At 50.9% G+C, this 70,295-nt stretch overlaps 3 protein-coding genes across 4 annotated transcripts; all 3 read left to right on the plus strand.

Moving 5' to 3' along the window:
- The first annotated feature begins 11,485 nt into the window (after positions 1-11,485).
- Positions 11,486-21,418, plus strand: LAIR1 (leukocyte associated immunoglobulin like receptor 1). Of its 2 annotated transcripts, none has more exons than XM_027514683.1 (8): positions 11,486-11,664; positions 12,079-12,114; positions 15,951-16,268; positions 17,983-18,102; positions 18,198-18,240; positions 18,325-18,362; positions 18,570-18,610; positions 19,027-21,418. In XM_027514683.1, the coding sequence occupies exons 1-8, from the start codon at positions 11,631-11,633 to the stop codon at positions 19,171-19,173; spliced, it is 777 nt and encodes a 258-aa protein (XP_027370484.1). In that variant the 5' UTR covers positions 11,486-11,630; the 3' UTR covers positions 19,174-21,418. The 2 variants fall into 2 exon arrangements, with proteins under 2 accessions (XP_027370484.1, XP_027370483.1); XM_027514682.1 differs by having other exon boundaries at positions 11,491-11,664; positions 18,570-18,622.
- A 12,320-nt stretch (positions 21,419-33,738) lies between these two features.
- LOC113875950 (leukocyte immunoglobulin-like receptor subfamily A member 6) lies at positions 33,739-37,690 on the plus strand. Its single transcript, XM_027514685.1, has 6 exons — positions 33,739-33,923; positions 34,069-34,371; positions 34,589-34,885; positions 35,092-35,394; positions 36,389-36,592; positions 37,012-37,690. Exons 1-5 carry the CDS (start codon positions 33,830-33,832, stop codon positions 36,508-36,510), a joined length of 1,119 nt encoding a protein of 372 aa, XP_027370486.1. The 5' UTR covers positions 33,739-33,829; the 3' UTR covers positions 36,511-36,592; positions 37,012-37,690.
- Positions 37,691-40,222: 2,532 nt separating this feature from the next.
- On the plus strand, positions 40,223-46,143 carry LOC113875949 (leukocyte immunoglobulin-like receptor subfamily A member 2). Its single transcript, XM_027514684.1, has 9 exons — positions 40,223-41,302; positions 42,059-42,208; positions 42,426-42,461; positions 42,620-42,904; positions 43,058-43,363; positions 43,571-43,849; positions 44,130-44,429; positions 45,218-45,268; positions 45,398-46,143. The coding sequence occupies exons 2-9, from the start codon at positions 42,160-42,162 to the stop codon at positions 45,517-45,519; spliced, it is 1,428 nt and encodes a 475-aa protein (XP_027370485.1). The 5' UTR covers positions 40,223-41,302; positions 42,059-42,159; the 3' UTR covers positions 45,520-46,143.
- The last annotated feature ends 24,152 nt before the right edge of the window (positions 46,144-70,295 follow it).

Below are 70,295 nucleotides of genomic sequence, written 5' to 3' on the forward strand. Positions count from 1 at the left end.
CCATGCCCTCCTCCAGGGGATCTTCCCGACCCAAGGACCAAACCCACGTCCCCTGCCGGTCCTGCATTTGCAGGTGGGTTCTTTAACACTGAGCCACCTGGGAAGCCCAATTCGGATGCGCTTCAGTCAAGGCTATGGTTTTTCCTGTGGTCATGTATGGATGTGAGAGTTGGACTGTGAAGAAGGCTGAGCACCGAATAATTGATGCTTTTGAACTCTGGTGTTGGAGAAGACTCTTGAGAGTCCCTTGGACTGCAAGGAGATCCAACCAGTCCATTCTGAAGGAGATCAGCCCTGGGATTTCTTTGGAAGGAATGATGCTAAAGCTGAAACTCCAGTACTTTGGCCACCTCATGCGAAGAGTTGACTCATTGGAAAAGACTCTGATGCTGGGAGGGATTGGGGGCAGGAGGAGAAGGGGATGACAGAGGATGAGATGGCTGGATGGCATCACTGACTGACGTGAGCCTGAGTGAACTCCGGGAGTTGGTGATGGACAGGGAGGCCTGGCGTGCTGCGATTCATGGGGTTGCAAAGAGTCAGACATGACTGAGCGACTGAACTGAACTGAATTCAGTGACAAAATACTCCCTGGACCTTGAATACATAATATGAGAAAGAGTATGAGCTATCTTGTTGGTCATTTCTTATGCTGAAAAGACACCATTTTAAAATAGACTGGATTATGTTGGTGTTTGACAGAGAAGGACAAAATTCTGTAAAGCAATAATCCTTCAATTAAAAAATAGATGGGTTAAATGAAACATAAGTATAATTAATTTCCATCAGTTTGTTTTTGGTTTTTTAATGTAGATGTGTAAAAGTGCCTTGCTGCTAAGTCACTTCAGTCATGTCCAACTCTGTGCGACCCCATAGATGGCAGCCCACCAGGCTCCCCCGTCCCTGGGATTCTCCAGACAAGAACACTGGAGTGGGTTGCCATTTCCTTCTCCAGTGCGTGAAAGTGAAAGGTGAAAGTGAAGTGGCTCAGTCGTGTCTGACCCTCAGCGACCCCATGGACTGCAGCCTTCCAGGCTCCTCCGTCCGTGGGATTTTCAAGGCAAGAGTCCTGGAGTGGGGTGCCATTGCCTTCTCCGGTAAAAGTGCCTTGGTGGCTACTATTTGTGGTTTATGCTGTGTCTTTGTTGGACTGTGCTGATTTAGAAAGCTGACTGGCCACCTTAACAACCCACAGTCTTTGCAAAGGAGATTCAGAAGAAAATGGGTATTCCCCCTTAAGCAGACTCTGATAGAATCTCCAGAGAGCATGTGGCCAAGCGGCATTACTCAGAGACCTCGTGTGACCTATTCTTTCTGTCCCCAGAGAGATAAGCTAACTTTCCAAGTCTTGCTTAGCAGACGGTGGCTTTTCTGACTTCCCTTGAAATTTGTGATTTCAGTCACTGAAGACATCTTTCAGACAAGATGGTTTTTCTGACAGTGACCTCTCATGTTATTTGATCCTAATGATTTCTGGACTCTGACTTGATGGTCATGGGGGGCTGGAACAGTGCAGAAGACAAAAACAATAAGCTGGACAGAAGGTAAATATACCCAAATTGAAGTCCTAAGAAGAGAAAAATGGAACATCCATGGGGGGAAGTCTCAGCGGCTTGTGGGACACAGAAAGAAGCTTCTATATGTGATTAATTGGCAGTCTGAGGGTGAAGAAAAGAGAGAGCCAAGGAAGAGCAATATTTGAGGAAATCGTGACCTAGAAATTGTCCAGTCTTGTCTAATTTAAATTTTTTGTGTGATTTCATCTTTCCTTTTAAATTTATTTTTATTTTAAAACTTTATTTATTTTTAGTTGAAGGATAATTGCTTTGCAGTTTTGTGATGATTTCTGCCATACATCTACATGAATCAGCCACAGGTATACATGTGTCCCCTCCTTCTTGAACCTCCCTCCCGCCTCCCACCCCCATCCCACTGCTCTAGGTTGTCACAGAGCCCTGGTCTGTGCCCCCTTTGTCATACTCCAATTTGAATTCTATCCTGCTTCTAATTATCCAATGTGATCCATATTTGTTTTGCAAGTTGGATCAGCCTTCAAGTCACTGCTTCCAGAAGCTCAGAGAAACCCAAGATAAGTACAAATAAAAGTGTTCAGTACTTCGGAGTGAATTAATCCAAACTACAAAGGAAAAATAACATCAATCTTATGAAAAACACATTGCCGAGGAAAAAGAGAGACTATAACTTATATCCCATGTATTTATTCATTTATTTATTTATCAAGTCAAGTGTTAGTTGCTCAATTGTGTCTGACTCTGCAACCCCATGGACTGTAGCCCATCAGGCTCCTCTGTCCATGGGATTCTCCAGGCAAGAATACTGGAGTGGGTTGCTATTTCCTTCTCCAGGGGATCTTTCCAACCCGCGGGTTGAACCTGGGTCTCTTGCATCTCCTGCATTGGCAGGCAGATTCTTTACTAACGCCCCACCTGGGAAGCCCCAGCAGATACAAACTGCTACACAAACAACAACACAACAGCCACAACACAGAGAGGTTTTTTTGTTGTTGTTAGACATACTGAGGGTTCCTTGAAATAGAAAGACAAAGCTGGAAGACACACACTCCTAGGTGTCAAGCCTCACTATGGGGCTAGAGTGTCTGGTCCATGTGTTACTGGGCACACATACACACACTAATCATTAGAACAGAGAGCTCTCCTGCGATACAGTACAGGATATCCAACAGCTCAGTGAGGAAAGGATGGTGCTTCCAATAAACTGTGCTGTATTAATCGGATTTCCATATGAAAAATGCATGTGGACTGTTAGCACACAACACCCACCCCCCCCACCCCCCCACACACACACAGCATTATGTCCCAAGGACTGAAGATATAAATCCAAAAAGTACATCTCTAGCTCTGGGAGGAACATACAGAAAATTTCTTCACCCTTTGCAGCAGAAATAAACATAAAATAAAATTAGATAAATGGGCTCTAATAAGATTCAGAAATAATCTTTTTCAAAATGCAGCAACAAGAGAGTGACCCTCAGCTAGATGAGGAACAAATATTCAAAAGGAACACAGCTGACAAAGGACTCGAGCATAATAAGAAAAAGAGAAAGCTTCCTATTGTTTAGTTAAAAAAAAAGTCAACTCAATTTTCTAAAATGAGGAAATGAGAAAAATGACTCAAACAGACATTTCAAAAATTGGATGAATATTCAAATGACCAAAAGCCATAGGAAAATGTTTCCAAATGCATTAGTTACCCGAGACATGCAAAGTAAAACCACAAAGGTACCACCACCCCTCACAGGGGGGCAAAAATAATTAAGGTGGGAAAGCAGAGGGGCAGGTGAGGATGTGAGGTAACCAGAATGCTCAGAGTGTGAACTGATGCCATCACTTCGAAACATATTCATAAGTACCTACTGGAACTGAATAAATGCACAGCACAACACATGGCAATTACACCCCGAGGTTTATTCCAACAGAAACGCACATATACGCTCATCACTGGACATGAATTAAGACATTCAAAGCAACACTTTCCATTCTAATGTAAACTGGAAGCTAAGCAAATGCCTCTTTACACTAGGGGGGATGTATGCATGGTGGTGATTCACACAATAAAATACTCCACAGCACCCAGAGTGTTAGACAAATCTTAAAATATTAGGTTGAGCAGAGGAAGCCACACACACACACACACACACACACACACAAAGAGGCTGCAGAGAATATTCACCCTGAGATAAAGAACCAAAACACGCAAATTTAACCCATGCTGTTAGAAGTCAGCAAAGTCATTACCTTTGGAGAAAAGTTACTGGCAAACCTAGGAGTGCTCAATCTGAGGATTCGTCAAGCTGTGCATTTGATATGTGCACTTTTAATCTATTACACTTCAGTAAAATTCAACACACACACATATGCTGAGACACATCAGAGGAAAATTGCTGAACTCCAAAGGCAAAATCTTAAAAGCACTGAGAGAAAAAGGACACACTATTTTCAAAGGAGCAATGAGAAGATCTGCAGTTCATTTGCAACAGAAATGATTAATGCTATATTTAAGCGCTAAAAAATAATGCCAACCTAGAACTCTACAACAGGAGAAAACTTCAAAATTGGAGGTGAGATAAATACATTAATTTCAGGCAATGAAAAACTGAATTCTTCACCAACAGATGGGCACCAAAAGAAGGAAGTGTGTTCTTCGCTTCAGTTGTGTCCAACTCTTTCAAGCCCTATAGAACATAGCCTGTCAGGCTCCTCTGTCCCTGGGATTCTCCAGGTAAAAATACTGGAGTGGGTAGCCATGCCCTTCTCCAGGGGATCTTTCCAACCTGGTGATTGAAACTGCGCCTTCTGCATTGTAGGTGGTTTCAGGTAAAAGGAAAATAATCCCAGTGGAAAGACATGCAGGAGGGAACAAAGGATAATGGAAAGGTAAATACTTGAGTAAAGACAGGAATTTCAAAAGATGGTTACATTATTAATAAATAGAACATTCAGTTCAGTTCAGTCACTCAGTCATGTCCAACTCTTTGCAACTCCATGGACTGAAGCATTCCAGTTCTCCCTGTCCATCACCAACTCCTGGAGTTTACTGAAACTCATGTCCATTGAGTCGGTGATGCCACCCAACCATCTCATCCTCTGTCGTTCCCTTCTCCTCTTGCCCTCAATCTTTCCAAGCATCAGGGTGTTTTCCAATGGGTCAGTTCTTTGCATCAGGTGGCCAAAGTACTGGAGTTTCAGCTTCAACATCAGTCCTTCCAATGAACACTCTGGACTGATCTCCTTTAGGATGGACTGGTTGGATCTCCTTGCAACCAGGGACTCTCAAGAGTTCTCTCCAACAGCACAGTTTAAAAGCATCAATTCTTTGGCACTCAGCTTTCTTTATAGCCCAACTCTCACATCCATACATGACTCCTGGAAAAACCATAGCCTTGACTAGACGGACCTTTGTTGGCAAAGTATCTTTTTTGGGTGGGATCCAACATTCTCCTGTCGATGGTTGTTCAGCAGCGAGTTGTAATTTGTGGAGTTCTCAGAGGAGATGAGCACACGTCCTTCTACTCTGCCATCTTGCAGTCAAAGGAATAGAACATTAGTCCATGCTTACTCCATACCTGATTTCAAAAATCATTTTCAAAACTCTATAAAGTTAAAAACAACAATGAACACACGTATGTATATAATATGCATGCAAATAAGTATACATGTGGTCACACTGTATTTACAAAAATGCAAGAGAAACTTGGACACACGATTTTGGATGTTGGCTGCTTTAGGTGGTGAAGGAGTGAAGCCTGCTGTGGGACACCGTGGATATAGACAGGATTTTGTCAGTTTTCCTTTCGGATGGGGATCACAGAGTGTTTCTTTCCATGTTCTTATTTTTTCTTCGTTGCGGTGGCTTCTCTTGCTGTGGAGCACAGGCTCCAGGGCACGTGGGCTTCAGTAGTCGTGGTTCATGGGCTTAGTTGCTTGTGGGATCTTCCAGGACCAGGGATGGAACCCGTGTCCCTTGCATTGCAAGCTAGGTTCATTACCCACTGGACCGCCAGGGAAGTCCTCCCTGTCCTGTCTAACTTTCTTTAAGGTGGCCTTTGGAAATTTCCCAGCAGTGTGATGGGAAATATGTAACAGTTACAGCTATGAGAGAAGGCAACCGATCTGTAGCACTCGCCAGTTTCTGGGGAGTGAATACAGTGTGGCTCATTGCAAGCTTCAGCCTTTGACAAAATTCAACATCCATTTATGATAAAAACTCTCCAGAAAGCAGGAATAGAAGCAACATACCTGAACATAATAAAAGCTGTATATGACAAACCCACAGCAAACATTATCAATGGTGAAAAATTGAAAGCGTTTCCCCTAAAGTCAGGAACAAGACAAGGGTGCCCACTTTCAGCACTACTATTCAACATAGTTTTGGAAGTTCTGGCCACAGCAATCAGAGCAGAAAAAGAAATAAAAGGAATCCAAATTGGAAAAGAAGTAAAACTCTCACTGTTTGCAGATGACATGATTCTCTACATAGAAAACCCTAAAGACTCTACCAGAAAATTACTAGAACTAATCAATGAATATAGTAAAGTTGCAGGATATAAAATCAACACACAGAAATCCCTTGCATTCCTATACACTAATAATGAGCAAATAGAAAGAGAAATTAAGGAAACAATTCCATTCACCATTGCAACGGAAAGAATAAAATACTTAGGAATATTTCTACCTAAAGAAACTAAAGACCTATATATAGAAAACTATAAAACACTGGTGAAAGCAATCAAAGAGGACACTAATAGATGGAGAAATATACCATGTTCATAGATCAGAAGAATCAATATGGTGAAAATGAATATACTACCTAAAGCAATCTATAGATTCAATGCAATCCCTATCAAGCTACCAACGGTATTTTTCACAGAGCTAGACAAATAATTTCACAATTTGTATGGAAATACAAAAAACCTCAAATAGTCAAAGCAATTTCATGCCAGGTACCATTTCATGCCAGTCAGAATGGCTGCTATCCAAAAGTCTACAAGCAATAAATGCTGGAGAGGATGTGGAGTCAAAGGAACTCTCTTACACTGTTGGTGGGAATGCAAACTAGTACAGCCACTATGGAGAACAGTGTGGAGATTCCTTTAAAAACTGGAAATAGAACTGCCTTATGACCCAGCAATCCCACTGCTGGGCATACACACCAAGGAAACCAGAATTGAAAGAGACATATGTACCCCAGTGTTCATCGCAGCACTGTTTATAATAGCCAGGACATGGAAGCAACCTAGATGTCCATCAGCAGATGAATGGATAAGAAAGCTGTGGTACATATACACAATGGAATATTACTCAGCCATTAAAAAGAATACATTTGAATCAGTTCTAATGAAATGGATGAAACTGGAACCTATTATACAGAGTGAAGTAAGCCAGAAAGAAAAACACCAATACAGTATACTAACTCATATCTATGGAATTTAGAAAGATGGTAATGACAACCCTGTATGTGAGACAGCAAAAGAGACACAGATATGTATAACAGTCTTTTGGACTCTGGGAGAGGGAGAGGGTGGGATGATTTGGGAGAATGGCATTGAAACATGTAGAATATCATATATGAAATGAATCACCAGTCCAGGTTTGATGCATGATATAGGATGGTTGGGGATGGTGCACTGGGATGACCCAGAGGGATGGTACAGGGAGGGATGTGGGAGGGGAGTTCAAGATGGGGAACACGTGTATACCTGTGGCAGATTCATGTTGATGTATGGCAAAACCAATACAGTATTGTAAAGTAATTAGACTCCAATTAAAATAAAAAAAAACACTAAAACAATAAATAAATATATTCCAATAATTTAAAAAAAAGTGAGATCACTAAGCCTGCAGTGGGTGAGGGATGTTCACAGTCAGGTGTCGGGAACCAGCTTGAGCTGGTTGCTCCACACACCACTGAGTGTAGTTGTCAAGTGAAATTGTATGAGTCCAGGGGCCTAGGGCTGCAGGGCTGCCTTTAAGGAAGTAAAGTTCAGAATGGGTTAGGAGGAAGAGAGAGCAAGCCAGAGGGCAGGAGGGAGAGAGGCAGAGACAGAGAGATCGAGACACAGAGACAATGAGAGACAGAGGGAGAGATAGAAAGACAGGGAGAAACAGACGCTGACAGAGACAGAAATACAGAGAGAGAGACAGAGGGAAAGGGAGAAATTTTATTCAGTCAACAAATAAGAGGATTTTAGATAAGCCCTCAAGAAATAGTTTTCATATATATCTTACATTGCTCATTATACAGAATTGCAAGATACATTCAGCAACTCACTGACTTTCACCAAGGAAATTATGATCTCTGTAAGTGATACTGAGTCAAAATTCTGGCTGGAATAATCGTGTGAGTCTGTGTGTGTAGCTTGTTTTGGTGGCCTGGGTCGTGGCTGCGGTGCAGGCTCTCTCCAATTGTGCGGGGTTCTCCATGCACTGGCTGCTCCTGTTGCGGAACCCGGGCTCCAGGCGTGCTCGGGTTTCAGCAGTTGCGGCAGGCAGGCTGAAGCTGTGTTGCACGGGCTTAGCTGCTTCGTGGCACGTGGGATCTTCCCAGACTAGGGGCCAAAAGTGAAACTGAAGTCGCTCAGTCGTGCCCGACCCTCAGCGACCCCACGGACTGCAGCCCACCAGGCTCCTCCATCCATGGATTTTCCAGACAAGAGGACTGGAGTGGGGTGCCACTGCCTTCTCCATCTCGATCATGAAGCTGTCATAATTACTGGGCAAGGGAAATTTTGATGACACATTTAGGGGTACATTAAAAAATAAAATTGGTATCACTGTTAGAACATGTCAAGATGATCTTTCCCAGGAACTGAAATTAAAATTTTTACAAGAAGCCAAAATCCTCAAGCAATATAATCATACCAATATTGTAAAATTCATAAACGTTAGCACACAAATACAGCCTATCTACAAAATTAAGGGACTTGTTCCAGGACGTGATTTCCTCTCCTTTCTGAGAAAGAAGGATGACCTAAAACAGTGACATTTTTATTAGATGCTGCTTCTGGATGGCAAATCTCAGGTAAAAATTGTATACGCAGGGACCTTGCTGCAAGAAACTGCCTGGAGGCGAAAATAATGTTCTGAAAACCAGTGACTTTGGACTGTCTCGTCAAGAGGATGGTGGTGTGTATTCATCTTCTGATTTAAAGCAGATTTCCATTAAATGGACAGCACCAGAAACTCTCAATTATGGGAGATATTGGGACCAAACTAGGGACCAAATGTCCCCGGCATTGGCAAGCAGATCCTTAACCACTGGACCACCAGGGAAGCTCCATAATTTTTTTTTTTAACAAGAATAATGTACTTGTGTATTTAGTAGGTAAAGGAGTATTATATATCACCATCGTCATAAGACCTGGTAGTTGAGGAAAGAAGAAAAGTAAAAAGTCTTTAAAAGCTTTGATATGAGTTTAGCACTTGTAAAACCAAATCATGGCCAGTTTGGATAGGAGGCTTGGGGCCTATAGTTCACGTCAGGGAGTAGTTAGGGGATGAGGGCTGCCTAATATAGCATCGGATTTCCTGTAGAACAGTTTCAGGAAGCCCTGTTCTTTTCTCAGCCCAGCCCGGGGCAGAACAGAGAGACCCACACAGAGCAGAAAGAAAACTGCTTGGTCCTGCGTACTCGCTGAGATACAGAACTGTCGGCCTGTGTTCTGGTCCCACACACCTGTGTTTCTGCCTCTGATGTGTTGCTGTTGAGTTGCTCAGTCGTGTCCGACTCTTTGCGACCCCATGGACTGTCGCCTGCCAGGCTCCTCTGTCCATGGGATTCTCTAGGCCAGAATACTGGAGTGGGTTGCCATGCCCTCCTCCAGGGGAACTTCACGACCTAGGGACTGAACCTAGGTCTCCTGCATTGCAGACAGAATCTTTATCGTTTGAGCCACCAGGGAAACCCTGAGGGGAAAACAGAGGTGTGGGCTAGTCTGGAAAACTTGAGGTGAGCTTTGCAGCAGAGTCTCCTGGAAGCAGGGAGCATGCCCCCGGACACCTCGGCACTGTTGACTCAGATTCTGTACTGTAGGCCCACAGATCCACAGTGGACACGCCCATATTTAATGGTTGTGGTTAACTGTCTGCAAGTTATCTGTTAGTAAAGCTCATAAAAGCCACTAATGACCATGAGCGAGGGAGACACACACAGAGAGAGGTCAGAAAGGTGGTTACATGGGGCTGCGTTAGTGTTCATCCTAGTCAGCCAGGGTGACCCTGGTTGACTTTACTCTAGCCTTGACTTTACTAGCCTCACACTTGAGCCTTTAGCTGCTACCCTCGGTCAGGCCATGATACTAAAACTTAATTCATCACTGTCAAGGTGACAGCTATGTTCAGCATTCAATTTGGCTCCAGGGAATCTCGTCTTTTCATTTTTGACCATATGACCTTTGCTGAGTTTTCATTTCTTTGAGGCATTTAAGACAACCTTTAGAATATGCTATAAAGCAGTTTTTTTTTTTTTAGGTAATTATTATTTTTTAAATCATTTATTTATTTTTGGCTGTGCTAGGTCTTTGAGGCTGTGTTGGTTTTTCTCTAGTTCTGGCAACAGGGGGCTACTCTCTAGTTGCGATGCCCTCTTTGTGGTGGCTTCTCTTGTTTCAGAATACAGACTCTAGGGCACAGGCTCAATAGTAATGGCACACGGGCTTAGCTGCTCTGCAGTATGTGGGATCATCCCGGACCAGGGATTGAACCCATGTCTCTTGCATTGGCAGGTGGATTCTTTGCCACTGAGCTATCGATAAAACAGTTATTATTTTAAGACAGTTATTATTTTATGCAGTGTGGTCCACAGATTTAGTCTGATATTTGACAGAAAATCTAGCACAGTTATTCTTTACTTCTTAAGAATTCCAGGGATAGGCAGTCACAGGGCTTTTTCAGCAATTCCAGGAGTTTCTACAAACCTTAGATCTTGTATTCTTTCACCTCAGTATGTTCAGTATCTCTGCTATGGTAGTCAAGCTTGTTGCCTCAGGGTTGCAATATGGCTGTTGCAGCTCCAGATATCACATCATCATCATATAGCTGCCCATGGACAGGATTAAAGGGGCCAAACATCTTATGAGACCCTCTGTTAATAAGACAGAAATGTGATTCCAGAAACCCTGATATATTCCACATTAAGTGTCATTGACCATCCATGGTCTTGTGGCCCCCTCTGGACAGTCACTGCAAATGGGATTGTTGGATTGCCTTAGCCTTATACTGCATCTTCTCTACTCCCTCTTTCCTAGTCCAGGGTTGGAACCCAGCCCCTCAGATAGAACTAGGTTTCTGTTAATAGGAAGACTGAGCACCGGTGCTGTGTAGACCACCATCACCACCTGGCAGAGCTCCTCCCGGGAGAAGCGGCTGTTCCCTGGCCTCAGGGACAGAGGACAAGGGATTCCACGATGGGGCTCCTGTCCTGCAGGCTCCGTGTGCACACACGCCTCCCACCCCTAAGCCCTGTTCTCATTTCAGCTCCCAGCTGAGGGCCCCACTGGGTCCCAAGCCCAGCGCCAGGTCCCAAGGTCTGTCTCCCCATCACTCAGCTCTGGGATTTTGTGTGTGCTCACCGGCCAGCCCCGCCTCCCCCGGTTCCAGCACCGCCTGGGGAAAGGGGCAGAGAACACATGTGATAAGATATTTTTAATGCACTTGACACCTCCTGGGAATGTAACATATATCGCAATATTAAACACTCAGAGGAGGGTTTCGGAGTTTTCCATTTTCAATACGAGGAACCGTTGGCATAAAGTGATGCAATTTTTGCCCAAGAACAGAGTCGGGACTGATGGTCAAGTCGGTGTGCTGCACAAAGTGTGTTCTGCTCATGGGTGGAGAATGGGGCTCCCCCCTCAGGGTGCACCCGGAGAGGAGTTGAGCCTCATGGGAGCTCAGAGGGAGCAACAGCTGGGAGCTGCCCCTGGGTCCCCTTGGGGGGAAGTGTGATGAGCGGGGAGGGCGCTCTTCCCCTTTGTGTGAGGCTGTTGGTTGGAAACCGCCCCATAAAGGCCCGGGGGCACATCCCCTTCTGTGCAGACTGCAGGCTCCATCCTTCAGCACCGAATCCAGGGCGCGTCGGGACAGGGCTGGGCCATGGCGCCTGGGCCCTCCACCCTCCTGAGCCTGGGTGAGTCTGGGGGTGCTGGGACGGATTCCAGGGGCAGAGGGGCTCTGCTCAGCCCTGACTCCAGCCCAGGAGACGCCGGAATCCTCGGGGGCAACGTGGTTCCCCCTCCATCCCCGGGGCTGCGCCCTCAGCTTTGGCCCAGACCCAAGTGACGGGGAAGGTTCGGTCCTGGACACGGACTGGGTGTGGGGTGAGAGCAGACTGAGCCGGGCTGGCCTGGAGGAGAGGGTCGGGTTGTCTGAGATTTCTTCAGAGCGAGGAGAGGGCTTGCACTCAGACGTAATGTTGTGGGGGGCGGTGTTGGGAAATGATGGAAAGACACCCGGCCACCCCACGGCTCCTCGAGGGCCTCGGGACTGCGGCCAGTGAGGAAACCGCGAGGCGGGCATCTTCTCACTAGAGCTTCTCTTCCAGCGCTCTGTCTGGCCCAGACGGCCCGCACCCAGCAGGGTGAGTCTCCCCCAAACCCCCGCCTCCCCAAGACGGACCTCGATGAGAGCGGAGCCGACCCGGGGCCTGGGGGCCCCGGCTTATACCCCGAGCTGCTAACAGCCCCAGGGTGGGACCCTGGCCCGGGTCTCCCTTGTCCCCCCTCTGCCCTCGATGGCCCCGCAGGGACGACCCGACCCTCCGGACCGTGCTGAGCCCGCCAGCTCGCCCCCTCCTCCCCCCGCCACCCCCGCGAGCCCAGACCGCCCCCGCCCCCACCCCGCAGCCCCGTGCAAACAGCGCTCGCTGAGGACCAGCCCGGCCGTCTCCTCCAGCCTCCCCCTCCAGCCTCCCCTGCACACCGCCCCCCCCCCGCCCCCCACCCCGCGCCCCTACCTGAGGCTACTCGCTCACTGGGTTTTCTTTCACTTTCTGAATCTCGCCGCCCAGCCCAGCCCTCCCCACCCTGTGTGGTGACTCCTCCGCCCTGCCCCTCAGCCCGGGGACCGTCCTCCACGTCTGCTCTTAGCTCAGGAACCCCCTCCCTCGACCCCCGGGGGTCAGCTCGGCCTCCCGCTGCCCGCCTCCCCGAGATTCCCACACTCACCCCGAGGGCACGCGTCACCGTTGGTACCCATGGATCCGCACAACTGTCTGTGAACGTCTGTCGTCCCTCTGGACTGTCAGCCCCAAGGGAGCAGGCGCCGGGGTGTTTCCCGTATTTGTGGAGCCAGAGACACATGGAGGCCTCAGTAAATGGATGGACGGATGGACGGGAACTAGATGTGGTGGAAAGAAAGAGGGAGGGGGTGAGGGGGTGAGGGAGGGGTAGCTCTCCCAGTCTGTGTTGCTGAGTCTCAAGGGCAGCTGCCTGTCCTGGGTGTGAAAATGTGAGGTGAGGGGAGCAGTCTGCAGAACGGGGAAGTGAAGGGTGTGTGTGTGTGTGGTGTGTATGTGTGTTTGTGTATATGCGGGTGCATGTGTGTGTGTATATGAGTGTGTGTGTATGTGGGCAGGTGTGTGTGTGTGGGCAGGTGTGTGTGTGTACAGGTGTATGTGAGTGTGTGTATGTGCACGTGTGTCTATATGTGAATGCACATGTGTATGTGTGTGCAGGAGTGTGTGGGTATGTGTGTGTGTGCATGTGTATATGTGTGTGTGTGTGCATGTATGTGCATGAGTGTGTGTGTGTTTGTGGAGGAGTTGGAGCACAGGTCTGGTCCCACGTTCCCTGGCGGGTGAGGGTCGCTGTGTCCAGGGTGAGTCTGCAGGGACCATCCCTGGGTTTTCTCAGTATTCTCTTCCTCCATCCCAGTGTATTTCCGTGTCCTTGTCACTGAGGCTTCTGGAAACCCCACATGTCTCAACTAGGCAGGGGCGTGGTGGGGGTCGTGGTGGGGGGTCGGGGGGTCGAGGAGGACTTGCAGCCCTGAAGCAGGAAGTTGGCTTCAGAGTTAGCGAAGTCCCCACAGAGGCAGGGGCCGGCAGAGTGCGCTCCTCACTCACTCTCATTGTTGTCTTTATCTGGAGATCAGCTGTGGTTTCAGGACGTGCACACAGGTGTCAAGTTGATGCTGTAGGTGTGGTGGAATTTGTGGTATTTAATTTTGTGTCTCCTCGGCTGGCCCATGGTCATTTACATGGTCAAACATTCTGGGTGTGTCTGTAAGGATGTTTTGGGATGGTATTAACGTTTAAATCATTGCGTTTTGAGCAAAGCAGATTGTGCTCCACAATGTCGGTGGGCCTCATCCATTCGCTGATGGCCTGAACTGAACAAAAGGCTGACCTCCCCTGAGCGAGGGGGCTGTGCCAGCAGACGGCCTCTGAACCTGAACTGCAGCACCAGCTCTCCTGGCCTCCAGTCGGCGCCCACCCATCAGATTCTGGGCTTGTCTGGGTGCTGCAAAGTGGACACAGGGACCCTCAGCTCCTGGGGTCTGTGGGGCCAGATCTGTGCTTCAGGTCCTCCACACACACACCCTTGCACACCCCCCACACCTGCACACACCCACACCCATACACACCCACACACATGCACACACATACCTGCACACACCCGCACACATACACCCACACACACACCTGCACACATGCATACACACATACCTGAACACACACACACACACACCACCCCTCACATACACACACACACCCACAGCCCCCACACACTCATACCCACACCCCAACCCCCCCACATACATACACACACTCATACACATACACCCACCCACATCCCCCCATGCACATGCACACATACACCCTCCCCCCACACACGCACACACATATATACCTGCACACACACACATACCCATACACATCCCCACACACATACACACCTCCCCCCCACACACATATATACCTGCACACACACACATACATACCCATACACAACCCCCCACATACACATCCCCCCACACACACACACATACCATACACACCCCCACACACGTACACACCCACACACATATATACCTGCACACACACACACATACATACCCATACACACACCCACACCATACACACCCCCCCCACACACACATATATACTGCTCACAGACACACACACACCCATACACACCCCCACACACATACACACCCCCCACACACACCCACACACATATATACCTGAACACACACACACACACCCATACACACCCCCACACACACCCACACACATATATACCTGCACACGCACACATACACCCCACACACACCTGCATGCGCACACACATATATACACCCCCCCACACACACCTGCACATACACCTACCCCCCAACACAATCTTTCCAAGCACAGGCAGCGACCCGTCCCTTCAGACCCAGCGCAGGTCACTCCCACCCACTCAGAGCCCTGCTTTCCTCGTCCCAGGAATGAGCCGGGCATCCCGCCCTGTGTCCCCCTGCCCCTCTCTCTGGAGTGGCCGTGGGCAGGGAGGGAGCCGCCCCCAGCTGCTCTGTCACCTCCCATGTCATCCTGAGCAAGATGTGACCGAGTCTCAGGGTCCTTACGTCAGTGGGGAGACTAACCGCAGTGACGGGAAGTCACCTGCCCCTGGGACGGGCGGGGGGTGGGGCTGTCCACTGTGGGGGTGTCGGGAGTGTTCCCAAACTGGATGCTGGTGAGGGCTGTACACCTTTGCAAGCTTCCAACAAGAAAAAGAAGCGAGAGAGTGAATTGCATTGTGTGGTGATCTCCACTGAGAGAATTGTGTCATGTGGTGATTCTCCACTAAGATGAGAGAATTGTGCTGTGTGGTGATTCACCACTAAGATGAGAGGATTGTGCTGTGTGGTGATTCTCGACTAAGATGAGAGAATTGGGTCGTGTGCTAATTTTCCACTAAGATGAGAGAATTGTGCTGTGTGGTGATTCACCACTAAGATGAGCGGGTTGTGCTGTGTGGTGATTCTCGACTAAGATGAGAGAATTGGGTGGTGTGGTGATTCTCGACTAAGATGAGAGAATTGTGTCATGTGGTAATTCTCCACTAAGATGAGAGAATTGTGCTGTGTGGTGATTCTCCACTAAGATGAGAGAATTGTGTCATGTGGTAATTCTCCACTAAGATGAGAGGATTGTGCTGTGTGGTGATTCTCCACTAAGATGAGAGAATTGTGTCATGTGGTGATTCTCCACTAAGATGAGAGAATTGTGCTGTGTGGTGATTCACCACTAAGATGAGAGGATTGTGCTGTGTGGTGATTCTCCACTAAGATGAGAGAATTGTGTTGTGTGGTGATTCTCCACTAAGACGAGTGGGTTGTGTGGTGTGGTGGTCTCCACTAAGATGAGAGAACTGCGTTGTGTGCTGGTCTCCTCAGGACAGACCCTGTGGCCCTGCTCTCCCCTCCTAGGGACCCTGCCCAGACCCTCCATCTCAGCTGAGCCGGGCTCCGTGGTGCCCTGGGGGCGGCCGGTGAGCATCGTGTGCCGGGGCCCTGCCGGGGTTATGAGCTTCCGCCTGGAGAAGGGTAATAGAAAGGACTATAAGGATGTGCGTGTCACGTCCCGAGGTGAACAGGAAACCGAGGCCAGATTCCACATCACCGCTCTGCGTGAAGATGCCGTCGGGCGTTATCACTGCCTCTATCAAAAAGAGTCCACCTGGTCAGCGCTCAGCGAGGCCCTGAGCCTGGAGGGGACTGAGGAGGCCGTCTCTGCCCTGCCTGCAGGTGTGCCTGGGCCCCGCTGTGCCCTCTGCCCACTGGCCCGCACCCCCGCCCCCCGAGCCCTCTGCTTCTGTCCCCTCTGCCCACGCCTCCCCTGCCTCCACGCCTGGCTCAGCTCCCTGAGCCTGGTCTCACCAGGCAAGTCACAAGGTCCAGGGGACCCCTGACCAGGGCTGGATGGTGCCTCAGGGGACTCTTGGGGTGAGGCCATGCCTGTCCTGTGTGTGGTCAGCCTCCAGGGTGTCCTGGAGTCGGGTCCGTCCAGCACACTCTGACCCCCCACCCCCAGAGAAGATCACCATGAAGAGTCTGGGCCGTGATGCGGGGCACAGCTCCCGGAGGTGCAGACGGTGTGACCACAGCACGATGGAGCAGGGGGCTCCGCCTTGTCTGGCCCCAGGCCCCTTTTCTCAGGAATCTCGGGGTGTTGTCCGGGGTTGAGTGAAGGCCGTGCGTGGCCCATGGTTGGATGCTCAGGATGGAGAGGCGCCAGGCTGAGTGGGACAGACCCTGGGCAGCCCCCACACAGCAACAGTCCTTCTCCTGTCCCCCCACCATCACAGGACCCCTGGAGGCATAAGCTCCCCCACCACTCTGTGCTGCTCCTCGGCTGCTGAGTAGCTGACCCCTGCCTGGAGGGGTGTCTTGGGGAGGGCTGTGTGCTGGGATCAGGGCGCAGCCCTCTCCTGGACTTGGCTCAGAGACTGTGAGAGCGCAGCACGGGGCTGGCAGGCGCAGGGCACCAGGGTGTCTCAGACACTCATAAGGACCCCGGGAACAGCACCCACCTGGCTAGATGACCCTGCACCGGGCGCCTGACGGCAGTAATGCCAGGACAGCCCATCGTGGGCGGCACTTCCCGGACCTTCTCAGAGCCTCCGCCCCTTTTCCTATGCAGAAAGGAGCTTACAGGTTCTTGTCCAAAGGCACAGGGATTGGAAGGGAGGAACCAGCTCAGGGCAGCCCGACTGGACCCCAGACTCGGGGGTTTGGCTGCAGCTCCGCAGTGCCCCCTTGCGGTCAGGGTGTAAAGGAGGGCCCGGCTCCCGCTGAGAGAGGGACAGCGGGGCTAGGAGCCAAAGGGAAGGGACCACTGATGGTTATGCCTGAGCAGCCTAGAAGGCAGACCTGCCCTCTCGGAAGGCCCTAAACCCGCCGGGGGTAGCAGTCCAGCTCAGCCCCCTTTCATCTCGCTCCCCAACTCCCATTTCATGTTGTGGAGACTCATGTCCAGAGAAGAACCCATCACCGAGACTGCCTGGATCCAGTCCCGCCCTCCCCAGCTCTGTGCCCCGGATTAAATCGAATCACCCAATCCTTCCACGTTCCTCGTTGCTCGTGTGCAAAACCAGGAATAAATGCACCGACCCCGCAGCACTGCCTGAGCCTGGAGAAGCGTTAATCTTATTCATACGAGGAAATATTTTCTTCCCTCCTCGTGGAGTGTGCTCTTTGGGGAAAGAGGGAGAGAATGGGCTTTGGTGTTGGTATTATTCCAGCTCTGCCAATATACTGTGGACCCAAGGCTTCAGCGCTCAGACCCGGCTTTGTAAAGCAGGGGAGAGCAAGTCCCAAGCCACAGGACTGGTGTGCGTGTGAGAGCTTTCTTTATATCTGAGTGTGAACACCATAAACACCCAGCATGTGTGTGTGTGGGTGGTATGCAGCAGGTGCTCCATAAGGGCATACTGCTGATAATCTGATTCCACCCTCCCAGCTCCCACAGGCCTGTCGACAGAGCAGGTTTATATTCTCATCGGGGTCTCTGTGGCCTTTCTCCTTTGTCTCTCCCTCCTGGTCCTTCTCCTCCTCCATCGTCAGCTCCGGAGAAAACGAGGTAGGTCTCAGGGACAGGGGAGGGTGACTGGGCAGGCCGTGTGGGGGTGCTGGAAAGAAGCCTTCTCTTCTTAATTCACACCTGACTCTCCTCAGGGCCTCCCAGAAGCAAAGACGAGAAGCAGAGACGCCAGGGGAGGTGAGGGCCCTGGGGATGACCTCTCAGACTGCCCGTCCTCTGCCCCCAGGCAGCCCTCAGGGCTCACATGTTCTTTCTCCTCAGGCTCAGCCCAGCTGTGGATGTCCTAGATGGGACCCCAGGTAAAGACAAGGATGGGGGACAGGTCTGGGAGGGGAAGCAGGGGTTCAGTGCCATGCAGGAAGCAGTGGTGGGGGTGGGGGTGGGGGATGAAGCATTCCAGGATGTTCCAGGTGGGGTGGAGATGAAATATGAAGCTGTGAGGTCAGGCATATTTGTCTCCTAAGCTCCACCTCAGAGAACTGAGCCCTGGTCCTCCTCCCATTCAGGTGTGGCCAGCGTTGACAGATTTCCTGATGTGGATGGAGAGGTGGGCGCCTTCGTAAGTGTTTGCATTCATCAGCTAATGCTATGAACCAAAGCCCCTACAATTTAGCAGCTTAATAGAATCATCTCAGTTTCTTGGGCCAGGAACTTGGAATCGGATCGGCTGGGTAGTTCTGGCTCACGGTCTGTTCTGAGGTTACCGTCAAGATGCTGAGCAGGGCTACACTCATCAGAGGCTCGACCAGGGCTGGAAGATCTACTTCCACGATGCTCAGTCCCCTGGCAGCAGGCAGGATCTCACATCCTCACCACACGGGCTTTTCATGGTGGTCAGACTCCCCCAGAGGGAGGGACCCTAAGAGAGAGGGACAGAAGCCACAATGTCTTTCTGTGTCCTCACTGTGGAGGTGACATGCCCTCACTCTGCCACCCAAACTCACCCTGCATCTTTATCCTCAGACCCCTGCTGCAGGAGGCTCCCAGGAGGTGACCTACGCCCAGCTGAACCACAAGCTCCTCACCCAGAGAGTGGCCAGAGCTGTGTCCCCGCCGTCCACAGAGCCCCTGGCCAAGTCCAGCATGTATGCAACCATTGCCAGACGTTGACCGCATGCCCACCTGGCCTCTGCACTAAAGATGCAGGAAGCCACACTTGCAAAAGCCCAAAGTGGACGTTGGGTTTCCCTGTGGAATCATTCCTTTCTGGAAAGACATCTAGTCGATCCTCCTGCAGGCAAGAGCTCAAGTCCTGAGATCCCACATTACCTTCTAGGAGATTCATTAACCATGTGATCCCTCCCACAACCAACTAGCTCCTCAGAGAGGTGTAGCACTTGTTTCAAGAGACCCAGCTATGGTGTTTATTGCCTGTTTCCAGAGACCCAGCTCTAGTTCTTGGCTGTTTCTAGAGACCCAGATTTGGCACTTGGCTGTTTCAAGAGAGCCAGCTATGGTGCTTGGCTGTTTCCAGAGACCCAGCTATGTTCCTACAGTTGCCCAGTGAATTCCTGATGTGTCCTGTGAATTTTCCACTGCCCCTGGAGAACCATTTTGTCTTCTGAGCTGACTCTGCAAACCTTCCTAGAGTGCGGGTGGTGATCTTGAATCTGGGCTGCACTCATGTAGCTGATAGCTGATACCCAGTTTTCTGGATCACACTTCACCTTGTTCATCAGTCAATGTTCTCACAGGTTCAAAAGCGTCAGCCCCACATGTGGCGCTGGGTACACAGGTTCTAGGTCCCAGTCTCTGCTCCACCGTCCCCCAAAACTCAGTGAGGGAAACAAGACGAAAACAAGACAATCAGTGTTTTCTGACCCAAGAGTGTGTCTGAGGGGACTTGTGTCTGGGTGAAGGCGCAGAGCTGCCCCACCTGCATACAGCTCCCATCCCCTGCATGCACAGGTCCATGGAGGCACGCACACACAGATACACACATGCACACACTGTACACACACATACACTCATGCAGACACCCACATGCGTGGGCACGGTGGACTGGCTGAGGGAGTTGGTGAGGCCATGACCGCACAGGGAGGGCCCCTCAGGCTTTAGGTCCACCTGGAGGAACCGGCAGGCCCCCGTCTCCCACCCCACCCCAGTTCATTCCCACTGGACGCCATGCATTCCCCAAACACGAGAGGGCCCAGCAGCTGTAGGACACTGTCCTTGACCTGACCTTCACCCCTCACCGGGCTAATGCCTGTCAGATTTGGGATTGGAGGCCATTCATCCCTACAAGCATACAACTGCTGTAACAAATTACCACTCACACAGCAGCACCAAACAACGCAGCTTATTTCCCTACAGTTCAGGAAGGCAGAAGTCTGAGATCAGTTACACGAGGCTGAAATCCGGGGTGGGCAGGGCTGTGTTCCTTCTGGAGGCTCCACGGGAGGCTCCATTCCTTTACCTTTTGCAGCGTCTGGGGGCCATTTGCACTCCTTGGCTCATGGCCCCTTCCTCCATCTTCGGATCCTCTCTCTGACTAGGACTCCTGCTTCTGCGGTCACATCTCATCTCCTCACTCTCTGACCCGCCTGCTTCTCTTATAAGGGCTCTGGTGATTACACTGGGTCCACCTAGAATATCCAAGGTCATCTCCCCCTCTCAAGAGCCTTAACTCAGTCACACCTGCAAAGACCCCTTTTGCACCTAAGGTAACACAGCAGCTGGTTCCTGTCTTCCTGAGTGGGTGTCCGTCCGCATCACCACCTCCATTCGTGGGCTCCTCTGGGCTTGAATGCCTCACTCTAAATTCTACGCATCTCCTTGCAGGGATGTGTCCTTCTGTTTCCACTAGCTTGTGAAATAATGAATTCTTGAGAGTCTATTTCCTGTGTTCTAGAACCTCTGTGTAAGAGGAGGTCGGGTAGGAAGCAGTGGAGACTAGAAACACCCCCACGGTGTGACCCCAGGTGCCCATAGGGACAGGTGGCCCCTGTGTGACAGGACTGTGGCTGCCCACAGCACCGTGTCCTCCCTTCCTGGGCGCCCAGCGAGATGGTCTCCCAGCCTCCTTGCAGTTATGTGTCCTGCAAGGGATGGGATGACGTTCACAGTGAGCAGGATGCACGGAGCTGCTTCCAGGCCTGGCCCCAAACCCTCCCTCACAAGATCCTCACTGTTGGTCATTCTGCTGGTGGATATGGATGCCCTGGGAAACCTTGGCAGCACACTGAGAGTGGTGCCTGGCTGCCAGGATGACAGTGGAGTAGAGCTCCCTGTACCTCTTGTATTAGTCCTGCTTCAGGTTTCTGTAAAGTTGATGCTTTAACATGTGTGATACAGGCATATTCTGGTGTGAACATTAATAAAGGGAAACCTTTAAAACGGAGTTGGGAAGCCTAAAGGGGCGCTCTCTTGCCTCTCCCCTCTGTTGCAGCTTACTTTACATTTCTGGGCAGGAAGGCAGTTACCTTACTAGACAGCAGCGGGAGGATGATTTTCTCCTTGCCCACCAACAGCCCAGCCAATGAGAAGCAGCCACAGCTCAGCCAATGAGAAACAGCCACAGCTCAGCCAATGAGAAACCATTACTGCCTTGAACGCTTGCTTTTCTTCAAGGGGCTTTGATTCAAAGCAGCCTCTTTCAGCTTCCTCTTATTTCTGTGTTAAGTAATATTCCTCTCATTTGTTCTCTGAATTTGACTGTGGTTTGCCATAGTTAGAATGTCCTGAATTGCAATTTCTCTGCCATTCCTAAATAAACTCATAGTAATGGTTAAAAAAAACAACCGAAAACTGCACATTGAATTTTAAGGTTGACACAGGACATCTCTTTTCCTGGATGAGCTGATAATATGCCTGAGTCAACTGTACAGGTCTCCTGTTTCTCTCATTGTGCCCCTCCCCCAATATTTGAGCAAGAATCCTCTTCCTCTGGCGCACATATCAAACACAAACCAGTGAATCCAGGGTCCACACCCCTAACCACCTCCTTTATGGGGGTCCACAATCTGGGCCACTATCCACTTGCCCTTGTCACCCCAGGTCCAGGTATAGGCTAACTACGGACACCCCCTCCACCCCAGAACCAGCCAGGAGAGCGATTCCACTGGGCGGTGTGCGTGGTCACCGCCCTGCTTAATGGGGTCAGACTGTGGTGCCCACTTGGATTAAAACAGAAACTTTACCCCAAAATCCCGCTAGGGGGCGGCAGCGTCCAGTTATCAATATTTTCGTTTTTAGTTCTTAATAGAAACATAAGAAATGGCACCCCACTCCAGTACTCTTGCCTGGAAAATCCTATGGACGGAGGAGCCTGGTGGGCTGCAGTCTACGGGGTCGCACAGAGTCGGACACGACTGAGCGACTTCACTTTCACTTTCCACTTTCATGCATTGGAGGAGGAAATGGCAACTCACTCCAGTGTTCTTGCCTGGAGAATCCCAGGGATGGGGGAGCCTGGTGGGCTGCTGTCTACGGGGTCGCACAGAGTCGGACACGACTGAAGCGACTTAGCAGCAGCAGCAGCAGAAGCACAAGAAACCTGCATGCCTCTTACAGGCCTGGTATTTTTAAATGTCCTTATACATTTTAAGCATATTTTAATAATTCATCCTAGATTTAGCCAGCTCCTGCTGATGCTGCTAAGTCGCTTCAGTCGTGTCTGACTCTGTGACCCTATGGACAGCAGCCCACCAGGCTCCCCTGTTCACGGGATTCTCCAGGCAAGAATACTGGAGTGGGTTGCCATTTCCTTCTCCTCAGCCAGCTCCTACAATGGCTATTTTAGTTCTGCACAAACATTGGCACATTTAACCCTGGTAAGAATCTTCCACAGAATGTCCTACTCTCTCCTCCCCTTTTTTGCAAGAACCAGGGACTGAAACATTAGATAACTTGCCCAAGGTCAGCCAGGTCTGAGTGAAGGGGCCACAGACCTACGTGAACACCTGACACCCTGCCCTGACCTCAGGGCAGGCTGTATCTGGACAGCCAGGAGGTTTCTGTCCTGGCTCAGAGGAGGGTGCCCAGCCCCCAGCTCATTATTAGTACTGATCTTTCATTTCTTATTCACACTCGTGGTTAGTTCCTGCAGAGACCTGTGTCCTAACTCGGTGGTCTTCATCTTTGTTTCCTCCGGTTCCATTCTTGTGCTGTTTCCCTGTTTCACTCTCTCTCTGCCTCTCTCTGTGTTCCTCTCTGTCTCTGTCTGTTATTTTCCCACCATTACCGTATTATTCAGGACTCTCCAGGACGGACAGGTCATCACACAGTTGTATGGGGATTTCTGAGAGGAGGCCATCATGGGAACAGACTCTCAGGGTTCAGGAGGTGGAGAGTCCGCCCCAGGACCTGCTGCAGACCCAGAAAAGCGGGTGACATAATCAGTGTAGGTGTGTGATAGCGTCAGTGTGCGTGTGTGACACCATCAGTGTGGGTGTGTGACAGCGTCAGTGTGGGTGTAAAGGCCTAGACCGGGAGGGCGGAGGTGTCAGGCCCAGCCTGGGGTTGGGGAGGCGGGAACCAGGGGCTCTGAGTCTGAGGGCTGGAGATGCCCACATTGTGAGGGTGGACCCCTTCTCTCAGCCACTAAACTCAGCTCATCTCTTCCAGAGTCTCCTTCGCAGTCACGCCCAGAAATACTGTTTTACCAGCTCTCGAGGCTCCTTAGCCCAGGCAGGTTGACACATATGTTAATGATCACAGTTAGAATGGTGCACTTCCCCTAAAACATGGCATGACCCTGACCTCAGGCAGACTCGCCGACAGGTGGGTGCTTAGCAGAGAGAAGTGTGGAGGGCTGGCGTTCCTGGAGACGTTCCTGAATATTCTATGCCCCCGCCCGGTTCATGGATGGTTGACATGGTGCTGTCTGCCCCACTGAAAAGGATTTTTATGAGTCCAGCCCACAGTGGGGAGCAGACAGGGTTTAGGAGAAATAAAGACAAAGGTAAAAGAAAAACCTTTCCCACCTGGGAAGCAGGTGGGAGGAGAAGACTGGCCCGGAGAGAGGACAGGAAACACGAAGTCAGGGATAGTCTCTTCTTCCTGATCCTGTGGCCTCCCGAGCCGGGGATGGACTCAGGGCCCTGCGGTGCAAGGACACTCCCGCGGGGAGGGCGGCCCCTACCGCTCTGAGGCCCTCGGGCGCCACCTGGAGGACGAGCCGGGCAGTGCTGCGTGGTCAGGCAGCGAGGCTCCACCTCGCGCTCCGACCCTGCCCGCTCCGGTGTGTTCACTGGGGTGAGTGACGGGGGTCACAGTGGGCCCCCTCGTGGTGGGAGGAGAGACGTCACCTGGGTGCGAGAGGGCAGGGACAGATGCTCAGACACTGAGCTCCCGGGGACGAAGAGTTCACCTCGATGACCTGAAGCGTCCCCAGGCCCCCAGGGAACCGAGCGAGGATGGATCCCCCTTGACCGGCGCCCGCAGACGTCAGCCTCCAGCAGCCTGTGAGCGAGGCCCGCATGGCTGGTCAGCTCGGACGCAGTGCCAGCGGGGGCCCGGAGTCTTCCCTGTGGTGCCAATGACTGCTCCCTCTCCCCTGGGTACCATCCTGGTGGAGCGTTGACAGGGAAACACCGAGGTGGAATAAATGCCACGGGGTGTGTTTATACTGCTTGTCAGGAGCTAAGTATAAAACTCTGGCAGGGTGTGTGTGTGTGTGTGTGTGTGTGTGTGTGTGTGCTGCCATTAAGCGGGGGCCGCTCCGGGGACCAGATCAGTGCCAGACAAGTAAAGACGTTTCAGGGACTTCCCTGCTGGTCTGGCGGGTAGGACTCAGCACTCTCGATGCAGGGGGCCCGCGTTCCACCCCTGGTCAGGGAGCTAGACCCCGCATGGTGCGATTAGGAGTTCACGTGGGACAGTCAAAGGTCCTGCAAGCTGCAAGAAGACCGAAAATCCCGTGTCCCAAAGAAGACTGAAGATCCCTCGTGTTGCAGGTAAGACCTGGCGCAACCAGATAAATAAATATCAAAAAAGCCATTTCTCTGATTCTTGTTGATGTTTGGCAGAAACCAATGCAGTACTGTAAAGCAATTACCCTTCAACTGAAAATAAATAAATTTAACTTAAAAATTTTAATTTTCTTTTAATTAATTAAAATAAATTAATTAATTTCTTTTAATCAATTAAAAATAATTCCATTTCATTTCTTCTACTGAACTGCAGTGCTAATAATCTACATACACATGCACACATGTGTACACACCCATGCACACAAATACATGCACACACATGGGCTTGCACACATATGCACACTCACCCAAAATTAATACATGCCAATGATGATACATTCATTTATTTGCAGTACTATCTAACATCTCCACATTTTAATTTCCTAAGGAATGCCATCCCCACTAAGGCCTCTAACGGCACTTTGGTTTTACATAGCAGAGTCCCATCAGTGGGAAACCATTGATTCCAGAAAGATCAGATCAGATCAGTCACTCAGTCGTGTCCTGCTTTGCGACCCCATGAATAGAAAGGTGGTATGTTGATTCATAATATGATAAAAAGTTAAAATAGTCAAAATGAATGATTCTCTGAATTATAAAAAAGTCAAGAATCATAGAAAATTGTATAAAAATTCCTTTTCCGGAGGGGTTTGTGTTTTGTTCTAATGGTTCCGAGCGCTCACTGACAGAATCTCTTATCAAAACCTGGAGCCTCATGATAAAGAACTAGTGATTAGGGGAGGGGGTAAAATGGGAGACTTGGATTAGCAGACACACACTGCTCTATAAAATAGATATCCGGGGCTTCCCTGGCGGTCCAGGGGTTAAGAATCCGCCTGCCAGTGCAGGGGACACGGGTTCCATCCCTGGTCTGGGAAGATTCCACGTGCGGCGAGGCAACTAAGCCCGCGCACCACTAGAGGGCCCCCTGCTTACCACGACTAGAGAAAGCCCGCACCGCAGTGAAGACCCAGTGCAGCCACGGATCAATACACAAGATTATAAAAAAAGAGAGAGACAGCAAGGACCTACTGTAGAGACAGGGAACTATATTCAATATCTGGTGATAATGTATAACGGAGGAGAACCTGAAAAAGATACATGCCCGAGTCACTTTTCAGGTGTTCACTTCACTTTGTAATACCTGAAACTAATGTGACATTGCAAGTCAACTATACTTCAATTAAAAAATAATTTTAGAGTTAGTGATTAATGGCGAGTTTAGAATCAAATTATTCAAAATCTGAATGACTTAATGAAGAGACACCCAGTTTGAATAATAGATGGGATATCATAAGGGCTTCCCTGGTGGCTCAGATAGTAAACAGTCAGCCTGCCAAGGCAGGAGACACGGGTTCGATCCCTGGGTTCGGATGATCCCCCGGAGAAGGAAATGGCAACCCACCCCAGTATTCTTGCCTGGAGAATCCCATGGACAGAGGAACCTGGCAGGCTACAGTCCATGGGGTTGAAAAGAGTCGCACATGACTTAGCGATTGAACAACAACAACACACGTTCTAACAGGGCTTGTTGAATAAGCAACCACGTTGTCTGAACCCTCAGAGCTGGTGAGAACAGAACCTACTGAGGAGGTCTGGGGGCAGAGTGTGGGTGACACTGAGGTTGGGTCGCTTCTTGAATCTGAATCCAAACCAGACCACAGAGTAAAGGTAACAACATTCAGCCAAAAAAGGGGAGGGGGTGGAGAAAGAGCTAGACAAATGCAAACTCTTGTTATTATTTATCCCCCCTTTTTGGGGGGGGGGGCTTCCCAGGTGGCGCTAGTGGTAAGAACTTGCCTCCCAATGCAGGAGATGTAAGAGATGCAGGTTCAGTTCCTGGGTCGGGAAGATGCCCTGGAGAAGGAAATGGCCACCCACTCCAGTGTTCTTGCCTGGAGAATCCCATGGAGGAGAATCCCTGGAGAATCTCACCAGAGGAGCCTGGCGGGCTACAGTCCATGGGGCCGCAAAGAGTCGGACTGAAGCGACTTAGCATGCATGCATCCCGTTTTTTTTGAACACATGTATCATTGTTTTCTTTCCCAACAAGAAAAATAATTGAGAGGCCACGTTTACTGCTTTTTCACTTAAAAATCCACCCACAGCACCTTGCATGCATGCTCCTTCCATGACAACATGCATAGGTTTGTGGCAGGTTCCACCAGGCCCTGCCCTCTGCCAGTAATGCCCCCCCGCGCCCCCACTGACTTTCCTACCTGGGGTGACATGGTTTAAAAATGAGTGACAGGTCTGGTTGGCAGTCAACGGTGGGCAGGGTTGCCTTGTCTGAGTGTCTGCACGTGGGTGAGTTTCGACACAGGGTGTGTGGCCCATCTCATCTTGATTTGAGGGAGGAAATGAGGCGGATGGCTGTTTTCATGCAGAAAGGGAAGTGCTTTTCAGAGGACAGTGACTGACCGCAGAGCCTGGCTTCCTGCAGCCTGCCGGGGGCCCTCTGGGGCAGCCACGCCGCCCCTTTCCTGGGTTCCCTTTTTCTTGGAGGAGCTGGTCAGCTGGGCTGGAGGCGCAAGGGGGGTGGTCTGGGCAGATGTGGGGCTTGGGTCAAGACTCCTAAGGCACGAGGACCTTGATGCTGGGAAGGATTTCAGACACCAACAGCCTGGCTGTCTTCTCCTTGAACAGAAGCAACCACTGGGGCTGAGGGCCCCGCAGGCTTGAATGCAGCAAGACCTGGGACCGGCCACAGGCCTGAGCGCTTGGACAGACTGACCCCTCGGACAGGACATCACTGCCCTCCATCTCTATCAGACCTTGCCTTGCTGACCCCAGCATCCCGAGGAGGTCCCTTCCTGAACACCCAGCTCTGCCTGTGAGCCTGGCTTTGGTGCCCTAGGCTCAACAAGCCCCTCTCTGGGGCTGTGACTCTGAGAAACCCCGGGTCTCTCCCTCCCTCCGCGTCGGACCCCCCTCCCCAGTCTCCTCCTCACAAGGCCGGCCCCTCCCCTGGGTGTCGTGATGTTAGGACTCAGGGGGCGGGGGCGCCAGGCCACCCCTGCCTCGTCATAGGGCCCGTGTCCTGTGAGCCCCGTGGGGTGCAGGCAAGAATCCAGCCACCGTCCCAGACCCGTCGGGTTCTGTGCACACTCGCCAGTCCAAGAAGCCCCGCCCACCCACGTTGGACAAACGTAATTGTTTCCTTAGTTCACCCACATCTGTAGACTGAAGGCTTTCGGTTTAGAAGTGATCTGAGCCAGCTGGGAGGCAGGGTGAGCATGGAGAGTGCAGCCCAGGGTCACAGGATACGGGGAGTGGGGTGGGTGGGGGCTGGCAGAGACCAAGCTTCACAGTTGAGGTGTGCACCTACCCCGGAGGGCGTGAGGGAGGTGGGACCGAGAGCCTGTCTGGGCGCCTCCTGATGGAACAATGTGATGTTGACAGGAGAGTTTTCTTTCTCCTTTTGCGCTGGGAAATCTAAGTGTTTGAGCGAGGAAATGAGCGCTTTGAGTACTGTCAGCCTGTTAGGACCAGAAGCGGTGCAGGGAAGTTTCTCCACCAATACCCGACCTTGTGGTCTGGTTATTTATGTAATTATCCATGTATCTATGTAACCACGTATCTGTGTATTTATCTATATAGCTATGTATGTTTCTGTGTAGCTGTTTACCTATGTGTCTATGTAGCTATCTATATATTTAAGTGTCTATGCATCATCTAGCTACTTATCAATCAATTCACCTATTTATCTACCTATCATGTTTCTATCTATGATGAGTTAATACTATGCCTGCTTCATCCAGACTCAGGTTGAGTCTGGTTATGACAGATCTTGCTAGAAACACTTATCTGTGTAATTGTTTTGTTCATTTAGTTTTTCTATGACACCAGACCTTGCTTGAGGGCAGGGAATACATGGGTTTTTTCTCAATTTTATCTCCTCATTTCCTGGGATGGCCATGGGTTGACATGCTTAAATATTTCTTTAGTGAACAGGGATAAGATTGCTGAATGGTGAAGGATGAACAAAAGAGCAAGTCATGGAGCGGTTAAGGTGAGTGATCTTGAGCAGTCAGAGAAGAGACGATGTCATTGGAAAAAACAAACCCAAAACACCTCATGGCATTTTCCAGTCCCCGAATTGCTGTGAGTTACCCTGGAAGCACGACCCAAGACAAGGATGGAAGTGTAGGTAGTTTATCTGAGAAGCAAGAAGGCGGAGTGGGGCAGGGAGAGTGTGAAGGAAAGGAATTCCTGGTAGAGAAGCCTGAGGTCCGTGCAGGAGGTGATGGCAGGGGACTCCACCAGGACCTCGGAGAGTGTAGAGAACGCCCTGCAGGGTCTTCCCTCCAAAGGCAGTGACACTTGGGAATGTATTCATGGGCTTCTGTTCCCCACTGCTTGGAATCGTCCCAGGGATGGCTACGTTCTTCAAGGTCGGGCTGAAAGTGGTTCTGACACCTACAGAGCCATCAACCACGTCAAAAACGAAAGGGCAGGTCACCACAGGGATCTGAACCAGAGGCTAAAAACACATGCTTGAAAACCTCTGTTCAACGGATTGAATCCAGTCTGTGAACTTGACTTCACCCCTTCCAAAACCCTCTGCATCTTTGCCTTCTGGACCGGAAGACAATGCCTCTTTCAGTCCCTACTTCCTCTTTTCCCTCCCAACCAGCGTTTCAGTTCGGAAGTCAGATGGTCTTCTCACCCTTTGAGGAGAACAGAGCGGAGCGATGGTTACTAACCTCCTAGATCAGACCACAACTCTAGGTCACTTCAGGCCGTACCAGTAGAAACTGCTGAAAGTCTAGCCTCAGAGGTCAGCAGCAGTTAATGCACTGGGAGTGGCCTGGGCCCCTGCCTCGACTAGGGGCACAGAGCCCAGATGAGGGGGGCCTCGAGGAGAGCTGGCCTGCTAGATGGAGGGAGCAACATGCGAGAACATTCTGGAAGGCCAATGGGAAGACGGGCAGTAACCAAAGGGCTGCCTGTCAGGGCGTCATCTGGTTCCATCAGCCCTTAAGGAAACGTCCCGAATCCTGGCCACAGAGAAAGAGCTCATTCCTGTTGTTTTCATGATGGTTTTACACTTTTAGATTCTTATTTTGTACTGTTACAGGCTCCCCAAATTAGACATATCTTTACAATTCTTGCATTTACACAGAATTTTCACTGTTCTCTAGGTGCCAGGAAACCAGGCCAGTTGTCCCCTCCCTGCCAAAACAAACAAACAAACAAAAAAAGGGGAATATTAGAAGACTCAGGCCCATCACCACTTGTTTTTGCTTGCTTGTTTTCACTGAATTTTTGGCAGTGCAAACCCTGTCCTCACAGGAATTCGATGTGTTCTTCTCTGGTGGGGACATTGAGGGGCAAACAGAGCGGGAGAGGAGGGATGAGACAGTTCTTGCAAGACCCTGGACACCAGGGAGAACTTGTATGTGTAGACCCCGGGGAGCTGGGCCACCAGGGGACGGGGGAGGGGAAGGGGAGGGGAGGGGGAGGGGGAGGGGAGGGGGAGGGGAGGGGGAGGGGGAGGGGAGGGGGAGGGGGAGGGGAGGGGGAGGGGGAGGGAGAGGGGAGGGGGGCTGAGTGGTGCAGGGAGCAGAGGGAAGCGGACTGGAGAGTCCTCGAGACACCGCAGTGAGAGTCACTCAGCCATCAAAAAGTCAGACTTGTAGTCACTATAGAATTAATTTCTATGAACCAACCACTTTCAGATCCACAAAGAAATCCCAGCTTCCCCTGAGTAGGAACAACCAAAACAACAGCAGAGGAAAATTCCAAGGGATGAATGTAATACAAACTGTGCAAAACTGAGCCCATGTAAGTGTCTATCTTTCAAACATTCCTGAGTGGTACAAAAATCAGATTTGAAGAAGTGAAGAGCTACATCCGATCCTTGGACAGCATCCTTGGACATGACAAATATGCCAGTTCTTCTTCAGCTAATTTATAAATGAGCCCCAGTCTTCAAAATGCACTAACAAGCATTTTTTCAAAAACTAGACAAATTGATACTAAACTTTATATGGAAAAATAACAACTAGGAAACACTAGTTGAAGCAGTATGACAGTATAACAACTAGAGAAGCAGTATGCAGGCAGAAGGGATGAGCTCAACCAGAAGTTAAAACACACCACACAGGGACTTCTCTGCTGGCCGAATGGTTAGACTTCGCCTTCCAATGCCCCGGGTTCTATCCTTTGTAGAGCAGTTAAGATCCCATATGCCCAACAGCCAAAAAGCCAAAACAGAAAGAGAGACAATATTGCAACAAACTCAACAAAGGCTTTAAAATTGGTTCACATTAAAAAATTTTAAAAACATTTTTTTAAATAGCACATACACAATAGAGCCTCTGAGTCATGAGGCAGTAAGAAAGCCTAGGTGCATCTCCTTAGCCTGGGAAAAGAAACAAAAAAAGAATCAGCCGTATTCCTCAGGCATTTCAAAGCAGTGGGGTATTATACACAGTGTGGTTTACATGCAAACGGATGCTCTGGGAGAAGACATGTGGCTACAGCATAAGGTCAGTAGCTGCTAAAATTATTAAGTGAATGTTTAATGAGGAACGTGGTATGTTCAGACTCTCAGAGTATCAATATCTCCCCGCACCCCAGTGACTGACCACAAAGGGCAAACCACAGCTTCACTCTGGGGAAACCCAGGGCACGCCGAGTGCACCCGCAATCCCTGATAAGGAGAAACAAGGACAGCACAGCTTGGCTGGTACTCCGCCCCCAGCGCACAGCCCGCATCTGACCAGAGTGGCCTGGCTCCTGTGCTGTGTGCCTCATGCCTCCTTTCTCGGCGGCTCCCCTTCTCCCAGCGCCCAGCACCCAGCACCGGCACCGCTCTCATCACCCTTGTGAGGGGAGGAGCCCGGGTCTCTGGTTGGGAGACTGATGGAAACTTCACTGTGTCCACACAGGTGGCCCTGAGCCAGAGACTCGAGATGAACACAAGCCATTCAAGACCAGGAGGGGCTCAGACCTCGGGCAGGAGCCGCTGATCTTCTGACCGCCCAGCCCTAAGCCCAGCACTGGGCTCTCATCACCTCATGGCACATTTGGACCAAGCCTGGAGCACATGTCTGGGTTTATGATGGGCGGAAATTGTTTGCTGAACAAAAAGGATTCTGACATCTTCTGTGGGACGGCCTTGGATACTGACATGTAGGGGAAGAGCTGCTCGACTTCTGGTGAAAATTTCAGCGTTGAAACGCACGCTGGGGGTGACAGGCACCTGCCCATGGCATCCTCATGGTCAGCGTGGCCTCCCAGGCTCTGTCATCCTGTCCCTCTGATCAGTCCAGGGTGGGCAGGAGAGTCGCTGTGATTTCAGCACTCGTCACCCTGCTCAGCCCCACTCCATGGGGAAGGAGAGTGAGTCATGTGTTTATTATCATCATTTAGTTATTTGAGGATGAGCCTTGAATTTCCCTTTCAGATCCCCTAACACGCCTTCTCAGTGGTGGAGATAGGGAGACAGTCCTGGATTATCCGGGGAACAGGGGGTCCCCTGTCACCACCAAGGTCCTTATGGGTGAAACAAGGAGGCAAGGAAGACACAGCCAGAACACATGTGACTTGAAAGCAGAAGCTGGAGAGCTGTGACTGCCGGCTTTGAAGATGGGAGGGGTGATGCCAGGGAGAGGGTCATTTGTAGAAGCTTGAGAAGGTGAGGGGAGACATTTCCCCCGAGTGACTGGGAGGAACGCAGCCTGACGACACTGCGGTTTTAATGCCGGGGTTTCCAGTTTGGACTTCTGACCTCCAGAATGGAAGGTAATTACTGTGTCAGTTTAACGCGGTGACTTCCAGCAGCTGCTCTGTAGCCACAGGAAGCAAACACACAGAGTATCTGAGGGGGTTTTGGTGGCCGTCGCTGTTTGCTTCTTTGTTTGCCAGTCTGAACTCTGCAGGCTCAGGGTCTGAATCTGTCATGCCCACAGACGTACCTCTAAGCCAGGCACATGGCCAACACCGAGAAATAGGTGCAGATGCTTGGGGGGAGAAAAGCCATCAGACCAGGAAGGCTTAGGGCAGCTTAGAGTTACGGGAGGCCCCAGAAGTGGTCTGAAATGTCTGTCGAACCCACTGCCCACTCCAGCCTCAGCCTGCAGAAACTAGGGCCCGGCTCTGGGGAGGGTGGGTCCCTTCCTGCGGGGATGCTGATGTGACAATCGCATGACAGGAAGCACCAGCCCCGGAGAGGACACACCCTGTGTTCTGTCTGTCCAGAGGACACCTAGATCTCCTCCATCCTCACAGCCTGGACCGCAGGGAGGACACGCCATGGCCCCCGTGCTCCCCGCCCTGCTCTGTCTCGGTGAGATGAGGAGGCGCAGGGGGAGCCCTGGTCTGGAGGGACCTCCCCCAGCAAGCCTACTCCGTCAGGGGACCCCAGGGCCCAGGAGGCTCCCGGGGAGGAGAGGCACTGCTCAGATCTGAGGGCAGACCTTTCACAGGGTGCTCTCTTCCAGGGCTGAGTGTAGGCCTGAGGACCCAAGTGCAGGCCGGTGAGTCTGTCTCAGGGCCTGGCTCCCTCCTCTCGTGGGGACAAGGGTCACCCCCAGGCTGTGGGCAGGGGGAGGGCAGCTCGGGGCTCATGGAGGGGGAGTCTGGGAGGTCTGGGCTGAGAGCTGGGGCCTGGGGTGGACGCCTGGTGAGCCTGCCTCTGATTTCCTTCCAGGGATTCCCGCCCGCCCAAACCCACCATCTGGGCTGAGCCGGGCTCTGTGGTCCCCTGGGGGAGTCCTGTGGCCATCTGGTGCCAGGGGACCCTGGGGGCCCTGGAGTTCCATCTGGATAAAGAGGGAACCTCAGTCCTCTGGGACAGACAGAAACCCCTGGAGCCCCGGGACAAGGCCAAGTTCTCCATCCTACACATGGGACAGGACCACGCAGGGAGCTATCGGTGCTACTACAGCACCCCCACTGGCTGGTCAGAGCCCAGTGACCCCCTGGAGCTGGTGGTGACAGGTGAGGGACACTCGGGAGCCTCAGGCTCTGCCCTCGAGAAGGGGGTCTGCTCTCAGGGGCTGTCCCTCTCACAGCCCAGCCCTGGGGAGGGGAGGGGAGGAGAGGGTGGGGGCCCCACGGAACCAGCTGCCTCCTTCTTTCCTAGGACCCTACGGCAAACCCAGCCTCTCAGCCTTGCCGAGCCCTGTGGTGACCTTGGGAAGGAACGTGACCCTCAAGTGTGGCTCCCGTCGGGGATTTAACAGATTCCTTCTGACCAAGAAAGGAGAAGACGAGGTCTCTTGGACCCTGGATGGACAGCGAAGCCCCGACGGGCAGACCCAGGCCCTGTTCCCCGTGGGCCCCGTGACCCCCGGGCACGGGTGGACGTTCAGATGCTACGGCTTTTACAGGCACACCCCCCGGGTGTGGTCAGCCCCCAGCGACCCCCTGGAGCTCCTGGTCCCAGGTGAGGAATCCCGTCCTGACCCCATACATTTGTGCAGACAAGACAATGTACTGGGGTCTCTGCTCCCAGGGGAGCCCCTGTGAAAGGGTGGGGAGAGGAGCGTGGGGCTCACAGGATAGACACAGAGACTGAGACACGGCGAGGCCTGAGGCCGGGCCAGGAGAGGGGGGTCCACAGGGGAAGCGGTCCCAACAACCGAGTGCGTGTCTCTCCCCAGGGCTGTCTGGGAAGCCCTCCCTCCTGACCCCGCAGGGCCCTGTCGTCACCTCTGGACAGAACCTGACCCTCAGGTGTCACTCTGATGTCGGCTATACCAGAGTCGCTCTGTCCAAGGAGGGGGGACAGGACCTCCCCCAGCGCTCTGCCCAGAGGCCCCAGCGGGGGCTCGCTCAGGCCGACTTCCCCCTGGGCCCTGTGGGCACCGTCCACGGGGGCCGGTACAGATGCTACGGTGGACACGGCCTCTCCTCCGAGTGGTCGGCCCCCAGTGAGCCCCTGGAGCTGCTGGTGGCAGGTGAGGAGACAGCGGGTCAGTCGGGGACCAGACTCTGCACAGGCCCCACTGGGGAGCCCCAGGGGTGATGCTGGGACCAGGGGAAGGGGTCCCGGGGAGGAGACAGAAAGACTCGGAGAAACAGAGACAGCACTGAGGGGCCAGAGAGGCCCGCGGAGTCTCGCTCAGAACCTGGGCCGGTGCCCGCACCCCCTTCCTCTCTGCAGGACGGCTCAGAGACAGCCCCTCCCTCTTGGTGCAGCCGGGCCCCTCAGTGGCCCCGGGGGAGAATGTGACCCTGCTGTGTCAGTCAGGAAACAGGATGGACACTTTCCTTCTGTCCAAGGAGGGGGCAGCCCATCACCCCCTGCGTCTGCGCTCCAAGGACCAAGACGGGCGGTACCAGGCCGAGTTCTCCTTGAGCCCTGTGACCTCAGCCCACAGGGGCACCTACAGGTGCTACGGCTCACTCAGCACAGACCCCTACCTGCTGTCACAGCCCAGTGAGCCCCTGGCGCTTGTGGTCTCAGGTGAGGCAAGGTCTGTCCGTCTCACTCAGCAGCTCGGGGCTCTGCCCCGGGAGCGCAGGGTGGTGGTGGAGGAGGGGGCCTTAGGCAGTGGTGGAGGAGGGGGCGCTGAGGGAGGGGCCCCTTGCTTGAGGGGCCTCGGAGCCCGCGCCCTGCCCCTTCTTCCCACACTGGGGTCTCGGAGGGCCAGGTGGGCAGTGTGAGGGTCTCAGGGAGGCCACAGGGCCGTGCATGGCAGAGGGGAGTGAGGTGGGGACCCTGGGTCAGCCCGGCGTACGCCTTCCTGGGCTTATTCCCAGGACCCAGTCTCCCAGCCACAGACCCAGATCCGAACCTGGGGAATCTCGAGGCTCTGTGCTCAGGGGAGACAGCCCACCCCAGGGCGCTTTGAGATTCTGTGGGGGGACAAGGCCCCTCAATCGTCAAGGGCCGGCGGGGAGTTGGGCAGAGATGGCCTGGGAGCCACAGGCTGCAGGGGCCTGAGGCTGCTGGATGGGGGGTCAGTCTGGGGAGGAGCAGGCCCGCCCCACCCCATCCTGCCCCCTCCCTGGGCAGAGTCCAGCCGGCAGACACAGAGGGCTGAGTGAGCGCCTGTGGTGGGCGGTGGTGGGTCCATGGGACCCCGCATACCACTGCTCAGGGGCGGCCCCCACCCCGGGACCCCACAGACCACAGCTAAGGGGCGGGCCCCACCCTGTGGTGTCTGAGCTCCGGCAGCTCAGGGTCCTGAGCAGGAACGTCTGAGACAGTAAGATAGAGAGGCCCCGGGAGGCTCCCGAGGAGGACATGGCCCACCCACAGCCTCTCTTCAGGACACTCGGGCCCCGCTGACACCCTTCCCCAGCACCGCAGTCAGACTTGCGAGTGGGGATGAGGACACTGTCCCCATCAGGGGCTGGGCTTGGGGCCACGTCCTCTCACGGGAGGCAGGTGCCCTGGGTGCACACCCCGGTTCTGGGTAACGGGGCCTGCGCTGACCTGTGCGCCCTCATCCCAGACTACACGGTGCAGAATCTCATCCGGATGGGCCTCGTGGCCTCGGTCCTGCTGCTCCTCGGGGTCCTGCTCTGCCAGGCTCGGCACGACCACGGAGGAGCCCTAGATGCTGCCCGGAGCTGAGCACCGAGGCCTCGCACTGCCCGAAGCGCAGCATCCCGGGATGCCAGCTTCCCGCCTGGGAGCTTCTGGAAGAGCCTCTGTGGTGCGTGCTGGGTGCGCTGTCTGCAGAGACCCTGGGGGAGAGACGCGAGATGCTCCGCGGGGGCAGGAGGAGGCCCCTGGGGGCTCGGCCTCTGCTCACAGGGGTCCCCCTCCCTCCTGGGGAGGACGCCCCGACTCCCGGCTCCTACCACCCCCGGGCCTGAGGCTCATCCCAATGGCAGGAGCAGGTCCTCACCCTGCACGCCGGCAGGCTCTGTCCACTCTCATGAAGGATGTGAACTTCATTTTTAATGCCCGCCGTCTCTGGTGTGTGCAATGACCTCCATCCCTTTGCTCTGAAACAGAACTTCATTTAAGTAACTGAATAAATGGGTGAAGGTGGGGCCCCATTGGGAACAGATGGATCCAGAACTCTTCCCTGAACCCCCCAGACCCCTCACGCCCTGCTCTCCTCATCAGGTGACACCCAGTGTCGTTTCTGCAGACACCATCACTGCGAGGGGACACCCTGGCGTTTGAAGTGACAGCCAGGTGCTCTGCTGGTAAACGGCTAAGGAATACAACAGTTTATAAAGAGCCCAGGTGTGCAAGCTGTGTGTCTCCTTTGGTGCAAACGCTCTCCGTGGCCAACCTCAAGGAGCCTGGGTGAACACGCTGAAGGCCCGGTGGGAAGGAAGGAGCAGGCTGACTTTCCCACAGGAGCGGGTCTAATCCAGCCAGCCCCTACTGATGGCCCCACGCGCACAGATGTGTCCTTTGTGTTAGGTTAGATCATTTCCATGTCAGTTTCAAGCCCCACTTTCCATGAAATCAGATGCCAAAACCTTAATCCATTCAGACGAGAGGGAAAGAGAAAACAATGCAAGTACCAGTTGCGGGAGAAAACATGGAGCACTTTGGCTCCAATACCTTACAGCTTGGAGTGCAAATCGCCTCAGTAATTTGGGGAGGAAATAACAACCATCAGTTAAAAGGGAGAGACACACAGCCCCCACCCAGAGTTATGTAACCGAGGGGGAAATTGTGCCTAACCACCAGTACACATGCAGGAGAGTAAGGACAGAGGGTCGCTCATATCAGACAGATCACAGAAAACAACCTCACAAACATGAATGCTTTGGTGTATACATGCGATGGAGCTTTAAAATTTCATTTTAAAAAATATTTTATTGATCTATTTGGCTGTGTCAGGTTCCAGTTGCAGCATGTCAGATCTTGTTGCCTCATGTGGGATCTTTCACTGCAGACCCTAGTTGTGGTGGGCAGGCTCCAGGGAGCGCGAGCTTCAGTAGTCACAGCACACGGGTTTAAATTGCCCCTCGGCACTTGGGGTCTTAGTTCCCTGACCAGGGATGGAATCCATGTTGCCTGCATTGGAAGGTGGATTCTTAACCACTGGACTGCCAGGGAAGCCCTGCAACGGACTTCTATATGAGAGAAAAGTTGAACTGCCACAGTAATACAGACCAACTTTCAGGCATGTTACTTAATGAGTGAAGAAAAGCTGTAAGTGTGTGCACGAGGATCTCCATTGCATAAAAGTCAAAAGGAGACAGATGACGGCCTGGCAGCCACTCCAGTACTCTTGTCTGGCAAATCCCATGGACAGCAGGGCCTGGCAGGTTATGGTCCATAGGATCGCAAAGAGTCAGACACGACTGAAGCGACTTCACACGGGCATAAAGGGACAAAACGCGTTACTTGGGGAGGCAGAACTTTGCCAAATTTTAGGACTAGAGGACGGAAAGCTCCCACGTGACCTCCTGGTCCTTACACACTGGGGAGGGGGCGGGGGAGCTGTCAGAGGGAAGCTCAGGGGCTGCTGGAATGCAGTCCTGTCCCTTCTGACACATGGGTACTGACTCCTGTCTGCAGCTCCTTACTGATGAGCCGTCCCTTTGCTCCATCACCCTCCCTAGCTTCTCACCCCTGAGTGAGGTGGGGCTGAAGCAGGCTGGGGAAAGCCAACCCCTGCATAGGGACCAATTCATAGCAAAGTGGCCGTCCAGCAGTCATGGCAAACACTCCACACACTCTCAGCGTGTTTCCACACACCATGACCTCAGCTGCCCAATTGGCATCACTGAGTCCAGCCAGATGATGAGGCGCTGCCCCGGGGAAAACGGGGCCTCAGATGACATGCGGTACAGCAGAGCAGGTGATGACTCAGGCCTGGGAAAGAGGGGCGCCCCGAGCTCCAGCAGCACCAGGCACCCTGAGCCTCCTGAATAGGACAGCCGCCCCAGTCCTTGAAGCACGGGCACTGCCAGTGCCCCAACAGAAAGTGTCACTGGAGGTGGCGCAGACAGGGCAGGGCCCCCGAGCCCACTCCCTCGCTCTCTGCTTCTGTCCTTGGGCTGTACAGGGGCCCGTGTCCCCCCCCCCCACCACCACCACAGATCCCATCAAACTGTGTCGCCTAGAAGTACTGTAGGGACCAGGACCAGGTCGTATTGCTGAGTTTCCCAGGATCCCCGGGGAAATATCCCACGGCAATGTGTAATCTCCTCCAGACGCCAAAGTGACCTGTAGTTGTGTGACGTTTTCAAGGCAGGGGACAATCTGGTCCCCCTCATAAGCTTCAGGAAGATGTGACTACCGTCACCCATGTGTTCACTTGAGGAAGCTGAGGTTCGGAGAACAGGCAGCGGGCTCAGAGCTACAGAGCGGGGCAGGTCCAGGAATGAGCCCAGTCTGTTGACCTCAGAGCCCTGTCTTGCCAGCACAATACTCTTCCACCTTGTACTAGTGTCCGAGGGCCGGGGGGGACATTGCCACAATCTGGGAGGATTAAGACAACAGGCGTGTATTTGATCACAGTTTGGGAGAAGCCCAGCATTAGGGTGTCCCTTGGAGGTTCTAGGGACAATCCTGACTGCCTCTTTCCAGGGTCTGTTGGCCAAGGCACCCCCTGGTTTGGGGCAGAACCTCTCATCATTCTCCTCCACTCCACACGGCTGCAGCTCCTGGTGCCTCTCTGTTGTCTCCGGCATCCTCTCCATGTTCCTCTTCAATTCATCCAACTGGAGCACCTAAAATATCACAGGAGGACCCTCCCCCTGCAGTACGATCTCAACATGATGACACTGCAAAGACCCCATTTCCCAAAAGTCACATCCCCAGGAAGTGAGGCTGCCAATTTCAACATACTCATTTAGGTGAAAATTAACAGCTTCCAAAAGAGAAATATACACAGGAATGACTTTATCAAAGGAGGTGCAATAATTACACACTGTAGTTTTTTCATCTCATGAGGAACATCTGAAAAGAGCTGGATTAATGGGAAGACACTCCAGGATGGTAGGGTGGAAGATTAATGTTGTAAAGAGGACAATACTCTCAAGGTGTCCTGCAGAATTAACTCAATCCCTATCTGAATCCCAAAGGGTATCTCTGCAGAAAAAAGAAAGTCATTTCTCTGAAGTCAAGGTCATTGAGAAAGACCCACGGTAGCCAAGCAACCTTGAAAAGTAAGAACAAAGTTGGAAACCGCACCCTTTCTGATTTCAACACTTACTACAAAGTTCCAGTAATCAAAACAGAGTGGTGCTGGCTTGAGAAGAGACACACTGATGCTTGGAATGCCAACATATAAACCTATACACATGATCAGTTGATTTCTGACAAGACTTCTTCTAAGCCATGATAATGACAAGCAAGTCTTCCTGACTCATCCCATTTAACTGTGCATATATTTTGTTGTAGGATTTGTGGATGGCTTACATGAGAAAACCCGATAAACCTCCTAGATACTGATCCACTCATCACCTACTGGTCGACTTGACACTGGCGCTGTATCACCGTTTATCACCATCACCATCCTCCGAGAGTCCAGTCCCTATAGGATGGTGACCGTCTCAGTAACAGCTGTGTGTTCACACCTTCCTTCCCTGAAAATGAGCCTACTGCCTCAGGGATACAATCCTGGCACACTCGCAGGGAGCATGAGACCCTGTGTGACCAGGGCACAGCATCTGGATGACTCCTTTTCTTAGGAAAACCCACTCCCCCTTCCTGGCCCCTCGCCACTCCTGTGCTCCCACTAGCAGTCTGGGTCTCTCCTTCTCCAGGAAGCCCCCACTTGCCATCACTAGCTTCCTGGACCTCCACCAGTTACTGGGTCTTGCTGCCCTCTGTGGTTCCCCTTCTCTACAACTGACCAAAACCAGAGCCACCGTATTCACTGTCTAAATGTGCACACTGTCGGTTATCATCATCAGAACCCCCCTGAGTCCAGGGAAGGAACTGGTCACTTTCACCAAAGAATCTCATGTCTGGATATAGTAACTGCTCAGTAAACACTGGCTGATGGCCTGGATGGTGGAAGGAAGGAAGACAGGAAGGGAGGGAGGGAGGAACTTTGCATTTTCAGAGTCTCAGAAAAGGGAAGCGACTCAAGGTCACACCGTTTCCATGAAAAGCATAAGCAGAATTGGAACCAAAGCAGTGCACTGGGCAGCACCTAGAACGTGTCTCTCCTTCCACCGTGCTCAGACAGAATAGGCCCAGGGACGCCCCTTTCTCCAGCCTCCGACCACCCTCCAACCATTTTTCCAGTGGCAACCTTGGAACCAACCAGATGTCCTCAGCCCCCAGGACCAGCCAAGGCCATTTGCAGAGATCGGCTCCTTGTCGCCGGCCACCCGTGAGCTCCCAGTATCCTGAGACTAACTCCTGGCCGCCCGGTCCACATGCAGCCTCCGCCTCCCACCCCAACCTCTCTCTGGGCTTCTCCAACCACTAGGACCAGGTGGGTCTGGAGGGCGGGCCGTCTCCCGGTGGACCGGGGGAGAAACGGGGAGCCAGGGCGGGGGAGCACTGAGCTCCCTGGAAACTGCAGAGCCAGCACTGCAGCCACACACTCTTCTAGGATGTCCGTCCAGGGCAGGACGAGGGGGTCAGACCCCAAATGCTGTGGGGCTGCCCTGCTAGCAAAGAACCTGAGCCAGGCCTTCGTGGACCTGCAGGCCCTGAGTCCTCCCCACCCGACTCCAGCTCCGTGACTTCCTGCAGCCATGTCCTGGACAAGTGGGTGAAATTCACCACGACGGTGGGTGCCTACCTGACCAGCGCTGCAGGCCAGCTGGTCCCCAGTGGGGCTGGATGGCTTTCTCCTGCAAAGTTTCAGCCTCCAAAGCGCCGCTAGGAGCCTCTGGAGCCCAGCGGCTTATGAGGAGCCCCTTTGGGGTCAGAGCGTCCTCCAGGAAGCTTCTCTTTGCAACCAAGAGGCAGCTTGTTAACCACTATAGAGCCATCTTCCAAGCCTTGGACCAAATGGAAATAATAAAGCCTTTTCCAAAAAAAAAAAAAAAGTAACCAATGTTGAGCTAGGCCCCACCATGCACCTCAGCCTCCTGTCTAGGGACCATGTTACTCTCTGGGTTTTGGGGTGGGATCTGGTGAGACTCCCATGTGCTCTGGAAGGCTCCTGAGCCTGCTGTCTGCTGGGCTCCACTGGGAAGGGCGAGCAGAGTGAGCAGGGTGGGGCTCTTCCTCTTTCTGGAAGGAACCCAAGACGCGCCACCAAGCCTGGACCTTCACGCCCAGTACGTCTGTCTGTCCTGCGGGCTCTGAGGTCTCTGTAGGTCACCTGTTCTGCTGGGGACCATGAGAGGCAGCACCACGACCCTGACCTTCACCGCCCTTCTCTGCCTTGGTGAGCTTCCGAGAAGGGAGGGGTGGAAACCCCTCTCCTCCCACATCTGGTCCCTGAGAGGCCCCAGGACGCAGGAGGTTCTGTGGGGACAGACTTTCTTGGGGGAGAGGGGAATGTCCTCAGGCTGGATCTGACCCCAGCCCTCAGGGCACAGAGCAGACCTGGAGTGTCCAGGACGTGTGGTGGGGCCGGGCGCTCACAGGGAACTCTCTTCCAGGGATGTGCTGGGGCCCGTGGGACCAGGGACAACCAGGTGAGCCCCAAGACCTCCTGCTTCCACCCACCACCACTGGTCACTGGGGAGCACAGTGGGTCAAGGCCGCGGGTGGCCCGTCTGGGAGGGGCCTGGGTGACAGCTGGGGAACCTGGGGGAGAAGGCACCCTGACTCTTTGGGTCTGATTCCTTTCCAGAGGTTCTCCCCAAACCCTCCATCTGGGCTGACCCAGGCACCATGGTCACCCATGGGAGCCCTGTGACCATCTGGTGTCAGGGGTCTTTGCTGGCTGATGTCTACCATCTGTATAAAGAGGGGGACTCTGTATACTGGGAGGCTAAGGCCCTTCAGGGCTCCAGGAACAAGGCCTGGTTCCACTTTGCATCCTCGAGCTCAAGTGATGCCAGGCAATATCAGTGTGCATATCAGAGCAGAAACCGCTCGTCAGAGCGCAGTGACCCCCTGCCCCTGGTGGTGACAGGTAAGACGGAGGGGTGGGTCCCTGGGTCCCTCCCATGGGAGCCTCCTCATGGGCAGAGGAGCAGAGTGTGGGCTCAGGAGGCCCCTCCCCTCCCAGCGCACACCTGGGGTCACTGGGTGGAGGTCCCCCTTTAACACAGCCCCTCGCCCCCAGGAGTGTACAGGGCGCCCTCCCTGTCTGCCCAGCCCAGCCCTGTGGTGGCCGCAGGAGGCAGAGTGTCCCTCATATGCAGTTCACAGTATGCAGCGGGCTCTCTGCATCTGCTGAAGGAGGGAGGCGCTGACCCGCTCCGACACAAGACGTCAAGGAGCTATGGGAACCAGGGGCGGGAGCAGGCTGTGTTCCCTGTGGGCCCCGTGACCACCTCCCACGGGGGGACCTACAGGTGCTATGATGCTCCCAGCATTCAGCCCTATCTGTGGTCGCGCCCCAGTGACCCTCTGCATCTCCAGGTCACAGGTGAGGCCCCCAGGCCCCTCTATTTCCTAGACAGACCCCTGACCTAAGCCTTATGCCCCATGAGCCCTGGGAGAGACAGGGGCAGGGACACTGGGATCCTGGGGCAGGACGTGGGCGGGAGCCTTGGGAGGGAGTGGGGACAGCTCTCTCTGCAGCCCCAGGAGCAGGGCTGGTGTGCAGCCCTGTGCCTCCATGCCCTGTCTGCAGGCCTGTCCCGGGCACCTTCCCTGTCCTCCCAGCCTGGCTTGCTCGTGCTCGCCGGAGACAACCTGACCCTCCAGTGTCGCTCAGAGGCCGGCTTTGGCAGCTTCGCTCTGACCAAGGACGAGGGGCTCAGCCCGCCCCTCCGTCTAGAAGGGCAGCAGAGCCCCGACTTCCCTCTGGGCCGCGTGAGCCGCGCCCACGGGGGCCAGTACAGATGCTACATCGGACACAACTCCTACTCGTGGTCGGCTCCCAGTGCCCCCCTGGACATCCTGATTGCGGGTGAGGGGCCCCTGTCCTGGCCCATGTCCCGACTGTCTGCTCAGGGCGCTGGACGAGGGTCGGCCCTGGTGGTGACGGGTCCGGGGAGAGGGTGCTGGAGCAGAGGCCCAGGTGGGGCAGGGGTCTGGGGGGGAACGTGAAAACAGGAGTGAGAGGCACGGAGATTAAGGAGACGCACACAGACGGGCTGAGAGGAGCTGGGAGGGTCACAGGGAGGCCCCCTGCTCAGAGTCCGGGGTGTGGGGAGGGGCTCTCTGCTCATCACCCCCGTCCCCCCCAGGGATGCACAGGAAACCCTCCCTCTCGGCCCGCCCGGGGGCCTCAGTGCCCCAGGGAGAGAATGTGACCCTGCAGTGTCGCTCTGAGGTCCGGTCAGACACCTTCCATCTGTCCAAGGAGGGGTCGCTCGCTGCTCCCCAGCACCTGCGTCTGCAGGACCCGGCTCCACCCGTTCAGGCCAACTTCACCCTGCGTGCTGTGACCTCGGCCCACAGTGGGACCTACAGGTGCTACAGCTCACACAGCACCGCCCCTCACCTGCTGTCGATCCCCAGCGACCCCCTGGAGCTCCAGGTCTCAGGTGAGGGCCCAGCCCTGGTCCTCTGCGTCCTCCGGGTCAGGCCAGGGCCCTGTTCCCAGGGGAGCTCTGGGCTGAGTGGGAGTGGGGGGTCACAGAAGGTGGGGATCAACTCTGAGGGGGCCGGAAAGAGCCAGAGGCCTCCCTTCCCTGCCCGTCCTTGCCCTCATCCCGGGCGTCCAGACCCACTCCTGATGATGGAGCTGAGCTACACAGGCCTCAGGGTCAACCAGTAGGACTCAAGGCCAGAGCCCTCGGTCCCCACCCTCCTCTGGTCTCCAGTCTTCATGGCCCCTCGCCCAGAGAGCAGCACAAGAGAGGGGCTAACAGAGCCCGTGGCCCCCAAGGGAGCAAGCGGACAGGCCCTGGCTCAGCTGGTGTCCTGGGGGACCGTGGGGCTCCTGGGAATGAGACATGGATGAAGGGTGGGGTTCATGCAAGGGGGGATGCTAGGGCCCAGCCTGGGGGAGGGCAGCCCCTGTCCTGACCCCCAGGAGCTCTGAGGATCAGCTCCTTTCTCCCAGGGGGGAGGCCCCCAGAGCAGTCAGTGAGGGAGGGGGTGGTGGGTCCATGGTGGCCAGAGCTGTCACACCCTACTGATCCCCTCGAGTTTGTGGTCTCAGGTGAGGGGCCAGATGCTGTCCTGTCTGAGCTCAGAGTCCTGTCCTCAGAAATGCCTGAGACAGTCAAAATGAGTTCACATGGGGATGGGGCGCCACAGGGAAAGACACAGAACCAAGAGAGGGGTCTCCCCAACTCCTCACCCACACCACTCACTTTATGCTTCTCAGGAGCCCCTGACAGTATCAGCCCACCACAAAACAAATCAGACTCCAAGAGTGGTGAGTAAGACAAAGTCTGTTACAGGGCTGGGCTGGGGGCCACATCATCTCCCGGGAGGCAGGTGCCCTGGGCCCACACCCGGGTTCGGGAGTGATGGGCCTGCGCTGACCTGTGCGCCCTCACCCCAGACTACACGGTGCAGAATCTCATCCGAATGGGCCTCGCGGCCTCGGTCCTGCTGCTCCTCGGGGTCCTGCTCTGCCAGGCTCGGCACGACCGCGGAGGAGCCCGAGACGTGACCCAGAGCTGAACACGAGGGCCCCGCACCGCCTGGAGCGCTGGAGCCCAGGATGCAAGCTTCCGGCCTGGGAGCTTCTGGAAGAGCCTCTGCGGCGCGTGCTGGGTGCGCTGTCTGCAGAGACCCTGCGGGAGGGACGCGCCGCGGGGCGGGAGGAGGCCTGGGTGTCCCCGGGGGGCTCGGCCTCTGTTCACCGGGGCCCACTCCCTCCTGGGGAGGACGCCCCAACTCTCGGCTCCTCTCACCCCCAGCCCGAGGTGCATCCCACATGGCAGAGGTGGGTCTTCATGCTGCACGCCTGCAGGCTCTGTCTGCTCTCATGGAGGACGTGAGCCTCATTGTTAATGCCCGCCGTCTCTGGTGTGCGCAATGACCTCCATCCCTTCTCAGAAACAGAACGTCGTTTAAGTAACTGAATAAATGGGTGGAAGTGGGGCCCCGTTTGGAACAGATAGATCCTAAACTCTTCCCTGAACCCCCCTCTGGACCCCTCAAGCTCCTCTCTCCTCGTCAGATGGCACCTGGTGTCGTTTCTGCAGACACTGTCAGTGTGAACAAACACGTTGTCGTTTGAAGTGAGTCAGGTGTTGTGCTGGTAAATGGTGTTAGCAATATATCTACTTTGTAAAAAGCCCAGATTTGTGGTTTTTGTCTGTTTCTTCAGTGTAAACACTCTCTTCGTGGCCAACCTCAAGGTGCTCGGGTGAATGTGCTGAAGGCAGGCTGGGAAGTAAGGAGCAGACTGACTTTCCCCAAGAAGCGAGTCTGATCCAGCCGGCCCCTCACTGATGACCCCCATGTGTACAGATTTGTCCTTTATATTAAACATCATGGTTAGATAATTTCCACTTTTTGCCCCAGTTTCCATTAAACCAGATGCCAAAATATCCTAGTTCATCTATAAGAGAGGGAAAGATAAAATGAGGGAAGAGAAAACAACTGTAGGAGAAAATGCTGAGTATGCTGAATCCTGGCACATCACTGGGAGGTGTACTAATTACTCCAGTCAGTTTGGAGACTCAATAACAATTACCAGTTGAAAGGAAGAGACCCAGCTCTGGTCCACAGTTATATAACCTAGAGGAAAACATCTGCATAACCATGAGTGTATGAGCAGAAGCATATGGACAGATAGATGGATTGCTCACATTAGAAAAAAATTACAGAAATCGGTCCCACCAAAAATGAATGATTATATGACAAAATTTTATATGACAGAAAAATTCACAAAGTTAAACTTCTACAGTAACACAGTTCAATTTTCAAGTATGATGGTGAATAAGTGAAATAAAACTATAGGAGCATATTCCATCACATCAAATCCAAAAGGTGACAACAAGGGGCCCAAATAAACAAAGTAAGAAATGAGAGAAGAGAAATAACAATTGATACCACAGAAATACAAAAATTCATAAGAGAATATTAAGAAAAACAAATTGGACAACCTGGAAGAAGTGGACAAGTCTCTAGAGACATACAGCCTGCCAAAACTCAATCAAGAAGACATGGGTAATATGAAAAGGCTGGTCACTAGAAGTGAAATAGAATCTATCATATTAAAAATAAAAACTCCTTGCAAACAAAAGTCCAGAACTGGATAGCTTCATACAGGAATTCTACCAAGCTAAGAATAATTTATAATACTGATACTTCTTAAACTCTTTCAGAAGTTGAAGAGGAGGACACATCCCTAAAGTCATTCTATGAAGCCACTGTCACCTTGAAACCAAAACTAGAAAAAGCTAGGACCAAAAAAGAAAAATTACAGGCCAAAGCTACCCACTGCAGTATTCTGGCCTGGAGAATTATATAGACTATACAGTCCATGGGATTGCAAAGAGTCGGACACGACTGAGTGACTTTCACCTCACTTCTATCATTGATGAATACAGATGCAAAAACCCTCAACAAAATATTAGCAAACTGAATCCAACAACACATTAAAAGGATCATACACCATGATCAAGTTGGATTCATTTCAGGGTCAGAAGAATGGTTTAATATACACAAATCAAAATGCTATACTACAACAACAAAAGACAAAAACCACATGATCGTCTCAACAGATCCAGAAAAAGCAGTTTATAAAATTCAACATCCATTCATGATAAAAACTCTTTCCAAAGGGGTATAGAGGGGAAAATTATTTATGACAAGCCACAACCAATGTAATACTCAATGCTGAAAACCCAAAAATATTCCCACTAAACCCTGGAACAAGTCAAGGATGACCACCACTTTTATTCAACATAGCATTGGAAGTCTCTTCCCAATTTGGATATCTTTTATTTCTTTTTCTCATCTAATTGCTATGGCTGGGATTTATATATCATTACATGCAGATGACATGATACTTCATATACCATGAAAACCCTGAAGACTCCAAACAAAAATACTAGAACTGATAAATGAATTCAAAGAGGTATTAGCATACAAGACTAACATACAGAAATCTGTTGCATTTCTTTACATTAACAATGAAATATCAGAAAGAGAAAGTAAAAAATCAACCCCTTTAAAAACTGCATAAAAATAATAAAATATGTAAGAATAAATCTGACAAAAGAGGTGAAAGACTACATTGAGAACTATAAAACATTAATAAAGGAAATTGAAGATTATTCAAAGAAATGGAAAGATATCCCTTACTCTTGAATTGGAAGAATTAATGTAGTTAAAACAGCCATATAACCCCAAGTAATCTAGAGATATAATGCAATCTCTATCCAGTTACCCATGGCATTTTAAAAAACAGAAGTAGAACAAATAATGCTAAAACTTATATGGAACAACAAAAGACTCAAAATTGCCAAAGCAATGCTGAGGAAAAATCAGGAGGCATAACCCTCCCGGACTTGAGACAATACTACAAGGCTACAGTAATCAAAACAGCATGGTATTGGCACAAAAACAGACATGTCGCTGGGACAAAACAGTGAGTCTAAAAATAAAGCCACACACTCGTGGTCAAAAAAATCTTCAACAAAGGAGGCAAGGATATACAATAGAGACAAAACAATATTTTCAGTAAGTGGTGCTGGGAAAAATGGACATTTCCCATCTCATCCCAGTGGTCTTTGAGGAGACCCTCTGGTGTCACGGCTTCTTCCTGAAGCCTCTCTGCTGCCATGAGGCAGCTTGTAGACCACCTTGGAGCCCTTTCCCAAGCTTTAGACCAAATGGAAACAATAAAGCTTTTTACAGCAAAAAAAAAAAAAAAAGAAAGAAAGAAAGAAAGAAAGAAAATTAAACAATTAGAATCAAATTAGGGCTGCTCCTGGGCCCTGCCCTGCATCTCAGCCCTCTGTCACTCTTTTGGTTTGGATTTGGCATGAGGTGTAGGCAGAGTGTGTGGGATCTGGTGAGACTCACATATGGTCTGGAAAGTTCCAGAGCCTGCTGTCTGCTGGGCACCATCCTGCAGGGAGAGTGGAGTCCGGCCCTGGGTGGGGCTGGGGCTGTTTTTCTTCCTGTGAGGCCACCGATGAGGAACTTGTAACACAGAGGCTGAACCTTGTCACACACCCCATGTGTCTGTCTGTCCTTCTAGGTCTGTGGGCTTTTTAAGTCATCTAAAGACTGAGGCAAATCATTCAATATCACAGTAATTCAAGTATATGCCCTGACCAGGAATGCTGAAGAAGCTGAAGTTGAACGGTTCTATGAAGACCTATAAGAATTTTTAAAACTAACACCCCCCAAAAGATGTCCCTTTCATTATAGGGGACTGGAATGCAAAAGTAGGAAGTCAAGAAACACCTGGAGTAACAGGCAAATTTTGCCCTAGAGTACAGAATTAAGCAGGGCAAAGGCTAATAGAGTTTTGCCAAGAGAATGCACTGGTCTTAGCAAACACCCTCTTCCAACAACACAAGACAAGACTCTACACATGGACATCACCAAATGGCCAACACCGAAATCAGATTGATTATATATTCTTTGCAGCCAAAGATGGAGAAGCTCTATACAGTCAGCAAAACAAGACCAAGAACTGACTGTGGCTTAGATCATGAATTCCTTATTGCCAAATTCAGACTTAAATAGAAGAAAGTAGGGAAAACCACCAGACCATTCAGGCATGACATAAATCAAATCCCTTACAATTATACAGTGGAAGTGACAAATAGATTCAAGGGATTAGATCTGATAGAGTGCCTGAAAAACTATGGACAGAGGTTCGTGACATTGTACAGGAGACAGGGATCAAGACCATCCCCAAGAAAAAGAAATACAAAAAATCAAAATGGCTGTCTGAGGAGGCCTTACAAGTAGCTGTGAAAAGAAGAGAAGTGAAAATCAAAGGAGAAAAGGAAAGATATACCCATTTGAATACAGAGTTCCAAAGAATAGCAAGGAGAGATAAGAAAGCCTTCCTCAGTGATCAGTGAAAAGAAATAGAGGAAAATAATAGAATGGGAAAGACTAGAGATCTCTTCAAGAAAATTAGAGCTACCAAGGGAACATTTCATGCAAAGATGGGCTCAATAAAGGACAGAAATGGTATGGACCTAACAGAAGCAGAAGATCTTAAGATGAGGTGGCAAGAATACACAGAACTGTACAAAAAAGATCTTCATGACCCAGATAATCACAATGGTGTGATCACTCACCTAGAGCCAGACATCATGGAATGTGAAGTCAAGTGGGCCTTAGGAAGCATCACTATGAACAAAGCTAGTGGAAGTGATGGAATTCCAGTTGAGCTATTTCAAATCCTGAAAGATGATGCTGTGAAAGTGCTGCACTCAATATGCCAGCAAAGTTGGAAAACTCAGCAGTGGCCACAGGACTGGAAAAGGTCAGTTTTCATTCCAATCCCAAAGAAAGGCAATGCCAAAGAATGCTCAAACTACCACACAATTGCACTCATCTCACATGCTAGTAAAGTAATGCTCAAAATTCTCCAAGCCAGGCATCAGCAATACATGAACCATGAACTTCCAGAAGTTCAAGCTGGTTTTAGAAAAGGCAGAGGGAACAGAGATCAAATTGGCAAGATCCGCTGGATCACTGAAAAAGCAAGAGAGTTCCAGAAAACCATCTATTTTTGCTTTATTGACTATGCCAAAGCCTTTGACTGTGTGGATCACAATAAACTGTGGAAAATTCTGAAAGAGATGGGCATACCAGACCACCTGACCTGCCTCTTGAGAAACCTGTATGCAAGTCAGGAAGCAACAGTTAGAACTGGACATGGAACAACAGACTGGTTCCAAATAGGAAAAGGAGTATGTCAAGGCTGTATATTGTCACCCTGCTTATTTAACTTCTATGCTGGGCTGGAGGAAGCAAAAGCTAGAACAAGATTCCTGGGAGAAATATCAATAACCTCAGATATGCAGATAACACCACTCTTATGGCAGAAATTGAAGAAAAACTAAAGAGCCTCTTGATGGAAGTGGAAGAGAGTTAAAAAGTTGGCTTAAAGCTCAACATTCAGAAAACTAAGATCATGGCATCTGGTCCCATCACTTCATGGCAAATAGATGGGGAGACAGTGGAAACAGTGGCTGACTTTATTTTTCTGGGCTCCAAAATAACTGCAGATGGTGACTTCAGCCATGAAATTAAAAGATGCTTACTCTTTGGAAGGAAAGTTATAACCAACCTAGATAGCATATTCAAAAGCAGAGACATTACTTTGCCAACAAAGGTCTGTATGGTCAAGGCTATGGTTTTTCCAGTAGTCATGTATGGATGTGAGAGTTGGACTATAAAGAAAGCTGAGCACACAAGAATGATGCTTTTGAACTGTGGTGTTGGAGAAGACTCTTGAGAGTCCCTTGGACTGCAAGGAGATCCAACCAGCCCATCCTAAAGGAGATCAGTCCTGGGTGTTCATTAGAAGGACTGATGCTGAGGCTGAAACTCCAATACTTTGGCCACCTGATGTGAAGAGCTGACTTATTGGAAAAGACCCTGATGTTGTGAAAGCTTGAGGGCAGGAGGAGAAGGGGTAAACAGAGGATGAGGTGGTTGGATGGCATCACCGACTCAATGGGCATGAGTTTGGGTAAAGTCTGAGAGTTGGTGATGGACAGGGAGGCCTGGGGTGCTTCAGTTCATGGGGTTGCAAAGAGTTGGACGTGACTGAGCGACTGAAACTGAACTGTACTGAAAGAGTGGGGACCATGAGAGGCAGTGCCACAACACAGACCCTCACTGTCCTCAAGCCTGGGTCCTGAGAGACCCCAGGACACGGAAGTCTTAAAGGGGAAAGACGTTCCAGGGGAGGGGGATGCACTCAGCCGCAGATCTGACCGCAGTGTGCAGGGGCCCACACCAGACCTGCAACACCTACAGTGTGTGCTGGAGGATGGGTGCTGGCAGGAAGCTCTCTTCCAGGGCTGTGTTGGGAGCAGGGGGACCAGGTACGACCAGGTGAGTCCCCACCAGACCTCCTGCTCCCACCCAGCCAGCCCTCTGGTTACTCGGCCCCCACAGGACTCCAGTAACAAGGCCAGCTTCTCCATCAGGCCAGGAGCTCGAGCACTACTGGGCAGTGTCAGTGTGCATGTCAGAGTAGGCACGGCTGGTCAGAGCAGAGCAACCCCCTGCCCCTAGTGCTGACAGGTAATGTGGAGGGCGGGGTCCCTCCCACTGTGGGAGCCTCCTCACGGGCAGAGGAGCAGAGTGTGGGCTCAGGTGGACCCCTCTTCTCCCAACCCACACCCAGGGTCAGTGGGCTGGAGGTCCCCCTTTGACACAGCCCCTCCCCCGAGGAGTGTACAGGGTGCCCTCTCTCTCCCCCAAGCCCGGCTTGCTCATGCTCCCTGGAGACAATCTGACCCTCTGGTGTCACTCAGAGGCCGGCTTTGGCAGATTCGCTCTGACCAAGGACAAGGGGCTCAACCCTCCCCTCCGTCTAGAAGGTCAGAAGAGCCTGACTTCCCCCTGGGCCATGTGAACAGCACCCACAGAAAGTGTTAAGTGAAAGTGTTAGTCACACAGCCATATTGGACTCTTTGCGACCCCATGGACTGTAATTGACCAGGCTCTGCTGTCCATGGAATTGTCCAGGCAAGAATACTGGAGTGGGTTGCCATTTCCTTCTCCAGCACCCACAGGGGCTGGTACAGATGCTACAGTGGACACAACCTCTCCTATGTGTGGTCAGCCCCCAGCGCCCCCCTGGGCATCCTGATCACAGGTGAGGAGCCCCTGTCCTGGCCCAGGTCCCGACCGTGTGCTCAGGGCACTGGACCAGGGTCAGCCCTGGTGGTGACGGGTCCAGGGAGAGCGTCCTGGAGCAGAGGCCCAGGTGGGGCAGGGGTCTAGGGAGGGAACGTGGAAACAGGAGTGAGAGGCACAAAGATTAAGGAGACCCACACAGACAGACCGAGAGGAGCTGGGAGGGCCCTCAGCTCAGGGTCTGGGGTATGGGGAGGGGCTCTCTACACATCACCTCTGTCCTCCCCCAAGAATGCACAGGAAACCCTCCCTTTCCACCCGCCCAGGGGCCTCAGTGCCCCGGGGAGAGGATGTGACCCTGCAGTCGCTCTGAGGTCTGGTCAGACACCTTCCATCTGTCCAAAGAGGGGCCGCTCGCTCCTCCCTAGCACCTTCATCTGCAGAACCTGGCTCCACCTGTTCAGGCCAACTTCACCCTGAGTGCTGTGACCTCAGCCCACAGTGGGACCTACAGGTGCTACAACTCACACAACACTGCCCCACACCTGCTGTTGCTCCCCAGCGACCCCCTGGAGCTCCAGGTCTCAGGTGAGGAGACCCCTGCCCATACCTACTGAGGAGTCAGACCCGCAGCTCAGCCCTGCCCCTGGGGAGCTCTGGGATGCTTGCAAAGAAGGGAGACATGGGGATATCAGCCACAGGTGACCCCACTTCACAGAGGGATGGATAATACAAGGGGGTCCCTCTCCGTCTACTTCACATACTCCCTCCCCAGGGTCCAGGCAGTGCTAGGTGTGCAGAGGGGACTGAAGAGTGGAACATTCTGGGCTTTGAGGGAAGACATGGAGCTAAAAGCAGCATGAAGACCCAGACACACCCCCACACCCTCCTTCTGTCCTTGTTCCAGGGAGCAGCTGGGGCCTGCAAACCCCACCCACATGCGTGAGCTCCACGTCTGCTGAGTAACCGAGTCCTCCTAGCCTAGAGGAGATGGAGTTTTCCTGGCCCTGGGTGACCTCCTGCTCCCCCTTCCCCACTGAACCTTTACAGGTTGCTTCCCACAGGGTCTAGGGTGGGGTGGGGATGAAGGGAGGGGGCTTCAGGTCCCAAGTGTAACTGAGCTCACTGGTCCCTACTGGCTGCTCAGAGTGAGAACTGTGTTAAGGGGAAGCCACTCAGCTGGGCAGGGAGAAAAGAGGAGGTGGCCTCCTTGCCTCTGTCCGTGGTGCTGATTCCTGGAGCCTGAGAGTCAAGGGCACCAAGGGAATCAGCCCCACAGTGTGCAGGGCAGAGTGAAGGTGGCCTCTTCGCCTCTGTCCATGGTGCTGATTTCCAGGAGCCTGAGAGTCAATGGCACCAAGGGAGTCTCCTTCACTGGCTAAGCTAAAGCCTTTGACTGTGTGGCTCACAACAAACTGTGGAAAATTCTTAAAGAGAGGGCAATATCTGACTACCTTATCTGCCTCCTGAGAAACCTGTATGCAGCTCAAGAAGCAACAGTTACAACCAGACATGGAACAATGGATTGGTTCCTGATTTGGAAAGGAGTACATCAAGGCTGTATATTGTCACCCTGCTTATTTAACTTCTATGCAGAGTATGTTATGTGAAATGCTGGGCTGGATGAAGCATAAGCTGGAATCAAGACTGCTGGGGGAAATATCAATAACCTCAGATATGCAGATGGCACCACCCTAATGGCAGAAAGCAAAGAGGAACTAAAGAGCCTCGGTGACAAATTTTATTTTCTTGGGCTCCAAAATCACTGTGGGTGGTGACTGGAGCCATGAAATTAAAAGATGTCTGCTCCTTGGAAGAAAAACTATGACAAACATAGAGTGTATTAGAAGGCAGAGACATCACTTTGGTGACAAAGGTCCTTGTAGTCACAGCTATGGTTTTTCCAGTAGTCGTGTGTTGGTGTGAGAGTTGGACATAAAGAAGGCTGAGCACTAAAGAATTGATGCTTTTGAACTGTGGCGCTGGAGAAGACTCTTGAGAGTCCCTTGGACAACAAGATCAAACCAGTCAATCTTAAAGGAAATCAACCCTGAATATTGATTGGAAAGACTGATGCTGAAGCTCCAATACTTTGACCATGTGATATGAAGAGCTGACTCATTGAAAAACACTCTGATGCTGGAAAAGATTGAGGGTAAGAGGAGAAGGGTGTGACTGAGGATGAGAGAGTTGGGTGGTATCACTGACTCAATGGACATGAGTTTGGCGAATTGGCAAATATGGAATCTGCAACACACACACACAAAATGGGGGATGGACTGTATTTCAAGAATGAAGATGGAGGTAGAGAACAGTGTCTGGAGACACAAAGTGGAAGCCCAATGATGGAAAGACAGGCCAAAGGTTCCAGAAAGCAGAGATCCAATTCTCTGTTCCCATCTTATCTCCTTCTCCCCAGTGTTGTCTTCAAAATCTAGCTTTCTCTTTTTCATCCCTTATGTGGAGTGATGCCTCTCATTGAGGAGAGAGCAGGGAGTCTCCCTGTCCATGAACATCCTTGAGGCTGGAGGCAGAGATGGAACAACCAGTCTGGGCTTGCCAGGGAGAGGGCTGCAGAAGGAGTCAAGGAATGGATGGATGGAGAGACAGCCATTGCTTCTCATTCTGATTGAATCAAAATGAATAAATTAATTTTTTCCTCTTAGCACATAGTTCTACCAACTCTCTTCCCAGCTCCTTCTCTTTTGCCCAAGCAGATTCCGGGCCACAGGCAACCTCTCTATCCATCTGAATCTAGGAATTGGACAGCAGCCTGGGAAGCCCAAGGAGATGCTCTCAGGAACTCTTGCTCTCTCCCTATATCCCTCCCCAGTTGTCCCTGGGTGGGCTCTGCCCTCTGGATTTCCATCCGGCCCTGGGATGAATCAGATCAGAAGAACAGAGGACAGGGCACCCACATGATCCAACAGGATCCAGAACCAAGCATTTTTCTTGTTTTCCTGCTTTCAAATTAAAAATAATAATAACTAAGCAATAAGAAAGAGAGAAGATGAACATTTAACATTCCCCATGCCTGTGTGCTCAGTCTCTCTGTCATGTCTAATGCTTTGCAGCCCTGTGGACTGCAGCACACCAGGCTCCTCTGTCCATGGGATTTCCCAGGCAAGAATACTGGAGTGGGCTGCGACTTCCTCCTCCAGCGGATCTTCCCCAACCCAGGGATGGAACCCACATCTCCTGCATCTCCACACTGGCAGGTGGATTCTTTACCACTGAACCACTGGGAAGCCCAAAATCTGCCATAGTCCCTGGGTAATTCATTTTTGCCCCATGTTTTGCTGTTAATTTAAATATATTATAGATGTATGCTATAGATCTTTTGCTTGTTGAATGTATACATCCTCAGAAATGAACAATGTGTCTGACTTTGTTCATTTTTTTACATTACTTCCATGTAATGTCATGGACGGAGGTTCGTGTCATTGTACAGGAGACAGGAATCAAGACCATCCCCAAGAAAAAGAAATTGAAAAAATCAAAATGGCTGTTGGAGGAGGCCTTACAAATAGCTGTGAAAAGAAAAGAAGCAAGAAGCAAAGGAGAAAAGGAAAGATATAAGCATCTGAATGCAGAGTTCCAAAGAATAGCAAGGAGAGATAAGAAAGCCTTCCTCAGCGATCAATGCAAAGAAATAGAGGAAAACAATAGAATGGGAAAGACTAGAGATCTCTTCAAGAAAATTAGAGATACCAAGGGAACATTTCATGCAAAGATGGGTTCAATAAAGGACAGAAATGGTATGGGCCTAACAGAAGCAGAAGATATTAAGAAGAGATGGCAAGAATACACAGAAGAACTGTACAAGAGAGATCTTCACGATCCAGATAACCACAATGGTGTGATCACTACCTAGAGCCAGACATCATGGAATGTGAAGTCAAATGGGCCTTAGGAAGCATCACTAAGAACAAAGCTAGTGGAGGTGATGGAATTCCAGTTGAGCTATTTCAAATCCTGAAAGATGATGCTGTGAAAGTGCTGCACTCAATATGCCAGCAAAGTTGGAAAACTCAGCAGTGGCCACAGGACTGGAAAAGGTCAGTTTTCATTCCAATCTCAAACAAAAGCAATGTCAAAGAATGCTCAAACTACTGCACAATTGCACTCATCTCACACGCTAGTAAAGTAATGCTCAAAATTCTCCAAGCCAGGCTTCAGCAAAACGTGAACCATGAACTTCCAGAAGTTCAAGCTGGTTTTAGAAAAGGCAGAGGGACCAGAGATCAAATTGCCAATATCTGCTGGATCATTGAAAAAGCAAGAGAGTTCCAGAAAAACATCTATTTCTGCTTTATTGACTATGCCAAAGTCTTTGACTGTGTGGATCACAATAAACTGTGGAAAATTCTGAAAGAGATGGGCATACCAGACCACCTGACCTGCCTCTTGAGAAACCTATATGCAGGTCAGGAAGCAACAATTAGAACTGGACATGGAACAACAGACTGGTTCCAAATAGGAAGAGGAGTATGTCAAGGCTGTATATTGTCACCCTGCTTATTTAACTTTTATGCTGTGTACATCATGGGAAACGCTGGGCTGGAGGAAGCAAAAGCTGGAATCAAGATTGCTGGGAGAAATATCAATAACTTCAGATATGCAGATAACACTACCCTTATGGCAGAAAGTGAAGAGGAACTAAAAAGCCTCTTGATGAATGAAAGAGGAGAGTGAAAAAGTTGGCTTAAAGCTCAACATTTAGAAAATGAAGATCATGGCATCTGGTCCCATCACTTCATGGCAAATAGATGGGGAGACAGTGGAAACAGTGGCTGACTTTATTTTTCTGGGTTCCCAAATCACTGCAGATGGTGACTGCAGCCATGAAATTAAAAGACGTTTACTCCTTGGAAGCAAAGTTATGACCAACCTAGACAGCATATTCAAAAGCAGAGACATTACTTTGTCAACAAACGTCCATCTAGTCAAGGCTATGGTTTTTCCAGTAGTCATGTATGGATGTGAGAGTTGGACTATAAAGAAAGCTGAGCACAGAAGAATTGATGCTTTTGAACTGTGGTGTTGGAGAAGACTCTTGAGAATCCCTTGGATTGCAAGGAGATCCAACCAGCCCATCCTAAAGGAGAACAGCCCTGAATATTCATTGGAAGGACTGATGTTGAAGCAGAAACTCAATACTTTGGCCACCTGATGCGAAGAATTAAATCATTGGAAAAGACCCTGATGCTGGGAAAGATTGAAGGAAGGAGGAGAAGGGGATAATAGAGGATGAGATGGTTGAATGGCATCATCGACTTGATGGACAAGAGTTTGAGTAATCTCCAGGAATTGGTGATCGACAGGGAGGGCTGGTGTGCTGCAGTCCATGGGGTTGCAAAGAGTTGGACACTACTGAGCGACTGAACTGAACCATGTCAGAAACTGTACCTTCATTCAATCATGCAACACACCATTAGTCATAAACCTCAAGTTTTCTAGACTGGATTTGGGAGCAAAAAATAAAAAGTCTAACAAGATGTGTTCCAGACACATCTATTTCAGCAGAAAGAAGACACATCAGGTAAACAGAGTAAAAACTACACTGAAAATCATCAATTGCTATTCAAAGTTCTACCCCTCCTTCCCTTTAACTGTTAATTAGCATTTCTGAAGTTGTTATGAATTGTTTAATCATTTTCTTATTCCGGACATGAATTAATCCAATCAACTCAGCTGATTGATAGTTCAAGCAAATATTTTCATGCTTGTTCACAGTAGTCAAGAATTCTCCCAGAAGAAATCTCTTAGGATAAAAACTACTGAGTCAGTGGGTACTGCACTCATTTGATCCTTATCAAATGTTACCAATTCTGTCTTCAACACCTCCAAAAATTGTTTACCAGCATATGTCCCATCAGCAGGGAGAGAAAGCCAAATTCCTCCTCCTGTGTCCCAGCTGTCTTGATCAATCCAGTGGGCAATGAAATTAGCATTACATTCATTTGTATATTTTTATCGGTATGTATTCACATAACACAAAATTCACCCTTTAAAAAGGGTATCTCCAACCTCCAGGATCTAATGCCTGATGTGGAGCTGATGTCATAATAACAGAAATAAAGTGCACAATAAGTGTAACGCACTTGAATCATCTGCAAACCAGCCCTCCATCCCTAGTCTGGGGAAGAACTGTCTTCCACACATCTTGTCCCTGGTGCCAAAAACGTTGGGTGCCACTGCTTTAAAGTATATAATTCAGGGACTTCTTTGGTGGCCCAGTGGTTAAAAATTTGCCTGCCATGCAGGGGACACGGGTTCAATCCCTGGTCCAGGAAGATTTCAAACGCCTCGCTCAGGACAACTAGGCTCGTGCACCACAACTACTGAGCCCACACTTTAGAGCCCGGGAGCCGAAACTACTGAAGCCCAATGCTCAAGAGCCTGTGCTCTGCAACAAGAGAAGTCACCACAGTGAGAAGACATTGCAAGGAAGAGCAGCCCCCGCTGGCAGTAACTAGAGAAAGCCTGTGCATAACATTGATGACCCAGCACAGTCAAAACTAAATAAATAAAACTTTTTAAAGTATACAATTTTATGGTTTTCACTTTACTCACAGAGTTGTGTATCCCTCACCATGATTCATTTTAGAACTTTTCATCACCTTAAATAGAAACCCCATACCCACCACTGGGGAATCCCAATTGCCCCCCAGCATCCCCAATTCCTGAAAACGGCCAGTCTGTCTTCTCCCTGGGTTTTTCTGCTCTGGAATGCAGGAGACAAGGGTTCTGTCCCTGGGTTGGGAAGATTGCCTGGAGAAGGAAACGGCAACCCACTGCAGCATTCTTGCCTGGAGAATCCCATGGACAGAGAAGCCAGGCAGGCTCGCAAGTCCATGGAGTCACAAGAGTTGGACACGACTTAATGACTAAACCACCTATGATTGGAATCATACAATTCGTGACCTGTGGGGTCTGGCTTCTTTCACTTAGTGTGATGCTCTCACGGATCTTCCATGTTGTAGTCTCTGTCAGTACTTCATTCCTTCTTATGATTAAACAGTATTCCATTGTGTGAGTGTATGATGTTTTGCTTATCCCTTCATCAATGGGTGGTCATTTCCATTTAGCTTCTACTTTTGGCTCTTGTGAGTAATGCAGCCATCAACGTTTCCAACTTTAAATTATATACTTCTGGTATTTTCCTGATGATCCAGTGGTCAAGAATCTGCCTTGCAATGCAGGGGACATGGGTTTGATCCCTGGTCAGGGAAGTAAGAGCCCACATGCCTCAGGGTGACTAAGTCTGAGTGCCACAACTACTGAAGCCTGTGCAACACAACTAGAGAGACTCTGAGCATTGTGACCAAAGATCCCGCATGAGCAAAGACCATCTTGCATGCTGCAACTAAGACCCAGCTTAGCCAAGTAAATAAATATTATAAATAAATTATATCATTTCATAAGGGACTATCAGTGAGTTTCTCCATCTATTCATGCTTTTCTTGGCTGGATAAATGTTGCATTGCAGAACCTTTGAGGGCAAGGACCTCGCTTTCCTGCTCTCCACTGGCATATTTATGAGGATTAAAATATGTTAGATAAGAAAGAGCTAGCTGGTGGACTATTAAACTTCCCTACATTCAACCCAAAGTAGCCACCAAAATAATGAGCAAGACCTATAATAACGACGTCTACATTCAGTGGCTCAGTCGTGTCTGACTCTTTGTGACCCCATGGGACTGTATCTTGTCAGGTTCCTCTGTCCATAGAATTTTCCAGGCAAGAATCCTGGAGTGGGTTGCTATGCTCTCCTCCAGGGGATCTCCCTGACCCAGGGATCGAACCCACATCTCTTGCATCTCCTGCACTGGCAGGCGGGTTCTTACTGCTGCACCATCTGGGAAGCCTGAAGATATCTATATGTTTTATTTAATTTTGAATTTGATCCCCCATGTACTTCCAGCACTCTGGACTGTAAGCTTTGTAGCCATGCTCTCCTCTGACCCCTGACCCCATGAGGGTCTGGCCACGAGAGAACGGGAGCACCCACTCAGCTGTCTGGACAGAACAGAGGCACCCCCAGCATCTTCCTGATAACCTCTAGCTGAGGGTATTGGCAGATATTGGGCTTTCCTACTGGCTCAGTGGTAAAGAATCTTCATGCCAATGCAGGAGACCTCGGTTCAATCCTTGGGTTGGAAAGATTCCCTGGAGAAGGAAATGGCAGGCCACTCCAGTATTCTTGCCTGGGAAATTCCATGAACAGAGGAGCCTTGGTGGGCTACAGTGCATGGGGTCACAAAGAGTCGGACACAACTTAGAGACTAAACAACATATCATCAAGATATCATCAAGTCCATCCCAAACACCAACCCACACTAGCAAAGCATGAGAAAGCCAGATACCCACACCTTCCCCTACCAATCCCAGGCAAGGACCCTCTTCTCAATCTTTACCAATCTAATCAACAAAGTACACTTAATTTCCTTTAAGGAATCATCAGAAGATGGCCTCTGGTCACATCTTATACACTAAGGAAATCATTGGATTCTCCCCTGTTGACAGTACCGCCATCAACCATCCTGGTGACCAGTGTGTTTCTAGGTGCCCAAGAAGCAAAAAAGATGTCCAGTTATGGTAGAATGTTGGCAAAAAGGAAGCCAGGTAAATGTCCACTTATAGTGAAATGCAACCCCGAGTGACAGTTCACAGTGACATAAATAACAAGATCTCTTTGCTGTGTTTCATGTTGTATTGATCACCTATTTAATTTCATTCCACTGCTGATAATCAAAGTCCCTGGGGATGGGCATCCTAAGTTGTGCTTTCCTCTGACCAGGAGCGAGAGTGTGCAGGAATTCCCAGGAGACCGTGGCACAAGCCATGAGTTCAACCTGATGTTTAGACCCAGGTCTAAACAGGAGGGGCTGGACTCCAGGGACCTAAGCTCCTGAGTCAGACGTGGAAACCCAGCTCATTCACTTACACGGGAAAGGGGGCGGGACCCCAGAGGTTTCCTAGCAGCCCCCAGGACAGGACTCAGTGAGCAGTGATTGCTCAGCAATGAAAGGATTAATCGATAATTGCATCTCCTGCGAGGGGGTGGGGCAAAAGAGGGTGGATCCTGTAGGGTGTGTCAAGGTGGGCACAGTATATAAAGCTGGGTTGTAGGGCCCTGGCCTCAGACCTTCCTGCAGAGCCCCAAAGGTGGAGAGCAGAGCAGCAGTGAGGAACCAAGAACCTCAGTCTACCATGGGTGAGTACGGGCCAGGGCGAAAGGCCTGGGCTAGAGGCTGGGGGTCATGGCCGAGGCCGGAGGTCTCCTGGGTACCCAGAGGAAGGCCCAGCTGTCCGAGAGGGCTTCCTGTGGTGGGGAGGACGCTGCAGAGTCTGGGGCATGGAATTACGTTATCTGGACAAGATGAACAGAGAGCCAGCCCACCGCGGCCCCCTGCAAACATCAGGGTCACTTCAGCCCTTGGATAGTGAGGGGACCTGGCGCCCAGGAGAGCCCGTCCTGCCTGCCTTCGCAGGCTGGAGGTCCTGGGGCTGAGATCAGGCCCATCACAAGGATGTGGACACTGAGGCCCAGAGATGTGTGAGGGCTGGGGTGGGAGGAGAACCAGGCTGGCACCAGGGGCAGCCGGGCCGGATGCCACACGCTTAACCTTGCACCAGCCTCTACCGGCAAGCGTGAGCCCCTCGTCCGCTCACCAGGGCCTGAGCCAGGCCGGGGGAGGGGGGCTGGGGACCATCTGGAGGTGGGCTTCGTCTGACCCTCCTTCTCCCCCAATGGCTCTCAGGACCTGCAGGGAGGCAGCGGCGGCAGCGCACGGTGTTCAACAAAGAACAGTTACGCGAGCTTGAGGAACACTTCGTAAACAACCAGTACCCGAGCTACTGGGCTCGTGAGGACTTGGCGGCCAGGCTCAACCTGGAGGAGTACAAAGTGCAGGTCAGATCCCACCCCCACCCACCGTGCCCACAGCTATACCAGGGCCAGCTCCCACCTTGGCACTTACCACGTGCCGCATCCGGGGGCCAGCTTTCCGCCCCTCCAAGGTCCAAGGGGCCCGAGCCGGGCCCTGGGTCACTCAGGAAGCAAGGGCTCTCCTGGGGTCCGGATCTCAGGGCCTCTGGGAACCCAGGGAGCCCCTCTAGCAGACCGTCTTCCTGGCGCTCGAGCTCCTGCGTGACCAAGGCTGGCCACTCCTGCCCTCTTCAGGTCTCCTCTGCGGCCTCTTGAAAACTCCAGGAGCCTCTAATTGGGCCTGGGGGAACCGAGGCCGGCTTCTGCTCCAATGGCGGGCAGCCTCACACCCACCCCCGGAGGCCGCAAATGCGCACGGCCCCTCCTTTGACGCCTCCTCCCCGGCCCCTCTGTCTCCCCAGGTGTGGTTCAAGAACCGCCGGGCCAAAAACGCTCGGCTGAAGCGATTGACCCAGGGGCCTGGCCAGGGTTCCCGCAGCGCTTCCACCGACGGCGGAGTTCCCGACGACCCCGCTCCCAGGACTGCCTCTATCCCTGCCGCCGCGGCTGCAGTCTCTGCGCCCCCAGAAGGCCCGGGGTTCCGCAGCCCCTCTCCGCCCAGCCCCGCCAGCATGCTCAGCGCACCAGCACCCGGCGGCGTCCCTAGCCAAGGCCAGGCCAGCTGCGCCCTGGCGCAGGGCGCCCAGGACGGCTTCCCTATGGCAGCTCCAGCCTCGACCCCAGGTCTGACTTCAGCCCCGACTCCAGACTGGGTTCAGGACCCCTGCGCCGCTTCGGACTCCTTGCCAGACTCTGTTGTCATCTTTGATTTCACAGACCTCTTCCCGCTCCAAGAACCATCCCACGAACCTCCCTCCGTCTTGTTCTCGGAGTACCAAAAGGGAGATGTCTCTGTGGATGAGAACGACTCCGGCCCCCAGCAGTGTCTGAATCTATAGAGTCATCTGTCCCAGCAAAGTCCTGCAGACCTTGGCCTGCACTGGGGTGCAGAAACCCTGGCGGCTTGGCCAATCACCAAGTAACGGCTAGTCACTGTCGGGAGAGACGCACCTAAGTGTATCCAGCCTGCGGAGGGGGTCATTTGTGTTCGCCGAGAAGCGGCCCTCGGGGGTCGCGCTGCTCTGAGTGTCCCGGCCACTTTATTTAGGGCACACGCGGGCAGTTCAGCTGGTTCCTAAGCCAGCCATGGAACTGCTGCTCCCGGTGTGCGCTTGGCTTTGGTGGGTGCCACCCGCAGGAACTTCCCAGGGGACACTTGACCGGCCTCGATCGCCCAGAGCTCCTGCTGATCCCCAGGGACATTTAGGATGTGAGCCTTTGTGATGTTTGCCCATCTGCTGTCTGGCGACTTCTCTGTGATTTTTCATACTGATTCCTTGATGAGAGAGAAACTGAGCCCTACTCATGTTTATTAGGCATTAGGAATACTTGCAGAGTGCCCTTTTTTATTTTTTGAATTTTTTGGTTAATTTTTCTTAATTTGTTTGAATTTATCATTTTATCCCTTTTGGGGATAAAACTTTAATTACCATTAAAGTGTTGCAAACATTTCTTTTCCCACTCATGTTCTTTGGAAGTAGAATTTCCTGATTTTCCTGTCTATTTCAGTGCCTCTCCTTATCTGTTGTGGTCAACCAGTGTTTTCCTTTTTTTTTTTTGGTCTCCATCAGTGGCACACTGATATGCTGTAAAACAAAATGAATTTATTAATAAAGACTTAAAATAACCTTCAGAAGCCTCATTCTCAAGTTGACATAAAAATTCAGAAAACCTGACACTCAATGTCAACTTGCCTTATCACAGACTGAAAATAGTTTGTTGGGGGTATCAGTTCTGGGTCCTTGGTCTACTACTTTCAATCCACCTCAAAGATTGTTTAAAGAAATCTTTCATTATCATAAGAAAGATATTGGTCATAAATGTATTCTCTAAAATCTTACCAGTATCATCTTCCATGTTTAGGTCTTAGTGAAAATGTTAGTTGCTCAGTCAGGCCCAGTGCTTTGCGATCCCATGGACTGTAGCTCGCCAGGCTCTGTTTTGGGAGCCAAGAGAGAGGAAATGTCTCTGGAAATGGGATTTCCTAGGCAAGAATACTTGAATGGGTAGCCCTTCCCTTCTCCAGGGGATCTTCCTGACCCAGGGATCGAACCTGGGTCTCATGCACTGTAGGCAGGTTATCATCTGAGCCACTTTGGGTCTTAAGACTCCTACAATTGATTGTGTGTGTGTGGTGTGAGGCAGGGATTCCTTTCTCATTTATCCTCATGAATTTACTGCTGTCAGTGTATGGAGAGACTGGTTAACTTGGCATAAATCAAAGATCCATTCATGCATGGACTCAGTATCTACAAAGTCTGCATTTGGGATTGACGGTCTGGTATCCTTGCACCAATTATATGCTCCTTTGTCTCCAGTTTCTCTGCTGTCTTCTGTGACAGTCTTGGCTCCAGGGTCTCCCCACAGCTGGTTCTCTGACCCTGCCCTGGTCCATTTAGCAAATGCTCCAATCCTCTTAAGCCAGGGAAGCCTCAGCTGAGCAGAGAGAGACTTAGATCAGATTGGAGGGAGGGAAGGGAGACACATGACAGGTCACAGACCTGGCAAGGGTGGACAGACACGAGAGTGTGGACAGTCCTGGGGCTACCAGGATACAACAGCAGCTGCTCCTGCTTGTCTAACAGACCCTGTTGGGAAAAATATAGAAGCACACCTAGGAGACAGAAGCAGAGGAAGGAAACCAAGAAGGAGAAGCCCTGGGACTTCCCTGGTGATCCAGTGGCTAAGAATCTGCTTTCCAATGCACAGGCCTCAGGTTCAATCCCTGATCAGGGAACAAAGATCTCACATGCTGCATAGCACGAAGCCTGTGCACGCATCAGCCAGAGACAGCCTGTATATGGCAAGGAAGACCCAATGCAGCCAAAATAAATAAGATAAAAAAATACATTACCATATGTAAAATAGATGGGTTTCCCTGATAGCTCAGTTGGTAAATAATCCACCTACAACACAGGTGATGCTGGTTTGGTTCCTGGGTCGAGAAGATCCCCTGAAGAAGGGACAGGCTACACCACTCTTGTATTCTTGGGCTTCCCTTGTGGCTCAGCTGTTAAAGAATCTGCTGGCAATGTGGGATACCTGGGTTCGATCCTTGGGTTGGGAAGATCCCCTGGAAAAGGGACAGGCTAACCACTCCAGTATTCTGGCCTGGAGAATTTCATGACCTGTATAGTCCACGGGGTCACAAAGAGTCAGACATGAGTGAGTGACTTTCATTTCACTATGTAAAATAGACAGTCAGTGTGAGTTTATTATATGACACAGGGCACCCAAAGCTGGTGCTCTGTGACAACCTGGAGGGATGGGGTGGGGAGGGAGGTAGGAGGAGGGTTCAGGAGGGAGGGGACACAGGTATGCCTATGGCCAATTCATATTGATGTATGGCAAAAACAATCACAATATTGTAAAGTAATTATCCTCCAATTAAAATAAATAAATAATTTTTTTTAAAGTACATGAACGTTTATAGCAGCATTAGTCATAATAGCCAAAAGATGGAAACATCTCAGGTGTCCACCAATTGAAGAAAGAATAAACAAAATGTGGTACATTTCTACAACAGAATATTATTCCACCATAAAAAGGAATGAAGCACTGACTCATGCTACAACACGATGAACCTTGCAAACAAACATTCCAAGTGAAAGAAACCAGACACAAGAGAGCACACAGTATATGATTCCATTTCTATGAAATATGCAGAATAGGCAAGTCTGTAGAGACACAAAGTGGATTTATGGCTGCCCGTGGCTGGCGGGGGGCGGGGGGGGGTGGACAATTAGGACTGACTGTTTAACAGGTTCCCAATTTCTTTAGGAAGTGATGAAATGTTCTAGAACTAAGTGGTGATAGTTGTATAACACTGGGTTGCTGTGCTAAGTCACTTCAGTCGTGTTCAACTCTTTGCAACCCCATGGACTGTAGCCCACCAGGTTCCTCTGTCCATGGGATTCTCCAGGCAAGAATACTGGAGTGGGTTGCCATGCCCTCCTCCAGGGGATCTTCCTGACCCAGGAGTTGAACCTGCACCTCTTATGTCTCCAGCGTCAGCAGGCAGGTTCTTTACCACTAGCATCACCTGGGAAACTCTATATAACTGTATATAAAGTGTACAGTTTAAGATGGTTCAAATGGTAAATTTTATGTTTTGTGTATCTTGTGCTTTGCTGGAGCAGCCGTGAAGAGATACCCCATGCCCAAGGTAAGAGAAACCCAAGTAAGACGGTAGGTGTTGCAAGAGGGCATCAGAGGGCAGACACACTGAAACCATACTCACAGAAAACTAGTCAATCTAATCACACTAGGACCACAGCCTTGTCTAACTCAATGAAACTAAGCCATGCCCGTGGGGCAACCCAAGATGGGCGGGTCATGGTGGAGAGATCTGACAGAATGTGGTCCACTGGAGAAGGGAATGGCAAACCACTTCAGTATTCGTGCCTTGAGAATCCCATGAACAGTATGAAAAGGCAAAATGATAGGATACTGAAAGAGAAACTCCCCAGGTCAGTAGGTGCCCAATATGCTACTGGAGATCAATGGAGAAATAACTCCAGAAAGAATGAAGGGATGGAGCCAAAGCAAAAAGAATACCCAGCTGTGGATGTGACTGGTGATAGAAGCAAGGTCCGATGCTGTAAAGAGCAATATTGCATAGGAACCTGGAATGTCAGGTCCATGAATCAAGGCAAATTGGAAGTGGTCAAACAAGAGATGGCAGGAGTGAATGTCGACATTCTAGGAATCAGCAAACTGAAATGAACTGGAATGGGTGAATTTAACTCAGATGACCATTATATCTACTACTGCAGGCAGGAGTCCCTCAGAAGAAATGGAGTAGCCATCATGGTCAACAAAAGAGTCCAAAATGCACTACTTGGATGCAATCTCAAAAACGACAGAATGATCTCTGTTCGTTTCCAAGGCAAACCATTCAATATCACAGTAATCCAAGTCTATACCCCAACCAGTAACGCTGAAGAAGCTGAAGTTGAATGGTTCTATGAAGACCTACAAGACCTTTTAGAACTAACACCCAAAAAAGATGTCCTTTTCATTATAGGGGACTGGAATGCAAAAGTAGGAAGTCAAGAAACACCTGGAGTAACAGGCAAATTTGGCTTTGGAATAGGGAATGAAGCAGAGCAAAGACTAATAGAGTTTTGCCAAGAAAATGCACTGGTCATAACAAACACCCTCTTCCAACAACACAAGAGAAGACTCTACACATGGACATCACCAGATGGTCAACACTGAAATCAGATTGATTATATTCTTTGCAGCCAAAGATGGAGAAGCTGTATACAGTCAGCAAAAACAAGACCAGGAGCTGACTGTGGCTCAGACCATGAACTCCTTATTGCCAAATTCAGACTGAAATTGAAGAAAGTAGGGAAAACCACTAGACGATTCAGATATGACCTAAATCAAATCCCTTATGATTATACAGTGGAAGTGAGAAATAGATTTAAGGGCCTAGATCTCATAAATAGAGTGCCTGATGAGCTATGGAATGAGGTTTGTGACATTGTACAGGAGACAGGGATCAAGACCATCCCCATGGAAAAGAAATGCAAAAAAGCAAAATGGCTGTCTGGGGAGACCTTACAAATAGCTGTGAAAAGAAGAGAAGTGAAAAGCAAAGGAGAAAAGGAAAGATATAAACATCTGAATGCAGAGTTCCAAAGAATAGCAAGAAGAGATAAGAAAGCCTTCTTCAGCGATCAATGCAAAGAAATAGAGGAAAACAACGGAATGGGAAAGACTAGGGATCTCTTCAAGAAAATCAGAGATACCAAAGGAACATTTCATGCAAAGATGGGCTCGATAAAGGACAGAAATGGTATGGACCTAACAGAAGCAGAAGATATTAAGAAGAGATGGCAAGAATACACAGAAGAACTGTACAAAAAAGATCTTCACGACCCAGATAATCACGATGGTGTGATTACTGACCTAGAGCCAGACATCCTGGAATGTGAAGTCAAGTGGGCCTTAGAAAGCGTCACTACCAACAAAGCTAGTGGAGGTGATGGAATTCCAGTTCAGCTCTTTCAAATCCTGAAAGATGATGCTGTGAAAGTGCTGCACTCAATATGCCAGCAAATTTGGAAAACTCAGCAGTGGCCACAGGACTGGAAAAGGTGAGTTTTCATTCCAATCCCAAAGAAAGACAATGCCAAAGAATGCTCAAACTACCGCACAATTGCACTCATCTCACACGCTAATAAAGCAATGCTCAAAATTCTCTAAGCCAGGCTTCAGCAATATGTGAACCGTGAACTTCCTGATGTTCAAGCTGGTTTTAGAAAATGCAGAGGAACCAGAGATCAAATTGCCAACATCTGCTGGATCATTGAAAAAGCAAGAAAGTTCCAGAAAAACATCTATTTTTGCTTTATTGACTATGCCAAAGCCTTTGACTGTGTGGATCACAATAAACTGTGGAAAACTCTGAAAGAGATGGGAATACCAGACCACCTGATCTGCCTCTTGAGAAATTTGTATGCAGGTCAGGAAGCAACAGTTAGAACTGGACATGGAACAACAGACTGGTTCCAAATAGGAAAAGGAGTACGTCAAGGCTGTATATTGTCACCCTGTTTATTTAACTTATATGCAGAGTACATCATGAGAAACGCTGGACTGGAAGAAACACAACCTGGAATCAAGATTGCTGGGAGAAATATCAATAACCTCAGATATGCAGACGACACCACTCTTATGGCAGAAAGTGAAGAGGAACTAAAAAGCCTCTTGATGAAGGTTTAAAGTGGAGAGTGAAAAAGTGGGCTTAAAGCTCAACATTCAGAAAATGAAGATCATGGCATCCAGTCCCATCACTTCATGGGAAATAGATGGGGAAACAGTGGAAACAGTGGCTGACTTTATTTTTCTGGGCTCCAAAATCACAGCAGATGGTGATTGCAGCCATGAAATTAAAAGACGCTTACTCCTTGGAAGGAAAGTTATGACCAACCTAGATAGCATATTCAAAAGCAGAGACATTACTTTGCCAACAAAGGTTCGTCTAGTCAAGGCTAGTCAAGGTTTTTCCCGTGGTCATGTATGGATGTGAGAGTTGGACTGTGAAGAAAGCTGAGCACAGAAGAATTGATGCTTTTGAACTGTGGTGTTGGAGAAGACTCTTGATAGTCCCTTGGACTGCAAGGAGATCCAACCAGTCCATTCTAAAGGAGATCAGCTCTGGGATTTCTTTGGAAGGAATGATGCTAAAGCTGAAACTCCAGTACTTTGGCCACCTCATGCGAAGAGTTGACTCATTGGAAAAGACTCTGATGCTGGGAGGGATTGGGGGCAAGAGGAGAAGGGGACGACAGAGGATGAGATGGCTGGATGGAATCACTGACTCGATGGACATGAGTCTGAGTGAACTCCGGGAGTCAGTGATGGACAGGGAGGCCTGGCGTGCTGTGATTCATGGGGTCGCAAAGAGTCGGACATGACTGAGCGACTGATCTGATCTGACCTTGATTTTGAAAAACGGCATGAGAACAGACACTAAAGGTGGGTGTGCTGACAGGGTGGCTTTCTCCTATTTCTTGTTTTGAACAAAGATGTGATGTCTGGAACTGCAATAGCCATCTTGCCACCATAAGGCAAAAAAAAAAAAAAAAAA

The sequence above is a fragment of the Bos indicus x Bos taurus genome, chromosome 18 (assembly GCF_003369695.1).
Source record: "Bos indicus x Bos taurus breed Angus x Brahman F1 hybrid chromosome 18, Bos_hybrid_MaternalHap_v2.0, whole genome shotgun sequence".
Taxonomy (NCBI): Eukaryota; Metazoa; Chordata; class Mammalia; order Artiodactyla; family Bovidae; genus Bos; species Bos indicus x Bos taurus.

Excerpts from the sequence above, each read along its gene's own strand:
- LAIR1 (XM_027514682.1), top strand. The coding sequence starts at position 11,631 with ATGGCGCCTGGGCCCTCCACCCTCCTGAGCCTGG. Across the intron at positions 12,115-15,950 it reads GACGGCCCGCACCCAGCAGG|GGACCCTGCCCAGACCCTCC; the intron begins GTGAGTCTCCCC and ends CTCCCCTCCTAG. Across the intron at positions 18,363-18,569 it reads TGTCCTAGATGGGACCCCAG|GTGTGGCCAGCGTTGACAGA; the intron begins GTAAAGACAAGG and ends CCTCCCATTCAG.
- LOC113875950 (XM_027514685.1), top strand. The coding sequence starts at position 33,830 with ATGGGACAGGACCACGCAGGGAGCTATCGGTGCTACTACAGCACCCCC. Across the intron at positions 33,924-34,068 it reads CCTGGAGCTGGTGGTGACAG|GACCCTACGGCAAACCCAGC; the intron begins GTGAGGGACACT and ends CTTCTTTCCTAG. Across the intron at positions 34,372-34,588 it reads CCTGGAGCTCCTGGTCCCAG|GGCTGTCTGGGAAGCCCTCC; the intron begins GTGAGGAATCCC and ends GTCTCTCCCCAG.
- LOC113875949 (XM_027514684.1), top strand. The coding sequence starts at position 42,160 with ATGAGAGGCAGCACCACGACCCTGACCTTCACCGCCCTTCTCTGCCTT. Across the intron at positions 42,209-42,425 it reads CACCGCCCTTCTCTGCCTTG|GGATGTGCTGGGGCCCGTGG; the intron begins GTGAGCTTCCGA and ends ACTCTCTTCCAG. Across the intron at positions 44,430-45,217 it reads CCTGGAGCTCCAGGTCTCAG|GAGCCCCTGACAGTATCAGC; the intron begins GTGAGGGCCCAG and ends TATGCTTCTCAG.